General features: G+C 34.2%; 9 protein-coding genes, 1 long non-coding RNA gene and 1 pseudogene across 16 annotated transcripts in view; 8 read left to right on the forward strand and 3 right to left on the reverse strand.

The window, feature by feature from the left end:
- The first annotated feature begins 7,428 nt into the window (after positions 1 to 7,428).
- LOC107947554 (endoglucanase 9-like) lies at positions 7,429 to 9,520 on the forward strand. Of its 2 annotated transcripts, none has more exons than XM_016882172.2 (2): positions 7,429 to 7,804; positions 7,943 to 9,520. In XM_016882172.2, exons 1-2 carry the CDS (start codon positions 7,429 to 7,431, stop codon positions 9,388 to 9,390), a joined length of 1,824 nt encoding a protein of 607 aa, XP_016737661.1. In that variant the 3' UTR covers positions 9,391 to 9,520.
- Positions 9,521 to 11,737: 2,217 nt separating this feature from the next.
- On the forward strand, positions 11,738 to 16,355 carry LOC107946044 (importin subunit alpha). The gene is made up of 11 exons (XM_041106824.1): positions 11,738 to 12,324; positions 12,589 to 12,685; positions 12,769 to 12,860; positions 12,960 to 13,091; positions 13,182 to 13,367; positions 13,462 to 13,625; positions 13,756 to 13,834; positions 14,684 to 14,812; positions 14,961 to 15,088; positions 15,172 to 15,546; positions 15,849 to 16,355. The coding sequence occupies exons 1-10, from the start codon at positions 12,100 to 12,102 to the stop codon at positions 15,542 to 15,544; spliced, it is 1,605 nt and encodes a 534-aa protein (XP_040962758.1). The 5' UTR covers positions 11,738 to 12,099; the 3' UTR covers positions 15,545 to 15,546; positions 15,849 to 16,355.
- Positions 16,356 to 16,509: 154 nt separating this feature from the next.
- LOC107946045 (uncharacterized) lies at positions 16,510 to 18,662 on the forward strand. Its single transcript, XM_016880226.2, has 3 exons — positions 16,510 to 17,479; positions 17,551 to 17,931; positions 18,026 to 18,662. Exons 1-3 carry the CDS (start codon positions 17,074 to 17,076, stop codon positions 18,418 to 18,420), a joined length of 1,182 nt encoding a protein of 393 aa, XP_016735715.1. The 5' UTR covers positions 16,510 to 17,073; the 3' UTR covers positions 18,421 to 18,662.
- Positions 18,663 to 18,782: 120 nt separating this feature from the next.
- Positions 18,783 to 19,611, forward strand: LOC107946047 (GATA transcription factor 15). Its single transcript, XM_016880228.2, has 2 exons — positions 18,783 to 19,132; positions 19,233 to 19,611. Exons 1-2 carry the CDS (start codon positions 19,028 to 19,030, stop codon positions 19,488 to 19,490), a joined length of 363 nt encoding a protein of 120 aa, XP_016735717.1. The 5' UTR covers positions 18,783 to 19,027; the 3' UTR covers positions 19,491 to 19,611.
- On the forward strand, positions 19,247 to 21,164 carry LOC107946046 (uncharacterized). Its single transcript, XM_016880227.2, has 2 exons — positions 19,247 to 20,322; positions 20,423 to 21,164. The coding sequence occupies exons 1-2, from the start codon at positions 20,140 to 20,142 to the stop codon at positions 20,966 to 20,968; spliced, it is 729 nt and encodes a 242-aa protein (XP_016735716.1). The 5' UTR covers positions 19,247 to 20,139; the 3' UTR covers positions 20,969 to 21,164.
- Positions 21,165 to 28,906: 7,742 nt separating this feature from the next.
- Positions 28,907 to 29,413, forward strand: LOC107943189 (leucine-rich repeat extensin-like protein 3). Its single transcript, XM_016876935.1, has one exon. It carries the CDS (start codon positions 28,907 to 28,909, stop codon positions 29,411 to 29,413), a length of 507 nt encoding a protein of 168 aa, XP_016732424.1.
- Positions 29,414 to 33,825: 4,412 nt separating this feature from the next.
- On the forward strand, positions 33,826 to 34,675 carry LOC107946048 (uncharacterized). Its single transcript, XM_016880229.2, has one exon. It carries the CDS (start codon positions 34,026 to 34,028, stop codon positions 34,458 to 34,460), a length of 435 nt encoding a protein of 144 aa, XP_016735718.1. The 5' UTR covers positions 33,826 to 34,025; the 3' UTR covers positions 34,461 to 34,675.
- Positions 34,676 to 47,241: 12,566 nt separating this feature from the next.
- LOC107946049 (uncharacterized) lies at positions 47,242 to 49,226 on the reverse strand. 2 transcript variants are annotated; one of them, XR_005921678.1, is made up of 5 exons: positions 48,924 to 49,226; positions 48,634 to 48,728; positions 47,927 to 48,309; positions 47,690 to 47,799; positions 47,242 to 47,538 (listed from the first exon to the last, which is right to left on the reverse strand). It is a non-coding gene; the product is annotated as an uncharacterized lncRNA (long non-coding RNA). The 2 variants fall into 2 exon arrangements; XR_005921679.1 differs by having other exon boundaries at positions 48,882 to 49,200.
- Positions 49,227 to 52,411: 3,185 nt separating this feature from the next.
- Positions 52,412 to 54,802, reverse strand: LOC107946050 (uncharacterized). Of its 5 annotated transcripts, none has more exons than XM_041106828.1 (3): positions 54,528 to 54,643; positions 54,042 to 54,174; positions 52,412 to 53,871 (listed from the first exon to the last, which is right to left on the reverse strand). In XM_041106828.1, exon 3 carries the CDS (start codon positions 53,541 to 53,543, stop codon positions 52,860 to 52,862), a length of 684 nt encoding a protein of 227 aa, XP_040962762.1. In that variant the 5' UTR covers positions 53,544 to 53,871; positions 54,042 to 54,174; positions 54,528 to 54,643; the 3' UTR covers positions 52,412 to 52,859. The 5 variants fall into 5 exon arrangements, with proteins under 5 accessions (XP_040962762.1, XP_040962761.1, XP_016735719.1 ...); XM_041106827.1 differs by having other exon boundaries at positions 54,006 to 54,174; XM_016880230.2 differs by having other exon boundaries at positions 54,006 to 54,802.
- A 10,646-nt stretch (positions 54,803 to 65,448) lies between these two features.
- LOC107946053 (probable galacturonosyltransferase-like 7) lies at positions 65,449 to 67,540 on the forward strand (annotated as a pseudogene).
- Positions 67,541 to 68,522: 982 nt separating this feature from the next.
- Positions 68,523 to 70,465, reverse strand: part of LOC107946051 (cellulose synthase-like protein D5) — a 4,240-nt gene continuing 2,297 nt past the window's right edge. Inside the window, exon 3 of the mRNA XM_016880232.2 lies at positions 68,523 to 70,415. Coding sequence (XP_016735721.1) covers positions 68,634 to 70,415 — 1,782 coding nt within the window. The 3' untranslated portion in view covers positions 68,523 to 68,633. The remainder of the gene's footprint in view (positions 70,416 to 70,465) is intronic.

Below are 70,465 nucleotides of genomic sequence, written 5' to 3' on the forward strand. Positions count from 1 at the left end.
CTTTGATACTTGCATCTTTTTTTGTCCATATTGGTCATTGAATTTGACAATTATATCTAGTTTGGTTCTTGAACTTAGATCCCGTCAAAATTTGATGATGTAACTAGTGTTGTTGGAATAAGATAAGATTGGATGAACTAATAACTAATCAAAATCATGGTCAAAATAAAGGAGTTAAACCAATTTACTTGAAAATTGCTTGAAATTGGTAAAAATAAAAAAAAAATCAGGAAAAAAATCGATAGTTAAATAAGTTGAATTGATTCAATAACATTTTTTTTTAGGATTTTATGAAATTTTAATTATTGTTGGTCTAACAGTAAATGTGACATTGTTCAATCACCAGTCCGGTTATTAAAATATTAAATGTGACACTCTTATATTTCAAAATTATATTATCCCTTCTAGGATTTAATTTTTCTATTTTTCAGATTTCAAAATTAAAGTCTAACACTGTTAAAATTATTTTGTTAAGTTCATGTTCAGTACACCATCATTGTTTTAGGTACATTGCTACCAAGTGATTTTTTTTTTCAAAATGTCAAACTAACAAATTTGTCAAAAAAAATTAACACTATTGACAATTGGCTCTTAACTTTGAAATCTAAAAAAATAAAAGAAGTAAACTTTTAAAAATAAAAATATAATGATTAAATTTCAAATTTATAAAAAAAATCTTATTTTAAGTATTTTAAAAACATTAGTTTTTACCCAAATAATATAAAAAATAATTAATTATGAAAAAGGTATGAAAAACATATTAATTACGAAAATAGGCATTTGCTATAACAGCACCAAACTTTAAAAGAATAAATTACTTCATAAACCCTATTGTTTATTATTTTATTTTATTCTCTTTTAACACTAAAAAAAATTATTTATTTTTAAAAAAATATTTTTCTTCACTGTTCTGTTATTCAAAACTCACTTTTTTTAGCTATCTTATTTTTATTTTAATTTCTGTTTGCTTGTAATTTGTTCATATTTGATTATATATATATATTAAAAAGCCATCTCTATATTTACCTCATTTGATCTCTCTCCTCAATCCTACCTTAACCATGTTTTGTTTATCTTAATGTTCCTTTTATCAAAGTTTTCTTCCTCAATCTTGTTCACTGACGACTTTTAATATTTTTTAATTAATATTAGAGTATTCAGGTAGTTATGATAGTTAGTAGTTAAGGATGGTAGTTATGGTTGTTAATAATTGTATTATAAATAGTGGGGTTTACGTTACTGTAAAAGCATGAAGAAATAACAGTTCTTTCAGTAATAGTGTACTGTTCTTGTTTTGTTGAGCAGTTTCTTAATATGGTATCACAGCCATAAATTTTTTTTTTGACGATGGATACAGATGATGTTTCCGGTAACGATGGTGGTCATCCTTCTGATCACATGACAATACCTGTAGCTGCTTCGTCTCCTGATCCTGATTATGCTTCTTCGCGCAAAATTCGTCAATTTTCTAAACATGATACGGTGAAACTCAATGCTCATAATTTTCTTTTATGGAAACAGCAAATCTTGCTTATTCTTGAAGGTTATGGCTTGCATGAATTTGTTCTTGGAACGATTCAAGTTCCTTCACAAACTGTTCTTGATAATAATGGTGTTCCTGTTGCTAACCCTGAGTTTGTTTTTCACAAGCAACAAGACAAGTTGTTGACGTCTTGGCTCTTGTCTACTATTTCTGACAATATTCTGATTCGTCTCACTGGTGCGAGCACAAGTTTTGAGGTTTGGAGTGCTGTCCTCAAGAGGTTTGCTTCTAAATCTTCTTTGACAGTTTCGACATTACGACATTCTTTATACTCTCAGAAAAAGGGACAGTTAACCATTCAAGAATATCTTGCGAAGGTTCAAAGTCAGTGTGATTCTCTTCTTACTGCTGGTTATGCTATATCTGAGCAAGAACAGGTTACTGTCATTCTTACTGGTTTGCCAGTAGAATATGAATCCATACGTATAGTTGCATCAGAAATGAATTTTTCCATAGATCGTCTCACTGAAATGTTGACTGATTATGAGACTAGACAGCAAGATCTTGTTTCGAATATGTCTTTGCAGGCTAATGTCGCTCAACATACTGAATCTGGTGGTAATCGTGTTAAGCGCTTTGAGAACAATTCTCGGTCATCATCTAGAGGGGGTAGTTCTAGAGAGTTTCGAGGCCGAGGTCGAGGAAGGAGATTCACACATGCTAAGCCTCAGTGTCAATTTTGTGGCCGGATTGGACATACTGTCCACAAGTGCTACTATCGATTTGACGAGTCCTTTGAGGGCGTGTCTCAGCAGTCCATGCAAGCACATTGTCATCAACTCCAGGAATCTTCTGATTTGTCCAGTACAAATTGTCATTGTTGTAATCATAAAGGTGCTACAGTAACTCCAAGTGGCCTGCAAGCTAATATGGTTTCTACGATTGGGAAGTCGGTTTCTAACAACAATGTCTGGTTTCCTGATTCAGGGGCCACAAATCATATAACTAATGATCTGGATGGTCTATGTGAAGTAGCTACATATACAGGTAAACAAAAGTTGTTTATGGGAAATGGTCTGTCTGTACCAGTGGCTAATACTGGTTCCTCATCTTTTATTCGGTCCAACAGAGTGTTTCACTTGAAGAATGTTCTTCATGTCCCTCAAATATGCAAGAATCTAATGTCTGTTGCTCAATTTGCTACTGACAACTCTGTGTATTTTGAATTTCATCCTCTTCATTGTTTTGTGAAGGACATCAAGACAGGGGCCATATTACTGGTGGGGCGCATACATAATGGGTTGTATCAGTTCAACCTTTCAGATACTCAGCATCCTGGCGCATCAAAGAATGTTGGTACCACAGCTGCAGCATATACAGCACAGTCGGGAATTTCTTCTTCTGGTGATGAAATGTTTGAGCTATGGCATAGGCGCCTTGGACATCCTTGTCATAGGACAGTTACTAAAGTTCTTCAAAATTGTAATATTGATTCAAAGAAATGTAAACTGAGCTCCGTTTGCTCTGCTTGTCAACTTGGAAAGTTACATAAATTTTCTTTTTCTCCCTCAAACACTGTGTATTCAGCTCCCTTTCAACTTGTTGTTTCAGATCTCTGGGGACCTGCCCCTGTAGCTTCTAACGGCAGTCCCTATTACATCTCATTTGTTGATGCTTACTCTCGGTATACCTGGTTGTATTTGATCAGGAATAAGTCTGAAGCTTTGGCCAAGTTTCTTCAGTTTCAAAAACTTGTTGAGGTGTAATTTGGTGGCAAGATACGAGCTCTTCAAACTGACTGGGGAGGAGAGTATCGTCCGTTTCAGAAAATGCTGTGTCAACTTGGGATTCAACACAGGCTTTCTTGTCCGCATACTTCAGAACAGAATGGGTTAGTGGAGAGGAGCATCGTCATGTTGTTGACACTAGTTTAACGTTACTTGCTCAGGCGGATATGCCCATGGTTTTTTGGTTTCATGCATTTGTTAGTGCAATATACCTTATAAATAGACTTCCAACGCCTGTTCTCAAGGGAAGGTCACCTCATGAAGTTTTGCATCAAACTGTTCCCAGTTACCAGCATCTAAAGGTGTTTGGATGTCAATGCTATCCTTATCTCAGGCTGTTTTATGCTCACAAGCTGCAGTTTCGCTCCCAGCCATGTGTATTTCTTGGCTACAGTATGGCTCATAAAGGCTACAAGTGCCTTGACAAAAATCAGAATGTGTTTATATCTAGACATGTGGTTTTTGATGAAGGATGTTTTCCTTTTAAAACTGATTCTGATTTTGCAGGAGTTTCGTTGACTGTACATAACTCTAATATTTTTCAACATCAGAAATCGGTGGTTCCGGTTGTGAGACGCTCACCTTCAGTTGAGGTTTTATCTGCTCAGAGAGTTTCTCATAGTATGCCAAGATGTGATGATGTACGAGTCAGCCCACGTGTGAGTTGTTCTCCTATACAAGAGGGTTCAAATAGTTCCTCTTCAGATGTTCCATGTCAATTAACAGCATCAGCCAGCTCTCCATCTGACCATACACGATGTTTGCCCAGTGAGCCTACTCGAGTTCCTATAGAAAACTCTCATCCTATGCAGACGAGATCTAAGAGTGGCATTTTTAAACCCAGAGCTTTTTCAGCAGAGTTAACAGAAATAGAACCTGCTACAATAGAACAGGCCTTTACTAGCAAAGAATGGACTCTCGCGGCTCAACAAGAGTATGATGCTTTGTTGAAAAATAACACATGGGATTTAGTTACGTTACCTGCCGACAGAAAGGCTGTGGGTTGCAAGTGGATTTTCAAACTCAAAAGAAAATCAGATGGCACCATCGCTCGTTACAAAGGTCGTCTAGTTGTCAAAGGCTACCTTCAAGAGGCAGGTATTGATTTTCAAGATACTTTTAGTCCGGTTGTCAAGCCGACAACTATTCAGGTTGTGTTGACATTGGCTGTTGCATTTGGGTGGCAACTTCGACAAGTTGATATTAATAACGCCTTTCTCAATGGGGATTTGGCTGAAGAAATTTACATGACACAACCATCTGGTTTTGAGCAGACCCGTAGTGATGGTGGAGTGTTAGTATGCAGGTTAAAGAAAGCTCTTTACGGCCTTAAGCAGGCTCCAAGAGCATGGTTTTCTAAGCTATGTGAATTTTTGCTTAACTCACAGTTTGTCCATACTAAGTCGGATGCTTCCCTTTTTGTGAAGAAGGTGGAAGGAGTACTATTGTACGTGCTCGTGTATGTCGATGATATAATAATCACTGGGAATCATCAGCAAAGTATTGATAGCTTTGTGGCAACGTTAGATGCTCAGTTTGCTTTAAAAGATTTGGGGCCTCTTGGTTATTTTCTAGGTGTTGAGGTGACCACTACCACTGATGGTTTATATTTAAGTCAGTCAAAGTATATTTTTGACATACTAAAGAAAGCCAAGATGGATCAAGCAAACAGTTCTCCCACTCCAATGGTTTCTACTTCGAAATTGTCTCAGTCTAGTGGTTGTGCTATTGAGAATGAAGCTGAATATCGAAGTATCGTAGGAGCACTTCAATATGTGGTTATAACCAGGCCAGGCATTACCTTTGCCGTAAACAAAGTGTGTCAATTTATGCATCGACCTCTTGATCAACATTTTCAAGCGGTCAAGCGTATTCTTCGGTATCTTCAGGGTACTATTGACTATGGCCTTCGATTCACAAAGGCTCATGCACTGGATGTGGTTGGCTACTCAGATGCGAATTGGGGATCTGATATCGATGACCGGAGGTCTACTACAGGCTTTTGTGTTTTTCTTGGTGGTAATCCGGTTGCATGGGGCTCAAAGAAATAGCCAACTGTCTTCAGGTCCACAGCAGAGGCAGAATATCGGGGGCTAGCTCACACGGTTACAGAAGTGGTTTGGTTAGAGTCGCTTTTGTCAGAACTGCATGTTTCACCCTTGAAGAAACCCACGGTATGGTGTGATAGCTCAAGGGCAGTTGCTGTGTCTGCAAATCCAGTTCTGCATTCAAAATTTAAACATGTAGAATTGGACCTTTACTTTGTTCGAGAGAAGGTAGCAGATGGAAAACTTGTTGTAGGGCACATTCCAGCACATGAACAAATTGCTGATGTGTTTACTAAACCTTTGTCAGCTTCTCTGTTTACTAAGTTCAGGTCTTATCTTAAGGTAGTTCGAAACATTCTGCTTAGATGGTGTTCTTAGTAGTAGTTGAGGAAGTTGGTGGAATATTAGAGTATTCAGGTAGTTATGATAGTTAGTAGTTAAGGATGGTAGTTATGGTTGTTAATAATTGTATTATAAATAGTGGGGTTTACGTTACTATAAAAGCATGAAGAAATAACAGTTCTTTCAGTAATAGTGTACTGTCCTTGTTTTGTTGAGCAGTTTCTTAATAATTAATGATTGGTGCAGCATAGCAGATTTTTAATTCGAGCAAATAAAAAAGGAAATGGAGAATATCGACATTGATGGGATCTTGAAGGAGCTTCCAAATGATGGTCGTATAGCCAAAACCAAAATCGTTTGCACCCTAAATCCGGAATCGTGATTTTGTACACATGATTGAGAAGCTGCTGAGGGCCGACATGAATGTTGCTCGCTTCAATTTCTCCCATGGTAGCCATGAATATCACTAGAAGACCTTGAACAATCTCGAAAAATTTTATCATTTTATTTATTTTTGTGTTAAAGGGGAATAAAAGAAAATAATAAATAATGGGGTTATGAAGCAATTAACCCATTTAAAGTTTGGCGTCGCCACACTTAGGGGCACCTTAAAGCCTTTTTTCAGCTGCCAACCAGAACAGGAAATTTACATATTAAGTCCCTAAATATTTTAGGTCATCACATTTCAATCTGATATCGCCAATTTGTCAAGCGACACTGCCAAAACACTGTAACAAATATCTATTTTCGTAATTAATATGTTTTCCATACATTTTTCGTAATTAATTATTTTTTATATTATTTAGGTAAAAAAGTCAAAAGCGTTATTCCAAACTTCAAAGCAGACATAAAATCATTACTCTAAGGGATGAATTCGATAGGGTTTATTGAAATTCTTTTTAAAACAATTCAATCAATTAATTTTATATATGTACCCACTAAAGCAAGTCCAATGACTAATTTTTCGCATTCTGTAGGTTCAATAAGGGGACAGACATTGGTTATAAATTTTAAAATTGTTCTATACCCAGGATAAGAATCAAACCAATAACCAATTGATATAATCCAATTGTTCTCACATAGTTCTCGTAATTAATTATATATTTAATCTTATATATTTTATCGAATATATAATTACATTAAGTCTTAATTGATATAATCCAATAAACTTAATAATAATTGGTTAAGTAGGTTAAACAAAATTCTTCCAAATACGAGATATACGACTAGAAGTCCATTTAAATTTAAATTGAAAATTGATGTATCATAAATATTTAAAAGAATACATATAACATAAATATTAAGTTTTCACATGGACAAAATTTGCTATTATTTTATGTATTTTGAGTATCTTTATATTTTAATTTGTTGAATTAAATTTTTAAAATTCAAACAATACAAATAAAAAATAAAGATTAATTTCACGATTAATAAAAAAAATATTTTCACTTAAATTTAATTTTTTAATAAAAATAGAATATAACATTTAAAATTAAATTTGACGATAATGACATCATTTATATTATAAAAGTAATTTTAGTTAAAAATTAACTTAATCAAGTATTAAGGGAAAGCAAATCATTAATGGATAAAAATGGATTTGTCTTCCTTACCTACGTATTCGTGATTCAAATTCAATGCATTAAACTCTGAATTCTTTCCATTTTTTCTCAGTGAAGTAAATTAGAATGCCAGCTACTAATAAAAAGAATCATAAATTCATGCCTTTTTCCTTCTCTTGAGTTCCAATTCATTATAGAGAAAACCAATGTCAGAAATATCAAATCTATGGGGTGGTACGTTTGACATTACCCTGGAAATGGAAGATCAAAGCATCGAAAGTGGCCACCGCCACTACTATGACAGATCTGCCTATCAATCACCATTGGAAGACGAAGTGAAGCAAGGCTGGTTATTAAGACCGGCCATGGATATGGAAATGAAAAGGAAGAAGAAGAAACGTTGCTTCAACATTAATCCCACCGTGTTGATCAGAACCCTGGTAGTGGTTGCCGTGTTAGCCGGGTTTGTAGCCCTTGTCGCTTTTCTAGCAACTCGCCGTCACCACCACCGTCCACCTCCCGTTCAGGACAACTACACCATTGCTCTTCAACGTGCCCTTATGTTCTTTAATGCTCAAAGATGTATGTTGTTGTTTCTCCTTTCTTTGTCCTAGTACATTGAACCAGGGTAGAAGTAGACGTTATTTTTAATGGGGTTTGGTCAAATTTCTTAAGTTTTTACTCTTATTGTTGATCCATCAATGTTTGTTTCTTTTTTAGCTGGAAAACTCCCTGCAAATAACCATGTTTCATGGCGGGGTGATTCGTGCTTGGACGATGGCAATGGATACTTGAACGGGCTAGAAGGCGGCTACTACGACGGCGGGGATGCGGTCAAGTACAGTTTTCCTGCATCTTTTGCAATGACCATGTTGAGTTGGAGTGTATTGGAGTATAGTGCAAAATATGAAACTGCCGGAGAGCTTAACCATGTCAAGGACATAATCAGATGGGGCACGGATTACTTATTGAAGACATTCAATTCATCTGCAGATACAATAGACAAGATTGTTTTACAAGTTGGAAAAAATTCTTCAGAGAACTGTTGGATACGTCCCGAGAGCATTAATTACCCAAGGCCTGTAATACCATGTTCTACCTGTCCAGCTTTAGCTGCAGAAATGGCTGCTGCCTTAGCTGCTGCATCAATTGTTTTCAAAGATGATCATAAATACTCGAAGAAATTAGTCCACGGAGCGGATATACTCTTTAAGTTCGCTACGAAAGGGGAAGGCGAACGGTATGCCGGTGGTTCGGATCCCCCTTCGAATTTTTATAATTCGTCTGGTTTTTGGGATGAGTTTGTTTGGGGAGGAGCTTGGATGTATTGTGCAACAGGGAATTCTTCCTACATTGACCTTGTTACCAGCCCTGGTTTGGCGAAACATGCCGAGGCTTTTTGGGGAGGTCCCGATCATGGCGTACACGGTTGGGACAACAAGCATGCGGGTGCACAATTGCTTATGAGCCGGCTGAGGATGTTCTTAGATTTCGGCTATCCATACGAAGAAATGTTGAAGAACTTTCACGAGCAGATCTGTGAAATCATTTGTTCTTACCTTCCAGGGTCTCACAATTTCAAGAGGACGAATGGTGGCCTAATAGAACTAAACCATGGTAAGCCTAAACCTCTTCAATACGTCACGAATGCAGCTTTCTTGGCCACGTTATACGCCGATTACCTCGAAGCTACATTGACACCGGGATGGCAGTGCGGGGCTAAGTTTTATCCGAAAGATGCATTTCGGGACTTTGCGAAGACACAGATCGATTACATCCTGGGGAGGAATCTGCGGCACATGAGTTACGTTGTAGGATTTAGTGATCATTTCCCTCAGTATGTGCACCACAAAGGTGCATCGATTCCCGGCTACATCAAGCATCAAAGCTGTCAAGAGGGATTGCGATGGAAGGAGAGTAAAAAGCCGAATCCAAATACGATTGTTGGAGCCATGGTTGGTGGACCTGATAAGCACGATGGTTTTCAAGACAACAGGTCCAATTACAATTTCACCGAACCAACCATTGCTGGCAATGCAGGTTTGGTTGCAGCATTGGTGGCTTTGTCGGATGGAAGTAAAACCGGGATAGACAAGAACACCATGTTCTATGCCATCCCTCCATTTTCTATGCCTCGACCGCCACGGCCACTGGTCGGGAAACCATGACATATGTATGCTTTGGGCAGCAAGTGAATTTAGTGCATAGAAATTTGCTAGTAAACTTAAGAGGACTAGGGAGTTTAGTGTTTGAAAGTACAGTTTCAAAAGTTTAATGCTCCCTACAAAATTTCTTCAATTTCTTTTTGTTCTTCGAAGATTTTTCATTACATCGATATTATTATTGAATAATCCTTGTAGTATCCGTTCATATCTACTCTTTTTAAGAGTATATCTAGAACTACTCATAATCTCTCTTCAATCCATAAATAAGAGAATAATGCACTTTAGCGCACTCTAACCGACGTTCTTTTGCATTGACAATAATGCCTATACCAATTGAGTTAAGGCTCAATTGATGATAGATATCGATATTATATATATAGTTGTTAAAGTTTGGTATGAGTTTCAAATTTTGTTTAAATTTTAAATTTATCCATATTTGTAAATAGTTTACCTAAATTGTTTAGGTGTTCTATTATATTTTAGATGGTCAAAGTTTACTTGGAATCCCTATACTATCATGCAAAGTTTATTTTAGTTTCTCCTAAAAATTGCTTTAGGTTTTTTTTTTTTACATTGAAAATTTATTCATATCATAACACCGTTACAATTTACCGTTCATTTGCACAAATATATCATACCCAATTTATTTATACATAATCCGACCTGACTCATTAATAAACCCAACCATCTCAAAATAAATTCATATATAAAGCAAATTTTAATAGAGACTCTTTAGTAGACCTTAACCTATATTTATATAGGTCAAGTCTTTAAGCTTAAGCAAATAACCTCAATGAAATCTCTCGATAAGTAACTTGTATTAGGAAAAATAAGAATTCTGTTAGCAAATTCCTTCTTCCTTTAATTATTTATTCAAACTAAAATACATTTTGAGTAAATTATACCTAAAGTCACTAAATTACTAGTAAATTTACGTTTTGATCATTCAACTTCAAAAAGTTACAAAATAATTATTGAACGATTCAAAACTTTTCATTTTAAGTCAATGAGCCATTAAAATCACTTCTATATAGCCTTATTTGTTCGCATCGTCTGCACTAATTGAAAATTTTCATCCCATTCTCTTCTGTTATTTTGTTTTTTTTTCATGAAATAATTTTGAATGTCACAGATTTGCGAACTAAAATTCAAACAACTTTTTTTTTTATCTCCGACATTGACTAGTAGATTGACTTGGATCTAAGATATGTTCTTCTATTCATCGATGGGTACTGATCTATCATATTGATCGTTGAATCATTGCTTAAAGCTCGCTAGCAAAACTTTTTTAAAAAAAATTAACATCCCAATGACTTAAATAGAAACTTTTGAATAGTTGAGTGACTTAAATGAAAACTTTAGCATAATTTAGTGACTATTTTGTAATTTTGAAGTTGAATGACTAAAACGTAAACTTAATAATAATTTAGTGACCTTAAATGTAGTTTACCCATACTTTTTGTTGCCTCAATTGTTTTATGCACATAATTTGATAAGAAATACATAACTATAATATTATGTTGTTTTTGAACTGTATTTATTATCTTAGATGTGACTTAAGTTTAAGTAACGCTAGTCACGTTTGTTGTTTTGGCCTTCCCCAGTTATTATAATTCATAAAAAAAACTATTACATCGTTTTTGTTATTATTATAATAATAATTACTTTTTTTTCTTAACTTTCCATTCTTCTCCTTTTATTTTTTTTCCTTTTCTTTAACATATATATATATATTTGCTTTAATCATTTATCCAATCTAAGGGATAGTTTAGCAATACTTTTGAAAAGTGCCAGTGAAAAAATACTTTTGATAAGTGTTTTTGAAAAATTTAGTTTAAAATTTGAGTGTTTAGTATTACTGTCAAAAGATACTTTTGAGAAATCAAATATCTATTTTAGACATGTTATTATCAAGTAACAAATATGCATTTAAATAATATTTAAATTAGTTAATATTATTATATTTCAGAATATAAAAAATTATTATAATTTGTTGTTAATATTTTAATATATGAAATATAAATTTTAAATATTTTTAAGCAATAAATATTAATTATTTATAAAATTTAATTAGAATATATAAACTATATTTTAAATATTTAAATATAACTATTAAATATTTTTAATTAAAAATTTGAAAAAATATTTTTTATTTTTAATTAATAATTTTACTATATTTATAATTAAGTACAAAAAAAGAATATAACTTTTCTTCCAAAAATATTTTTGGAGTAGAAGTATTTTTTTTCAGCATTAATAAACGTGGTAAATTATATATTTTGAATGAACCAAAAAAAAAAAAAACCCCACTATTAAGCTATCCGGATTCCGGTGAGTTAGGTTTTCTCCCCAACGTTCAAATTTAAAATCAGTGGCACCATCGTAATTATCATCACATCAAACTCATATTCCACCAGAAAGAAAAGAATAAATAATTTCGAAAAGGAAAGTAAACCAGAAAAAGAAAGAAAAAGGAATTCCCTCTCTCTGTAAAGTATAAAACAATATATCTTTCCTTAGCTTCGGCCCAACGTCTCTCCCGATCCAATAATACGAATAACGTTCCAAAAACCCTCTTCCCCTTCCACTCTCTCTCTCTCTGTCATTTTCTCAAACAACTGATCGGTTCTTTCCGAAAATCGTACGCCGTATTTCACCAGCCAATTAATCAGTGATTCGGTCGGATTGACTGAAAAAAATAAACAAGCGAAGATGTCTCTTAGACCGAGCGCGAGGACCGAGGTTCGACGGAACCGATACAAGGTGGCGGTTGATGCGGAGGAAGGTCGGCGGAGGAGAGAAGACAACATGGTGGAGATCCGGAAGAACAAGAGAGAAGAGAACCTTCTAAAAAAGCGTCGCGAAGGACTTCTTGCTCAACAACCGCAACCGCAGCAACAGCAGATGTTATCTTCCGGCGTTGGTTCCGAGAATAAGGTATATTCTACTGATTAATCGATTTGACCCGTTGCGTCGTGACTGATAACTAGGGTTAATTAGGTTTTGTTCATGAATACTTTTTTTGCAGTGTTAATCGTGTTTTGAAATATGAATTGCTGATTAGTAGGTAGCTCAAGCTGTATTAATCAAATGGGGAGGAATGTTTGTTTAATTTATCGATTGTAGTAAGCCTCAAGAAGAAAATTGATAATGGATATTGCATTAAAAAATGTTTCTGGTATTTTTATTATCTAATTGCAGTTAGAAAGTCTTCCGGCTATGGTTGTGGGCGTTTGGTCTGATGACAAGAATGCACAGCTTGAGGCAACCACTCAATTCCGAAAGCTGCTATCAATAGGTTGATTAATTTGCTCTTATGTTTCCCCTTTCTGACATCGTTTTTTGTTAGAAATTTGAGTTTTACTCTTAGTTTATGTGCAGAACGTAGTCCTCCAATCAATGAAGTTGTACAAGCAGGTGTTGTTCCTCGCTTTGTTGAGTTCCTTAATAGGGATGACTTCCCTCAGCTTCAGGTGTGATATTTTGTTTCTGGAGTTACTAAGATTTTGCTCAATCTCTTTTTTTTTTTTGTTTTAATTTTGTTTTTATTGTTTTATCCTTTTGTTTTGTAGTTCGAGGCAGCTTGGGCTCTCACAAATATTGCTTCAGGAACATCAGACAATACCAGAGTTGTAATTGATCATGGAGCTGTCCCTATATTTGTTAAACTCCTAGATTCTCCAACGGATGACGTACGCGAACAGGTAAATACTGCAGTTTGCAAGTGATCTTCTATTCATTAACACATTTTATTTGCACTTCTCTTATGGTTCATTGTTCTTTTGGAATTACAGGCTGTTTGGGCATTGGGGAATGTTGCTGGAGACTCTCCTAAATGCCGTGACCTGGTCCTTGGCCATGGGGGCTTAGTGCCTCTTTTGGCACAATTTAATGAGCATGCAAAGCTCTCTATGTTGCGAAATGCTACCTGGACTTTGTCAAACTTCTGCAGGGGCAAGCCACAACCTTCGTTTGAGCAGGTTGGACTTTCTGATGATGACTTGTTCCAGTTATGACCCTTTTTCTGATGAGGAACTTTTCTAATACATGGTGCTTTTGAAATATGATAAGCAGACAAAGCCAGCTTTGCCAGCTCTTGAGCGCCTTATCAATTCAAATGATGAGGAAGTCTTGACAGATGCATGCTGGGCTCTGTCTTATCTCTCAGACGGTACTAATGACAAAATCCAAGCTGTTATTGAGGCAGGTGTATGCCCACGACTTATTGAGCTCTTGCTGTAAGTGATGGACTTCTTTGCCTTTCTGAAATTGACGTGTTTTTTTTTCTATGTTTATTTCTCCTAGTGGTTCCTTGTGAATTCTGGTTGTTTTGAGTATTTTCTCACTCATCCTCCCTCTTCTTGTTAGTCATCCATCCCCAACGGTCCTCATTCCTGCCCTTCGCACAGTTGGAAATATTGTTACAGGGGATGATATGCAGACTCAGGTACAGAATATTTCCTGACAATGTATATTACTTTCTCAACAGTTATTTCAATTGCATTCCCTTGAGATATGGTTTGTGATTATCCTTGTTCTTGTACACAACTTATTATAATGTATTTTGACTCATCCTAACGCTTCTTTGTGGTTAAACCTTCTGGGGGGCAGTGCTGATATTTTTTATTAGGATTATTTTGACAGATTGTCTCTACACATTAATGCAGATCTAATACTCTGTTCTGCTAGGTAGATGTACATGACTTTTGTTTGATAAATACAGCAAGTGATGCGTAACATCTAATGTGCCAGTGTGCTCATTGCAACTCTGATTTTGAGTGTTGGTCCTTAACGTGTGTTTATCCCATTTTATCATGTCAATGAATTTCTGAAGATTTTAGAGTTTTAAATGAAGATTTACTATTGAGTATTATTTCTGAAGACTTGAAACCTTTTACATGGTTTTCAATTGACTTTTAAGTTGGACATGCACATAGAAAATTTTCTGTGAATAACATTGAACTTCAAATATTTTCCTTCTAGAAGAATCTAGATATTAGAAAATTTGTAATGTAAAAATTGCTGACTAGGCAAAAATTGTACATCTTATCATATTATCCATGCATAATTTGTTTTTGGTGTATTTTTTCTCATGGTTAATTGGCATATTGTGAGATAAATCGTAGTTTATGTCTTAAATATACATTTGATCAGACAGAATAATCAGTGTAAGTGATATAAGTTATAACGTCACCTGCTTCTATTTCGAATACAATTATTATTATTTTTTCAATTCACTGCTTTAGGTTGCCTCTTTCTGCATTGCTCTGATTCTTTATGTTGTTACCCCGTTCAGTGCATTATTGGCCACCAAGCTCTTCCCTGCCTCTTGAACCTGTTGACAAATACCTACAAGAAGAGTATCAAGAAGGAAGCTTGCTGGACCATCTCAAACATCACCGCTGGAAATGTAGATCAGATACAGGTAAGCCAATCATAGAGTATGACAAATCTATAGTTTGATGGTCTGCTGCAAAGTTTAAAAAGTAAAAGTTTTTAGTTTTCAATTGTAGCATTTTCATCCTATTTGAATGGATATCCATTGGATCATGAGTTTTGAAAATCTTTTGCAGGCTGTAATTGAGGCTGGGATTATTGCCCCTCTAGTCCATCTCCTTCAAAATGCCGAGTTTGAGATCAAGAAAGAAGCTGCTTGGGCAATTTCAAATGCTACATCTGGTGGTACCCATGAACAAATAAAGTATATTCCCTTTGCCATAATCATTCTGGTGGTACCCATGAACAATTTGTTCTAAGTTACTAACTTCCTGTCTTGTTTGCCAGGTTTTTGGTGAGCCAAGGTTGCATTAAGCCATTATGTGATCTTCTGAACTGTCCTGACCCAAGAATTGTCACGGTTTGTTTAGAAGGTCTTGAAAACATTTTGAAGGTTGGTGAAGCAGAGAAAAATCTGGGTCACACTGGAGACGTCAATCTCTATGCCCAGTTAATTGATGATGCTGAGGGATTGGAAAAGATTGAAAGCCTCCAAAGTCATGACAACAATGAAATATACGAGAAGGCAGTGAAGATTCTTGAAACTTATTGGGTGGAGGATGAGGACGAGCCTTTACCCCCTGGTGATGCTGCACAATCTGGGCTCCAATTTGGAGGCAATCAACTTCCTGTCCCCTCTGGTGGATTCAATTTCAATTGAAGGTATGAATTTCATTTAAACCCCATAGCTCTCATTGCATCTCTTCTTCATGCTCTACTCGAAATGTTCAGATAGGTCTCTATATCTAGGGAGTGGATATGTGAATAATTTGGCTGTGCCATGCTTTATAAAGAAATGCTTTTGTGAAAAAGAGCTTTTGACTTAATTGCCTAGATTGCATTAGTTTGTGATTTGCATCTGGAATTGGTCACATGCCGCTTGTGGCTAGTGATTCAGTTTTGGTGCTGCTGGGTCTAATTGCTTAGAAAGTGTATATCTTGGCCGTCTACTTTCGAATTTGCAGGAAGCTTGGTTGGAGTGGAATGAAACTCAGTGGTCAGTACTTTCTTGGTGTTTCTCGGAATTCACATATCGTTCAAGTAATGCATAAGTATGTCCTCAAGAAGTCGTCAAATAAAGACAAGGTGGTAAAGACGCTTGAAGAGTCCAGAAGCCGTACAAATATTTATTTTTTCTACTTTATCTTTGCAGTAGTTCATTCTTTTTCAGCATCGTAATACTTGGATGCAAGGGTCGAGGCATGCAGCTCCATGTCCTACCTTCTGCTTTTTTCCCTTGTTTTATATCAGTTTACTTTCTTCATTAAAGGTCTTCTTTTAAAAAAAAAAAAACTTTTAGATATTTCATTTTAGTAATAGTTGTGGAGTTACTATTTTGGTCTTTCCGATCAGTTTTGAGGAAGAAAAAGAAAATTTGATCTTTTACGGTAATGCATCATTATCGAAAACCAGAAGGATGCTTTTGGAGTTAGAACTACAGTGTTTGTTAAATAGAATTAGTTTTATTCCTATATTTTATACCCACTTTCGTTAATTGCATCTTAACTTACTCTTTTGCATGAACAAGGTAAAAAATTTGACCTTTGAATCTTTATTTTTTCAAAAAATTTAATTTGAAGATTGGACCTAGTTTCAAAAATATTGCTTTCCCTTTGTGTTAGAGCAATCCAGGGTCGGTAAATAGGGATCGTAACAACTGGGTTTTTATTTGCTCCCCTTGATATCGGCTCAAGTTTTATATCTTTCATCTCAATTTTTTTGTGAATTTGTATGAATTTAACCAAAAGAAAATTCAACTCACTCTTTGTTCAGAAAATCTTATAAAAATTAAAAATATTTATTTAAAATAGTTAAAAACTTGTCCCATTACACCCTCCAATTCGATTTACTTTTTGCATGTTTAACTTTTGTATCTTTGGGGTCATTACATTTTTAGTATATATTAGCGGTAACTTTACTAAAACGTAATGACAAAACTACCCACGTCGTAGCCTTTTGGAAAAGTTTGTGATGAGGCTAATTACGTAAAATTATGGACGGTTGGAACTATCCCAAAAATGAGCCATCATCTTGCATGGAAGGAACCAGGAAATTGAACAAAGATTGTACATGTTTGGATGTTTTACACGCATCTTTTGATCACCTTCAACCTTTATTCCCAACAGTGCGACCATTGGCTAATAGAGTCATTTGGTTCAACAATCATCGGTGTGCGCTAAGCTGCCATCGATGAAAAGCCGAGTATCTTGTGTTGATGAAGACGACTGCGACTCATGTAGATTGGCGTATTGTTGGTGGAGAACAGCTGCGGAATTCGACAAATGCGTTAAGGTGAAGCTGGGATTTCCTAATGTTTCAATTCTAACGCCTAGGCTGAGACTACTTAGAGAGTTGGAGAGATTGGCTTTGGTTGCACCTGATGGACTAAATGAGCTTCAGCACAAGCTTCTCGAGTATCGCTCGGGTGATTTTTGGGTACCTACAGGAGGGATCAGAAAGGAAGATATGGATATTCCACCAGTTAACACAATTCTCTTGGTGGGATTTTCGGGTTCAGGCAAGAGCTCGCTTATAAATCTCATGTACAGTATTCTCGGTCGGTCCGGTCTAATACCCTTTGCTCAAACATCATCAGGTAACTTTCTGTTTGTATAATTTAAAAACTTTAGGTGCAGCAACAAGAGATTTTACAATTTTTACCTGCAGGAAGGTCCAATTACACAACCATGTACATGGAAGAACATAATGTCCTGAGATCAACCCGTAGCGGCTTCTGCATTTATGATTCGAGAGGGTTCGATTACCATAGTACAAGAGAAGCATCGGAGGAAATGTCGAGTTGGATGAGTGAGGGGATTCATCATAATCAACCATGCTTCAGATACAATGACCGTGCAACGACGGCAGACGATGCTGCCATGGAAAACGTTACGTTGAGATCGTCTTCGAACTTTTTGCAGAGAGAAGTGAATTGTGTGATGGTTGTAGCTAACATAGCACAGATTTACAAAGCTTTAAAAGCAGGAGACTTAAAGCCATTAGAGGCCACCAGACAGCTTTTCAGCTTCCCTGCTTTAAGAAAAAGCAGTAAGCTCTCTCTCTCAGTACTGTCTTTAACATACATACATACATGCATGCATGTCTTGACTAAGTCTCCATTCCAAATTATGTGTGGCTGCAGAGGAGAACCCTCTATTGATCTTAACACATGGTGATTTGTTATCGACTGAGGAGAGGATCGATGGCAGGATGAAGATATGCGAACATCTCGAAATATCGGAGACTAATGGAGTTTACGACATACTATGCCTCAATGAATATGGATTCCCAGTAGAAGAATCTGATCCAGTTTCAGCCTATGCCTTGACCGAAGCTGTATACAGGGCACTGCTCATCTCAGATAGAAGCCACTTTCCAAAGATGAAATTCAAGGACTGGGCAATGTTGATATTATTATGGCTAACGCGCTTCATTGGCTTTTGTTTTGCTTTCTTAGCTGATGTTTGTTCCAACCTTGGCAAGAAACAGAAACTGAGGAATGAATTTGATTCAAGACATTACAAGCTTAAACCATAATTTTCTTTTGAGTGAAAAAAACAGTGTTACAGTCACTAAAAATGTGTTTCTTTTAGGAGTTTAGCTTAGGAAAGTGATCTTGAGATTGATGATGACAGACTTTATGGTATAAATGTCTTTTAACCCATCTATTCTTTTAGGGCACGACCGTTATTATTGACGAAAGTGAACATTTGATTAATAAATTACAATTTATTGAAGAATGTATCGTTATGGTTAATGGTATGTGATTATTTTATACTCTGCCACCAGCCCCTCACCTCAAAAAATTATGCTTGAGCCCTCCATGAAAATTTTTCTAATATATAAAAATATTACGCATAATAAATATATATACACATAAAATTAGAAGTTTATATTTAAATGTCAACATTTCATTAGTAAAAAGTTTAAAGATAAACCCAAATACTTTAACAGGTGGTCCTTTTTAGTGTATACGAATTTATATAAAATCCTTGAAGCAATCATTAGTTGTAGACTTCGTATAATATTTGCAACTTTCTCTGTTTTTTTTATCCCTTGTTTTGCTCTGCTTCTCCCCTGCTGTAAACCCTCCAATTCCAATTCCAATTCCACCTTCACCTTCCTTTGATCAAACCTATTTAAGATGCATATTTTACATCAGAGACAGTTGAAGGAGGAAAACAAAAGATGTGTAGATTGTAAAACCACTAAAACCCCACTTTGGAGAGGTGGTCCTGCTGGTCCTAAGGTAAAAAAAAATTCATTTTACAACCATAATATGTATAGAATTTTGGTGTTTGCTGTGACTGACTTTTTGGGTTTTTGTTGCTTCATTTACAAACATGCAGTCTCTTTGCAATGCATGTGGGATTAGGCTCAGAAAGAAAAAGAGGGCAGCACTTCTTGGGTTGAACAGTGATAGTGGGAACATAACAGAAAAATATAAAACTAAAACTGGAATTGATGATGTTGGTCCAAGTGGGATCAAAATACAGGGAAGAGATATGAAGGTGCATCAAATAGTGGAAGACCAGAAATGGAAGATGAAGCTCAGAGAGGAAGAACAAGCAGCTTTTCTTTTAATGGCTTTATCTACTGGCTATTAACTGTGCTTAGGACCTGTTTAAGGCTTAGGAGAATATTTAAAAAAACCCAAAACCCCCATTGTTATTGCATCTGATGTAATCCATAATATGTATATATGGTATATATATTTGCTTATTGCTTCGTCTTTTGCCTTCTTTTCTAAAACTTGCTGGTTGTACTAGTGCCTACAATATAGATATAAATTTCTAAATTGCACTTGATTTTGGCTTTTTCTTTGATTCTCGATTTTTTTAAAAAATCCGATTTTATCAAATTGAAACCCATCAAAATCGGATTTTTTTTCTTTTTTGCAAACCCTAATTCTAGGGTAGCCTGGATAAGTGAAGATGACCAAAGATAAAAGAAAGTTTTGGCTTATGCTGTTTCAAGTTCTCGAAGTTTAAAGCAAATTCCAAGCAAACAGAGGAAGTTCCCCATGCTTCTAGGTGCCTCTGGCACCAACACCAAAAGCGATAACGCCACGAGGCACTATAAATGGATGCCACCTCAATTCATTCGTACACGTGTCTTCACAAAATTCTTGTCTTAATCCATCTCTTTTCTTCGTCCACCTTTGTCCATTTCATAATCTAAAATCTCAAGTGTGTTCCCTTTCTTACTCGACCAAACAAAGAAACCACACACCATAAACCAAGACAAAACAAAGCAATGATGCAATTTAGATTGGCAACAGCATCATCAAGATCGTATTTGGCAGTGCTTGCAGCCCAAAAACAGGGTCAGTTCCGAAGATTTGCCTCTGGAGCAGCCATTAAAGGAAGAACAGCTGACCCTACTATTCACTCTGGAGAACTTGAAGCTGGACCTGATGTTCACAGGGGTGAACCTCAGGTATCAAAGATTTTATCTTTTTTTTTTTGTTTTTGCTTTGTGCTTTGTATTGATTTGTTAAAAGTTACAACCTTTTTTTTAAAAAAAAATTACGTTGCAGGGTATAGAAAATCATCCAGATGACCATGGAGAGAAAGAACCCAAACCCGGTTCCGAAACGGATCCGGTAAAACAACCCAAGCTGCCGCATGAATCTTCTCCGAGGCTGAAGAGTTCGCCAGTGAATCATCCTTTGGAACCCAACGTTCAACAAAGGCGTACGGCTACTAGTGGTGCAGCACTGGACGACGTGAGCTGCGTGGGGATGGACGGTACGCCTTTGCCGGAGAGCAAAGGGAAGGAGGAAAGGGGAAAGAGAGAGGAAACGATGGATGACAAGGAGTATTTTAAGCATCACAAGGCTTCCCCGTTGTCGGAGATAGAGGTGGCGGATACTCGGAAGCCGATCACTAGAGCGACGGACGGGACGGCATCGGAAACGGAACAGAGTAAGGGAGAGAGGATAGGGTGGAGGGCGGAGCAGCTAGAGACGGCTGAAGAGACGCTGTTGAGGGCTACGAGGATTTGGAAGGAAAACGCGATGCGTGGCATTCCAGAGGCTCCGCATTCTAGGAGACTCAGAGAACTCCGTGGTGAATGGTTTTGATTTGCAAGTGAAGCCCAAGAAAGGGTAAATAAATGAAGCTAATGGCGTTGTTGCCCCCAAAAAACTCTGTAAAAGCTAACGCTGCAATCGTAATTTATGGTTTTCTTGTTTGAAAGGAGAATATTGGATGACGCCTCATTGAGTATCATAGCTCACGACACTTTTAGATGTATAACATCGTTCAGTGGTTAGATCACGACACTTTCAACCATTTCTTTGAGTACCATAGCTCACGGCTATGTATTCGATTGCCTTCTTATCGACTTACTTCATGGATGGTTAGGTACAAATACGTAGCCCATATAACCGTAGACTTGATTTTCCCAAGTTTTTTGTATGGTGTCATGAAATTAAGCTTTGCCTGTGGCAGTGGATCGATAACATCAGCAGTTATTTTCATATACTCTACCCAAAATCGTAGTGGCACATTCTTTGTATGTAACATGCTTTGGTAAGTCTGTCAAGTGTCGGTTCTTCTACTCAACAATTACATTTTTTGTGGGGTCGTCTGACAGTGTGGCTATCTTCGCATATTCTTTAGACGTTATCTGTATAAAGGCATCGTAAATTTCGATCAAGTTCCTTTTCGACCATGTCTTTAATTGCTTTAAACTTCATTAAAACTTTTGATTTTTTTTCATGAAATCCATCCATACATATCTACAAAAATCATCAATAAAAGTGATCATGTACTTAAATCCATTAATTGATGGCTGCTTTACTAGTCCAAACACGTTTGAGTGTACCTATTTTAATAGTAATTCGGCTCAACAGCTTGGCTTGCATTAGGGTAGTTAATGTGTCTTTCCATATTGACAATCGACACAAACTACAGCATCGACTTTAGTTTTACATAACTCATGTGATCAAGCCTTGTGTGCCTTACATTTTTCAAGTTGATTATGTGGACATTGTGTAGATTGACTTCAATTGCCTTCTTTCCACGATTGGTGTATTGATGAGTTTTTATTTCTGACGTCGTCAGGCCTGAAAACTACGTAACTTCTATCTGATATGAGTTGTGATATTGGAACAGATTTTTCTTCATTTCTAATACATGATACATATTTTGTAACTTCACCTTATGTGGACTGGAATGAGGGTACCAATATTGATAGCTTAGAATAGTTGGCAGTAACCCAATTCTTCTTCATTTGTTATCTCCAGTGTTATGATTAAAACAATCAGAGTTAATTATCCAATCATTTTGATAGTTGATCGAATTATTCTCTACCATCGTTAGAGCATTTCTAGCTGTGGCTCCTCAACCATAACCATTCAAGTATTATTAGCGCTTACAACATTTAAGTCTTGGAGACTTCCGCAAATGGGTATTCTATATGAAGACCATATGTAACAACCAAGGGGATTCGAAAGTACGAATCACCCCAAGTATGTGTGTAAACTAAAGAAAGTACTCTATGGATTAAAACATGCACCGAGAGCCTAGTATAGTAAGTTCGCAGATTTTTTGTGCAAAGTGGTTAATCAACAGCACCAGCAGACTCAAGCCTATTCGTGAAAGCTCGTGATGGAAGAATATCAATAGCATTTCTGTAAGTGGATGATGTTATTGTCATTGGAAATGATGGATTGAGATTTATCAGATACAAGCTAATCTCTCAACAATATTTTAGACCAAAGAACTCTGAGAATTGAAGCATTTCTTAGGGCTTAAGATAGGACAAATAAGGGAGGTTTGTTCCTAGGTCCGCAAAAACATGCAAGATTGTAAATAAAATATGGGATGCATGAACGAGTAGGCGTACGTGTACCGGGGTTATGAATCAATCCAAAAATAATTATAATATAAGTCGAGTTGTAATACTTATAGCCTTGTAATGGAACAACTGAACATTCTAAGGACCAAATCCAAAAGAGTTCAAGGGTTGAGTGATTCTTAAGAAACGACCATGAAGCCAAAAAGTTTAACTACTACTTGTTAAGTCTTATATTACAACAATTCATAACTCTAATTGATTATTAACAATTCAATAGACAACAACAACAGGTTGGTTTTCATGTTGCTAATTAGTCTTTGGACTAGGGATTAAAAATTTTAACTTTTTAATTGGTTCATTTTTTACCTCTTGGTCACCACTTTATCAAATTAAACGATTTAATCTGATTTATCTCTCAATCTTCCTAAACTAATTCAGGACAATCAAATTGGTGTTCAATAGGATCTCCTCACTAAACTACGTTTTCCTTTAGAGATGTTAATTTTAAGTTTTGAAATTTATTCGATTTGGTCTAGTTTTTATAATTTATGCCCTATACAAAAACTAATCAAGCAACATTTCTATCAACCAATTACCATAAGTTTAGTTACACATCATCATTTCCATACAAGCAATATCCCTACATACATTCATAACATACATTAAAATAAGTATAAGGAATGGGGTCGAAGAAAGCTTATTAATTTCTTGATGGTTGCTTGAGGAGAATGAAGATGATAATAATGTGGGTGTAAAATATCATGAAAGTTCAGATTTTTAACTAAAAAAATGAAAATGAAGTTAAGCTATATTAAATGTTATAGATTAAAATGAAAATAAATAAATAAAAAGTTTCAAGGACTAATTAGCAATTAAGATCAAGCTACCGTAAAAACTGACTACCAACTAACACAACTAAATACTAGAAAAGTTTGAAACTAAACCCTAGAAAAATAGAGAAGAAGATTACTAGAAAGTTAAAAAATTATAGAAAAGTAAACCTCTCTTTTGTTCTCAGTCAAAAGCGGCTTTTAACCTATGATTATAACCAAAATGTTAGACTAGAATACCCTGGGCGCTATATTTTAATTGGGGTTGGTGTTGGATAAAAACTACCTCTGTAGTAAATTTTCCCCATCAAGCAATGATATCGTGACACCAGGCTTCGATGTCACGATACCCACTTCTCAATTTTGCGATATCATTGGAGCTTGCCTCTATTTCATTACTTCAATACCTTCAGGGATATCACGAATTTCATGGTATCGATGTCGCGATACCCACTTTGGATGACATTCTTCTCAATTTTGAGCTCTTATCGTCTCCCTAAACCAACTCAATCACATTGTTAGGTTTCTCATGACACGGTTGACAAATTTGGGTTTCAAAAGGGTGTAAAACTAAACAAAAATGTTTATTAATGCTTAAAGGTAAAAATCGACAAAAACATATAAAAATATTTAAATTACTTGAGAGTAAGTTTCTTAAGTGTATTGAAGAGTCTAATTTAATTTATTAAACTATGACAAATCAATGCAGAATTATAAGTTAATCTGAACACTAGTGGAGACCAATGTTAAATTGTGTGCAACTGAAAGAAAAGACTAAAATTAAAAAAATTCGCTTTTCATTTAAAAAAAAAAAGAACGTCTTAGAGATAATGTTGTGAAGAAACCACGATACCATCTATTGTGAACTTTTAAAGAAATCTCTAATTCCATATACAAACAAAATTTCTGACTTTTTTTTAATTTTCATGTTTCTTTTATTGTTTAGGTTCAAATTTGTAATTGTTCTTCTCAATATAATCGTCTTCATGATTTAAACTTACGTTCTTCTTTACGAGTACAATTTACTTTACTACTTATGTTCTTCTTTATGTGTATAATTTAATTTACCACTACACCCAATATTTATTGATATATTTATGTTTTTTTTTTCTTTCATCTTTTTTAATAAATGTATATTTAGTGCTTGGGTATACTAGATTTTGTATCAAACAAATATAATATTAATTTGAAACAAGAGATAATCATATTCTTCATATTAGGACCTACACTTTTAAGTAGTAGTCTTTTTTTTTAAAATTACAACTTTAAGTAAATTTAATATTACTTGCAATATATATTGGATGAGATTACTTGTAAAACTTATATCTATTTATCAGATTTGGTATTTGATTGACTTAATTTTTATGTACGAATAATCTTAGGGTATAAAAATTCATAATCTCCTAATTATTATAAAGTTTAACATATCATTTGGTGTTCGAGTTTGATTCTTTTTTTTTAATGTGATATTTATTATATTTTAAATACAGTTTGATAAGTGTGATTTAATTTGAAGTTAAATGTGACACCTCAATATCCAATATGGTTGTTAGATCTGAATGTGTGATGTTATAATATGCTGCGAAGCAACTCAAGCTAATTTAGTACTAATCACATAGTTCAATGAACAATTATTATATTAATCCATTTATTTATCCAAAATTTGTATACATATCCATACATAATGTATATGATCTTAATTTATCAAGGGATGGTTTGAAATAGTGATATTATCATTTTCTAATAGTTTAATGTCACATCAGTAATTTCATTCTTAATTTTAAGATTTTTATTTGGGTTTGATTTTTTCAGGATGAAAATCTTGATACAGCATTAAACTATTGGAAAAGGGACACAAATGATGTGGACTATTGTTCTGTACCATTATGGAAGAAGATTCGGATAAAATATGCACTTCCTCGGGAATGAAAAAAAATCGATCTACTTTCATTTGGTATTTTGGCTTAACCTTTTTGACTCCTCGATACTCAATCACATCCTCCCTTTTGACGATTGAATGCGCCCCTAGAGTCTCATATTTAGTAATTCCTAAACTCTTTCTTCTGTATCGAGGATCGTCAAAAAAAGCAAGAATACTTTTTCTACGGAAAATACCATTTATGGGTATTTCGATCGAGATACCGGAATGGGAATGCAGCATTCGCTCTTTCTCTTGGTATTGAATCAATTGAAATGGAATAATAAATCTATTTCTTCGTCTCTTTGCCAATAAATCAGCATTCTCGTGGAGAATAGCAGAATATATGAAATCACAATGCCCAGTACCTATTATTCAATTCAATTCTGAATAATCGCAAATCCTATCTTCTTTTTTATTCGAAAAATCCGAACTAAATAAGTTGTGTCTCACTTAATCATTATTCACTGAGAATCTAGAAATATATCTTCGTTCGGCAGAATGTTTCATGCAATTCTTTTCCCATTAACAATTTGTCTATTAAACTTAATTTAATTAAATCAATTAATAATCAATGGTTAATAAGCATTAGTAGAAACATATAATGGAATCCAACGGCTAGGATTGTTTCAATCCGCTAAATTTATTTTAATTATGGGATATTTGCATATTAAGACATGGAAAACAGGACCTACGGCAAAGCTCAAATCAAATCTCTTATTTATTCACTTATTTTAATTTAGCCCCTATACTCAATATCTTACTCACTTAATCACTAACTAATTTCATTTCTTAATTAACATGTATTTGATTCATAATTATTCGATCTAAACTTTTAGCTAACTCGATTTAATGAATTTTTCCCTACAACTAAATTTTACGACGCCATTGAAATACAGCTTGTTATATTTAGGGTTGATTTGATGAAAGTTAATAACTAATATTATGAATTAATTATGAATTTTCATCAAATCAATTCAAAAACCTAAAAAAAATAATATTATTATTTTCAAATATCAGGCCAATTTACCAATAAAAGTTTAATTTTTTATAAATTTACCGAAATGGGCCCGGTATTTTATTATTTACCGGAATGGGCCATTTTTCGGCAAATCGCGTCCACGTCAGCGCGATGTCAGGGGACGTGCCAGGAAATCGCGGCCACGTCAGGGCGCTTTGCTGATGTGGCAACAAATCGCGTCCATGAGGGGGCGATTTGTTGCCACGTCAGCAAAGCGCGCTGACGTGGCTGCGATTTTATAAAAAATTATAAAAAAATAAGCTTTTATTGGTAAATTGGCCAGTACAAATAACAAAAACAATAGCAAAAATAACAACGAAAACAACAGAAAAATAATAGCACCAAAACACTAGGAACAACAAGATAATTTTTATTAAAAAATAATTAATTTATTTGGGTCAGGCCCTAGCCAAAAACTTTTACCCGAGGCTCGATCCGTTTAGAAAACGGGCCTCATTTTTTATTCAAACACATTTTTTGAATTTATATTTTTATTCAAATCCTACTATTTTTTGGGAGAACCTTCGACCCAAGCTAGACAACCCGAGCCATGATCAGGTCAATAATCGGAAGTTCGTTCAATTTGTACTTTCTTGTTGATCTTTTTACCTATTGTTTGAATGCTTTTCTTTTTCTTTTTTCTTTTCCTTAAAAAGAATTCCTTTTTGCTATTAACCATCACCAATAGAAAATTTTTATCATCCGTTTTTAATCATTAATGTCATTATAATTAAAATTTATTTCATTATTTTTATTAATTGCTAATTTTGTAATTCTTATTTTTAAATCACTATGAATAATTGTGAAAGAACTTTTTGACCCTTTAAAATTTTGACTCTAATTTTTTTTTTTAATTTCTCTCAATTTATTTATTTTTTAACTTTATCGTCAATATGCTTTAGTCTTCCTTTTCACCTTCTTTTGAAATATCTTATTTAATTATTTGCAATGCTTCCTCTCAACACCAAAATTGAGAGGAAATTGAGAGGAAATTTGAGAGAGGATTAGTTTGTGAAAAGAAAAAGGGGTGGGGGTATTTATAGTTTTTTTTGGACCGTTGGGGGGGTAATCGTGGCCACGTCAGCGCGATTTCCTAGCACGTCCCCTGACGTCGCGCTGACGTGGACTCGACTTACCAGAAAAGGCCCATTCCAATAAGTAATAAAATACCGAGTCCATTTCAATAATTTTAAAAAAATGAACTTTTTTTTGGTAAATTGCCCCAAATATCATTTGTCAAATAACACAATATTATAATTAAAAAAAGGTGTCAGTACTAAATTAATTATTAAACCTTATTATAATAAGGATATTAATTGAGAAACCACTCAATCCCTAATAACATAGTTAATCATAATGGAGGGAAATGCTGATATTCACCGACACCTTATATATTTAAAACAGAACCCCCACAATCGTGTTTCTCTTTTAACTAATTATGTCTTGTCGGTGGCTGAATTGTATCAAGTTATGCCATGGTAATAAAGATAAAGATTAAGTTATGGTAGAGTGGTCCATCATTTAATTTTGTTCTTTCCTATAATTTGTTTGTTGCAAAGTTATAACATTTTGTTTTCTTTCAAAAACTATACCTTTTAGGTTTAGAAAATGTAAAGGAGAGTAAACCCTAAATAGCTGTAAATATTGCATTCTAGTCAATTAAGCTAAGCTCTAACAAAATGCTTTAAGTGGGTTTGGATGAGTGATTGGATACGATGCAGTACGTTCAGTTTATTTTTTTTATCTCACGCTACAGTATCGATATAATATCTAATCTCACCGTCACCGTTATTTTTACACTGACCGTAGTTAAACGCACCGCCCATCTAAACCCACCATTCATCTTAAAATTCTATCTTTATTACATTCATGCTTCTTAATCACTATCACAATTTCTTTTATTCCTAATTTTGTTTTTGTTTTTGTTTTGGTAAATTACAATAACAGGGCAAAACCCAACAATTAACACGACTAGCACGATTCGAACCCAGACCACAGTTGAAGTAATGAATATAACCTTAACCATCAGGTCATCACATGGATTAATATATAGAATTACGAGTAAGATTCGAACTATAAAATTTACAAATCGGATTTGAATCTAAAGAAGTAGGTAAGGATTTTAGTCCTTCTAAAATAAAAAAAAATTACAATTCAATTTTTCTCATAAATTATGAAATTATATGTTAATATATAGTAAAATTGTAGAAGGATACAACATTTTGTTTTTTTATCCAATTTTTTATTATTTTTTATTTTTGTAAAAGTTAATTCTTGTTTGTATAATGGCGCCATAGAAGATAAAATACGAAACAATGCTGCGGTCACCAATGCACATGTATTTCTTTTTCCTCTATCTTCTTCTCCATATCACTTCCCTTCCTTCTTCATATACCTTAACATTTAACCCTACCTTCTAAGCTTTTATTAGGTGAAAGAGCTCCAAATATGGCGTCGATTTATCCCATGCAACTGCTACTGGTAATTGCTGGTTTCATTTTGCGTCTCGCATTCCCTTTGGCTGCATCACCTACCATAACAACATCATCCCAAGGTGAAATCAAATGCGATACTTGCACACCTGTTGTTCTTCCACCGCCACCACCATCCCCTCCTGTGGTAATTGAGTGTCCACCACCTCCTGCTCCACCTTCTTATCCGCCGCCACTGCCACCAGCATCCCCGATGTGTCCTGCATGTCCTCCATGCAGCTTATGCCCTCCACCGTGCCCCGGATGCCCTCCACCACCTTGCAATGTATGTCGGGTTCCATCAACTTCAGGACCTCCTCCTCCACAGTTTGTAGGTGGCGGTGTTTATTCTCCGCCCAACGGCGCGGTTCCTTACTTCCCTCCACCTTCATATCATTGGGCTGGTTGCTCCAGACATTTGGAACTGAAGCTTTTCGTTCCCATCGTTCTTCTATTGCTGTCGGCCACTTTCAGCTTCTTCTAAGGGTTACCAAATTTCTACAATGGCAAATAATAATGAACTTCAATCACTAGCTAGGTCATGAAAAATAAGGTTGATTTCATCATATTAAGGAATGTTGCTTGTAGTAGTTTTTGCTTTTATCTTTAATCTCTTCCTTGTAATCTGTCGAAAAATATGAATATATAATTTTCCATGTGAATCATTTCTGCTTGTCAATACTCCATATTGCAATATGTCGATTAATTTTTTGTGGACAATCGAATATTTATATACATTATTATTGTTCATGGAATTGACATTCTTAGTAGACTCTATGCATACAAGACACGTGTACTTTTCTGGACTACTTGTTGGACTTCGTGGCCCTCACATGCGAACTTCTTAAGTATATATGTGAGCTAAGACCGCGAGCTTCTCTTGCGAGTACCCCGTGGCATGTGTGAGCTAAGACAACGAGCTCCCGTTGTTGACTTCTTACTGTAAAACTTGTGCATATCTATCCGGTAGGACTTAACCGGGTCACGGGTAGACGATCCAAACCTTATCTAATTCTTGAATTGATGATTATAAGTACATAACACAAGTTCTTCAACTTCAGTATAACCCATGTGTCCTTTTTTACAACTCATACATCACTTATTGAAGTAAATTAGTGCCAACACACATCATAACAGGTATTATATCAATGATTTTAACTCAGACAATTTTTAAAAATAATTACTGCCAACACACAGCACAACACCTATTATATCAATGATTCAAACTCAAATAATTTCTAAAAGAAAATAACCAATAAACTATAACTTGAAGTTATATACTCCAAAATTTATTACCAATGCCGAAGTTTCTAGCTGAAATTGCATAGGAATGACCAAGGTGGAATGGACTCCCAGATTCAGGAGACCTGGGGATTAGTTAATTAATTAATTTTATCAAGAAACATGGTTTATTAATGCAAGGCACTGATTCATATGACTAAACCCTAAAGTCTTAAGCTTAAATGATGCTGTTATTATTGCACATGCATACGTGAATTTTGATGGGATTTACAAAATTAATGTGGCATATAGAGATGGGAGCATTTGAGATTTTGGCTTCGGTGAGGCATGTGATGGCTTAAAAAGTTTTTTTTTTCAAGGTTTGATTTAGATGGACGGTGGTAGTGAGATTAAAATCAGCAGTGATACATGTGTTTAGATTCAATCACAATGATAGAAGTGAGGTGAAAGTATAAAACGACTATTGATGATATTAGATTAAAATAAGTATACTTATGATAAAAATTCAAAAAAATTGAAATTATATTTATTTAAACAATATATTATAAATTAAAATGATTATGAATTATAAAAAAATATATTTATATTAAAACGTTAAAAGTTATATTTATATTGATTAAAAAATATATTGATATTAGCCGTTTAAGTCTTAACTCGACTGACATGGTTATTGTTGTCAATGTAGGTAGATGTGGGTTCGAGCGCGTTGAAGTGTATTATCCTCCTATTTATGAGTTGGGGAGAGACTATGGATAGTTCTAAGGGTGGGTTTGGATGGGTGATTGAGTGCGGTGCAGTGCGTTTAGCTTACTTTTTGTCTCACGCTACAGTATCGCTACAGTATCTAATCTCACCGCCACCGCTATTTTTACACTAACTGCAGGTAAATACACCGCCCATCCAAACTCACCCTAAGTATTGTGTCAAAAAGAGCATAATGATTAGAGATTGTTTCAATATATATATTAATATTAAATGATGAGGGCAGAAGGGGATTACCCTTTCCATTGATTGCCCAATTTAGCTTACTTGGAGGGGGATTTCAATTAAATACTCGAGCATTGTCTGTAAATTAATTGACATTTGTTTGATTGTTTTCACTAAATAAGTGAGCAAACAGTATAGGACCAACGTCTCCATAAAATACCACGGACTACCGGCTCACAACAACAATTCTAGGTATTCATATTTGGACAGTAAATGGATTGAACATTGCTCCAACCTTACATCAATTGTGATTACGTCCCACAATCTCCGGTATCACCTTAACTTTTCTTTTTTCCTTTTTTGGTAATTTTCAAATTTGTTTATATTCGGGGCTTATAATTATCTCTTTTAATAATATTGTCTCTTAAGTTAGAATTTGGTTTCTTTCTTTAAGAGTACGGTTTATCATACCGCTACACTCAACACTTGGTGGTGATTTATTTGTGTTGAGGAAATTTTGATCATTCGAGGAGAAATCCACGAAATGTTGTTTGCTGAGGGCTGACGGATTTCCTCAACGAGTATCGGATTCGAGGTGTCTGTATGAAATTTTATCATCGAATTTTGACTCTCAATTTTGCTAAGAATCGGAGCATGTTCACAAAATGACTCAATACCCTCTTTACTCACAAATACCATATAAGGACATGGGTTTAAATCTCAACAAGAGCAAATGTAGAGATTTCTTTGATGAATGGAAGTGCTCTCGCTTTGTAAGCTCACTACCTCTTCGGACTCTTTACAAAATCAAAAGACAAAATCTTAAAATAAATTTAAACACAAATACCCGAAACCAATACTATACCTGTTGAAAATTTTTCATTTTTTAACAAACCACACTTCACGTAGGCTTTTTAATCTATCAAAATCCCCTCAATAAATATTTATATGAGATGTTGGAGGTGGCTTAGCTATAAATTAAGCACGTTCCTCGGCCTAACAAGTCAGCATGAAGAAGAGAATTCTGCTGGCCAAGCTATTCTAATAGCTTAGGCATTGCTACTTCAAAACCATCCGGCTATTGTCTTATGATCCAATCATCACTGTCCAAATAAACGACGGCTTTCGACACACCCCAATCCTGTAAAGATACTCTTTAATTGAATAAATCAATGGTTCCATTGAATCGAGTAAATAACTTTTTAAATTTAATTTAAAAATTTTCGAATCGAATCAATTAAAATAAAATTTTAATTAATTAAAGTAGTATGATACACTTGATTTAATAATTTATTTGTTTAACATCTCAAATTTATCATTTTAGATTTTTTTTTAAATTACAATTTTATATTTTATATATTTTTAAGATTTCTTAATAATTTTTATTTTTTTCTTCTTTTATATATTTTTGGAAAAAGATATTTATAAATATTTAAAAATTTTGAAGATTATTTTGAATTTTTTGAGAAGGATCAATATGGATTTCCTAAACTTTTAAGGACACAATGGGTATTTATATTAATTTATTATTTGACTTATTCGAAATTTTTGAATTGTAAAATTGAACTCGACCCAATCTCGAAAAATCAAATTACTTATTTATTTTGATTAAAAAATTAAATAACTCGAATAAACCGAAAAATTTTTAATTTTTTCAAATTGAATTCGTATCATCCTTTTCACTCCCAAGTTCCAAATGTTTGTCTACATTTGAAGAAACTTGAGTTAACAGATGGCTTATTGCTTTTCAAATATATTTTTTAACTGCACTTCTCAGCTGCAACAGTTTACTGTTAATTAACCTTTTAAGTGTTTAATATTTTCCGAAAATATCAAAACCTAGTAGGAAATGATCTCCATGACAGGTCCAAGGTATATACATGTGCAACTTAGAAAACGATTTGACTTGCTTGAATAATTGCTTCAAGTCTGCCCTTTTTCGCGTAATTTATTCAGATATCAAAGCCACCGCCCAATCATCCATGTGTTCTCATTAAATATTTAATTCATCTTTGCTTAATCATTTCTTGTTTCTAGAAGAAATACAATCCGTAAGCACCATTAGTTAAAATGCATGGCCTTGTCAAAATTGAGTTTTAAGAGATATATGCAATCAATCATACCCACATTTGGCGATGCTCCTAATAACATCGTACCCACGCGAGAGCTCTATAATCAAACAATGAACCCTCCATTCACAAACTTACCATGATTCAGCTACTTGATCTACTTATAAGACATGATCCACATCAAGTCCATTCATCAGCTTACTCTAAAACATTTCCAAGCTCTTTTGAAACTATACCAAGAAACAACCTTCACCAACTTCCATCACCAATATCTTATATAAAAACTTGTTAATCCAAATGCTAGGTGTAGCTAGGTAGTTCATTCTTTCTCACCTTGGAATTGGAAAACCTACCTACAATCTGAAAACGGAATTCCCTTCATCCCCATTACATGATTTGATTTTTATAAGCTGATAAAAAGCTGAAGTTGTTGAAACATATATCAATCTTTATCTCAAAAGAACGTGAGTGAGTTTAATATATAATACTTCCCAAATTACCAATAAGAGTTGAATCCCCACGAACTCTGATCAACGATCAGACGGCTATAACGTGGTACGTGGAATGGCAACACACATTTAATATAGACAGGGGGACACCCTGTAAGAAAATGTTGGCACTGCTACATATATTTAATTCATTTGCATCTCTCTCATTTATCACCCCCACCCCCACCCTCTCCCCCTGTCTCTACTCTATATATCTATAAATTTCTCCTCTTTAATTATTTACTGCACTAATTTATATTTAATATATATGTGTGTATAATATATGTATTCGTATCGTCTTCAATCTCCAACCCACTTCCTTTTTCTTTTCTTCTCTTTCCATTGAAAAGAAAAATCTTAAGAAACAGTGATGGAAGGTATTTCAGCGACCATGTACAAGAACTTGAAAGGGTACTGGCAAAGGAGAGGCTACATCAAGCTAAATGGTACGAAAGGAGGAGGACGGCGGAGCAAGGTGGAGCTTGGGTCGTCGCGACGGAGGCGATTCTGGAAGATAAGGGTGAAAGCGAAGCTGAGATTACCTTCGCCCAAGAAGTTCTTTGTTTGGCTACGTGATGCGTACGTGAAAATGATGCTGGGGTTGGCTAACTCCCGGATGGTTAGTACCGGCTACGGTGGAGCTATGGGGGACCATCATGGGATTGCAGCCTTGGGGAAGCGTCCGGTTAAGGAGTACGATGAGAAAATGATCGTCGAGATCTATAAATCGTTGGTGATGGCGCAAGGTCAGCTGGTGCCTCGTGAGGCGGGGAAGCTTAGCTCTGCCATTATTTGTCAACGGTGAAAGGGGGGAAATAACTATCTTCTTTTTCAGTCATCGGATTGTACCACAAAACTCAGTGGCGAAAACAAGTTCATGGAACCATAGAGGAGGGATCGATCCTCAAAGACAAGCCCCCCAAAAAACTACTTCTTTTTCTGTTCAAAATGGTTTAATGCTCATCTTATGTTGTTAATTTGTTTTAACAAGTTTAATTAAGATCTATTCTATTTCTTTCACCACATTAAAAATTAAGGTAGTGACTAACAAATTGGAATATATTTTTTATTTCATAACCTTAACTTTTGATGAAGATTCATTGATTGTTGTAGCTATATTACGCAATCAAATACCAAAGAAAATGATTGAGAGCAAAGTTTCTGTTTGTATAACAATTAAGGACTCAACTTCCAACTAAAACACAGCTAAAATATTGATGTTTGGTGGGGCTTTGGAACTTCATGAAATGAGGAAAGTAATAACTGCAAAAAGCTTTGACAATGGGAAAGCAAAGCACTTTCAATATCAAGATCCTTCATGTGGGTCAATGAAAGAGGTTGTAGTTGACAAGTATTTTTCAAAAGTATATTTTTTAAATGTATTTAAAAAATAGTTTGTTTGTTTAACAATTGCAATTGAAGGTTGAAATGTTATTTTTAGATATGATATTTAAATAATTTAATATAGTGGTATACAAAATAAAAATTAATTTATTTTTTATACTTTTTAAGTAGTTAATATAAATAACATATTTTTACAATTTCCACTTCCAAAGGCACTTAAACTCCAACTTTTGGTTTTAGGTGAAAAAGATTGCATTTTTTATTCAAAAAATCAAGTATTGTTAGTTACTTTTCCACCTTTAGAGTTAATTCAAAATGAGAAGTCTTAAGCTTTGTTTGTCATACATATGTGTCCATAAGTCGGGCTGAGTTGGGTTATAATAAATTTACAAACTTAAACTTGAATTGGGTCTAACTTTAGTTTTTGTGTCAATATAATAAATATTAAAATATTTTATTATTAATATTTTTATAATTAAATTTAAATTTAAATTATTTTTATTTATTTAAATTGAATTGGAATAAACAAATAAATCATCCTAACTTTTGTTGATATAGTAGTACAATAAAGGAAGAGTAAGGAGGAGGGAGCGATGGTGGTTGTGGAGGTTGATTCATCCAGTAGGTTGACAAGGTATAGACTTTGTATGCTTGAAAGTTGATCCCTTCTCCATCATTCTTGGGGGTATTTATAGGCGGGATTCTTAGGGGTATTTATAGGTTGGGTTCCGTATAATATGGTGTTAACGTGTTGAACTTGTCATCTAATCATCATTGTGGAACGCATGAGGTGGATATCTTCGGTGGGACGAGGATGCCTGTGACAGGACAGATCCTACCATTCATTCTGGTTCGATGGTACGAAGTAGTTGAATCCACGTAGGGTTTAGTGACCGAGAAGATCACTTTCTTAACAAGAAGCTAAGAACTTAGAGGAGTGGGTGGTTACTTCCTTGAATCGGCTACCCTCTATTTGCCTGAGTGGTTAGGATGAGAGATGAGGTTTCTAACGTCCTTCTGAAATTTTTGGCTGGTGGAGTTCATCTATTTGGTGATCTTTCGGCTTGCCACAACCTTCCTTTGTGGGGGAGGTATAATAATATTCCTCCCTTTTAAGTCGAAAAGGGGTTATAAAGTGGCCCTTCTTGAGATGAATTGTTCTTGATTGTCTTTTTGCTAAATAACTCTTTAGTGGATGGTGGTTCTTGTCAAATAGTGAAGTGTTATAACAAGACTTTTGGGGATCTGCCATAAATGTGCTTAAGGGTTGCGTTTTGGGGAATCATAATAATGATGAACAATGACCCTTCCAAACATGTGGTAAGTTATCATTGGATGTTAGATTCTTGTTGAAACGATGCATTTTAAGAAGTGATCCTATCTATTCTCTGGTTTTCTCTCTTGGAACCATTTTTCTTCTTCAACATTTGAAATTTCTACAACTGTGCTCCTTTGTTCTCTGGGTTTTTCTTGATTGTTACAGTGATCTTTAGTTTCCAAGAGGCGTTTGTGCTTTGGATTCTCCGTGGTACCTTTTTTTTTATGAAGTGGTGGTCATTCTGAAATTGCTCCACTGAGAGAGTCGATGAATAAGCAAAGGATCATTATTAAGGAATCTGAGGGTAGAAGATGAACCGGTTACTAGTATTAGCTATATGTGTAGTGCGACAAAACGAGAAATGAGGAATTTGTTGAAGTGTCAAAGCTTGCTTGAGAAGTATTATAAGTATGAGTTTAACTTCCCGGAAGGGTCCCATCATCTTAGTGAAGTTTTTGGTCTTGACTTTACTAGTGGGATGCTTGGGTTTTATCTTTCGTTGTTCCTTCTTGAGGTAGAGTTTATTTTCTCCATTTTAGATTTTATTTGAGATGCCATCTATGACTTTAGTGTTGCACTTGGGCAACTAACAAGTGTTTCCTGGTGGCTATTGGTCAAGTACTTTATTATCTATCGTAAAAGAAGTTCCAAACCTTTCGTTCGTGTCTTTCGATATATGTACTATCTACAGGAGATGAATGAGGAAAAGTGCCCTAGTTTGTTTGAGTTTTGGCCTTGCGATGCACACATTAAAACATAGAGTTTATTCTTTTGTGGAGAAGTTACAATGCAAATTGATTATAAAGAATACATTTTGGTGCAGCTGAAGTTTGGTGAAAGATATGGCTTCCCCAAAGAATGGAAACGTCTTTTTACCCATAAGTGCAACTTTTAATCTTGATTGGTAGACATTCCTAGTGGTTCAAGCCAATTTAAAATGATGAATTGATAAGAGATATTGGTGGTTGCACTCAAGATTACCTTACGGAGTGTCTTCAAATATTGTCTTGGAGACTAGGGTGTCTACGAAATATGTCTCAAGATTTTTTAAAGGGTTTTCATAATAATAATAAGTGGTCACTAGTGGCGCATGCTTTCTCATTTTTCGCGAGGTCTTAAGTAGCCAAGTGTCTACAGGGGGTGACACTAGAACCTTTATGCTACATCACTTGCTATTGCAATCTCCACTACTGTAATTGGGTGGTTCTGTTAGGCACTACTCAGAGGTCCCGTAACTCCATGATGATCAACACCTAAGTATTATAAAGTCACTTACTTCTGACGAGGATGATCCTAGTACATGCTTAAAACTTGGTATGCCTTCCGTTATCTATGTTGATCCAACATTAATTGTTCTATTGTTAGCTTTACATAGGTGGTGTTCCTTTTGCAATCTCCAAAAGGCTTAGAGGGGCCATGAAAAATTCTAGGAGGAAATAGTAGAGGATAGAGCCATACGAAAAGGGGTCTTTATCGTTGCCATGCTTAGTTTCCAAGATGAAAGAGGCTTTGACATTAGGCAAGCTAAACTATCGAAGACAAAGGAAGCAAGGTGAGTTTCTGTACCTTGTCTTTGGGTGATAAATGATGCCATGTTGCTTGAATGAATCACATTGAGTATGTGCTAAGTTTCTTAAGTGCATGGTGTGTATGTTCTTGATGAAAGAGTATGTTGAGTGAGCTCTTAATAGGGTGTATGTTGACTGTTTTATGTTCATTAATTTCTGATTAGTTAACTAGCGTATTGTATGTATAATAATGAGTTATATGATATGCTTGAGTAATATATACGGGGTATGGAGGGAAATTTACCTTGACGTGATAGTTGAAGATATGAATAATTGGTGTATTGAAGGAATAAGCAATTTGGAATGGGAATTCTAGGAAGGTTAGGTGGCATCATGGATTGGTTACCTATTGGCCTGCTAAAATGACACCACGACGACAGTTATTGACTGGTCCTTCGAGGCAACACCGTGACCATTGTATATAAGCTTTACGAAATGACACCTTAGAAGAGGTTTAAAAACTTTTAGAGTCAGTAAACATGGGGTAGTCCGCCGAGACAGTAAACACGAGGTAGTTCGTTAGGACAGTAAACACGAGAGAGTCCACCAAGAAATTAAACATAGGGTTAAGGTGTAAGACCATAGCTCGGCTATGCAACCAATAGAGTTTGCTAAAACATTAAACATGGGGTTACAATGTGTAAGACTAGGGCTCGGGTATGGTAACTTATGAAGTCTGCGGGTCGGTAAACCAAGAGTCCCTCCAAGGTATAAACAAGAAGTTGCGGTGTGACTTGCGCGACAAGACACAAGACATAATGGAATTGACGCGTCTGGGAACGTAGGCTAATTGGATAATAAGGGGATTTTCCAAAGGCAACGATAAGAGGAGCCTATAAAGCATTTTAACTCAGTTATGAGTAAAAGGAGGGAGAGATTTCTTAGACAAGTTGGTAAGCATGATGTTTGCCAATAAGAGTTCGCCAAAGAAGTCGCGGATCCCTCATTGGTGAATAAGATGCAGAATAGGTTACAATGGGAAACAAAATCTTAATTTGGTAATCGATAAAGAGGTAGCTGGAAGAATGAGTAGATCGATAATAGACTTTATACACGGAAATGCCAGCTCAAAGTTGAATAATTATTAAGGTCTACAAAAAAAGTAAAAAGTAAAAGTCCATCAAGGCCATGAAGTACAGGAAAGATCTTGTAAGTCTACCAAGGGTGGAAACTGTCAAGGGATACCTGAGTAAGAGGAAGTGCGTTAGGAACTATCTGTTTATTTGAGTATCCTAAAGTAAAAGACTAAAAGAATAAGTACGATGGGATTACATTGGGGACACGAGTCCACCAAGGAAAGGAAGGTGTTATTCAGCTAAGGACTATAGTTAAGTCCGTAAAATAGAGTATTAGGAAGATACCTTATTCAGGAAAAAACGATTAAGCTAAGGACTCACTGTTAGGGCGACTAATTAAATAACCACCAATAATTTTCTTCAGTCTGAAATGGCAATTATAGGACAATTTTGAAGCATATCAAGAAGGGTACACTGAAAGTTAAAATAATGAGTAACAGGGGTAAGACCCACATGAGAATAGATCTAGATAGAATATGGTTATGTTTAGACCAAGGACTTTGTCCACCAACATTCAGCTTAGAGAGAATGAAACATTGGCTATGTCAATTAAGTCATCAGATTTTGCCCACGAAATTCGAAGAGTTAAACTCTGTGCCTGGAATCCCTTTTGCTTAAAATTTAAGCAGTCTTTTATAAAATCATATGAACAGACCTCATTAAGTTCTTCTAAACTTATAAAATTTACTGCTTGGATGCAAGGTAGATAAAGACCGAGAAATCAATAGAAAGGGGACCCAACTAGACTCCACCAAAATGAAAGTTGGGTGCAACAACTGTATCATGTATATAGAGGGGCACTCCTGGAGGTTACGCCTAAAGGTCTAAATTGATTATGTCTACAATTTGACCATTAGTTTAAAACTTGTAAATAACCATCGTATTTATATATGGATCTAAAGCTGTAAGAATTTGTTGTTAGGATGAGATGAGCTTTAGTAGTAGATAGTTGTTAGAAAAGTTGGGTTGTCTAAGTATGTAGTATAATTAGATGGAAATTTTGTTAATTTATTCAGATTGTTGTGACATTCGGTACCTGGGCCTAGCAGTCGATCCGAGTATAGGGTGTTACATGATTAATTTTAATTAATCATCATTAATGGTATCATGTTTTTAAATTAAATCTAATTAATCAAACTTATTAAGTTAACTGCATGTAATCATCCTATTCCATTATCATAATTTAAAATTGGTTAAATAACTATTTTGATCATTCGAATAATTACTTTTTAGGCCCCCAAGCTTTTTCTTAATTAAAAATATATAGCGATTAAACTTTTACAATTTAGTCCCTAAGCCATAATTAACCACTTTTTCGGCTAAATTATTCAATCAAACTTCAATATATTTTTGTATTAACTCCATAAATATTCTCATTTTATATTTACGGACTTGGTTTATGAAAATAGGGTTCCAAAACCATATTTTTTGACACCACTAAATTCTGAGTCGTTACAGAAATAGTTGGTACAGACGAGACAATTGAATTGGGACACAACCGTATATTTAAAGCCTTCATAAATTACTCCAAGAATGGTAGAAGTTTAGACACATAATGCAAAGGCAATCTTATAGTTTGAGAAGAGGAAGAAGAGGGGTTTGAAAGGACAACAAGCCAGAGGAGGATCCTAATCTAGCGAGAATAGAAATGGTGTCAATTGGGGAAGAAGAAATGACCATGTTGGTAGGGTTAATTAGGTCAATGGGGATGTCGTTATAAGATTGTAAAGTCATGTTGTCCATTCTCATCGCACCAATTATTGATACAGTGGTACAACAAGGGAAAAGTAAGGAGAAGGTAATGATGGTGGTTGTGGAGGTCAATTCACCCAATCCGGGTAGAAAGCTGGAGGTTGCAAAGAGTGATAGTGAAAAGAGTATGGAGACCAAGCGCCAAGATTAGGTTGACAAAGTGTAGGCTTTGTATGCTTGAGAGTTGATTCCCTTTCCATCGTTCTTGGGGGTATTTATAGGTGAGATCTCGTGTAATATGGTGATAACATGAACTTGCCATCTAATCATCATTGTAGAATGTTTGTGGAAGATGTCTTCGATTGGACGAGGATGTCTGTGATAGGACAAATCGTGTCATTATTCTGATTCAATGGTATGGAGCAGTTGAACCTACGTGGGGTTTGGTGACAAAGAAGATCACGTTCTTAACAGGAAGTTGGGAGCTTGGAGAAGCAAGTGGTTGACTTCCTTGAATTGACTACCTTTCGTTTGTCTGATTGGTTAGGACGAGAGGTGAGGTTTCTAGCATCCTTCTGGAATTATTGTTCGACAGGGTTCATCCCTCCGATGATCTTTCAGCTTGGCACGTGTCTTCCTTAGTGAGGGAGGTATATCAACTTTGAAAATTATTTGTTTCCTTTTTTAGAGTTTTTTTTCTCTCTTTAAGCTTTGATGAAAGAGAAATGATAAGGACTACAACTTTTGCAACAACATTTATAAGCCTACAACAAACTATCCTTTCCATGCTTTAAAATACAAGATCCTGATAACATGCATTTATAAAATATTTAGGTTAAATATGTCGTAAGATATTGTATTTTTTGATAATTTAGAATTTAGTCATTATACTTTTATTTTTAGGAATTTAATCTCTTTACTTATCATATTTCAAAATTCATATCCAAATATTGTTAATTTTTTGTTAAATTTGTTGGTGTGTTACTTCAAAATAAATAATAATAATTACTTAATAACCATATAACTAAAAAAATATTGCAATTTATTATAAATTGAAATTAAAATAATCTAATTATAAATTATAATAATTATATAAATATATTATTAATTGTAATTATAATTTTATTTATATTATATAAATTTATTTTAATTACAATTAAAAGACACTATAAATCATTCTCAAATTGACATGAATAACTCTGTATGAATCCATCATGACAGATAAGAAAGACAGATAACACCAATACTTGTCCAATATAAAATAGTACTACCAATTTTTTTTAAAATAAAAATGTCAAAAGCATATTTAATTAGAAGAATGTGACAAGAATTGATCTTGTTGTCTCACTTTCAACCAACCTAAATATTATTAAATAATTACTAAATTTATATTTTAGTCATTTAATTTTAAAAAATTTATAAAATAATTATTAAAAAATTTAAAATTTTTCATTTAAATCATTATGTAGTTAAGTTCTTTTTCTATAAAAATAAATTTACCTAATAAAATTGAAGTGACAATTTGATAATCGGTATAATAGATCAGTACTCATGAATGAGTAAAAGAACATATCTTAGATCTAAGTAGATTTGACGGTTGAAATTGGAGATCGGATAAGAAAGTTGTTTAGTTTTAGTTCATAGATTCATGACGTTTAAAACTATTTCATGAAAAAAAACTGAACTATAAAAGAGAAAGGAATGAGAGGTTTTGATTGATACAAGCGGTATAAACAGAGAAAGCTATACAACAACGAATTTAACAACTCAACGAGTGTCTTGAATCCATCAATCTTTTACCTTGAACAAAATTATTTATTAGCATAACCTGACATTAAAGAAAAGAAAAAACAAAACAAAAATCATTCTCAATCTATTTCACATGCAATGAAACTTTTGTCTGGTTTTCAATTGCATAAAAGATAAAACAAGGGTCTCAATTAGTGGGTTTGTTCAATTAACAAGAAATGTAGCTTAGCAGTTACCTATATATCTAGATTCTAGTATATACATTTATAAAGATTACCCCTTTATCAAGTCATCATAAATTATGATACATATAATGAAAAATATATGTAAATAGATATATATTTATATAAAATTTAAATGGATTTTTAGTCGAAGTGATTAAATTATATACTAGATGGTGAGAGAATCGAGCAAAGAAACAGCATCATGTGTAGCAAATAAGTAAGGATTAATCTCAAATTATGCAAAAATATATGGACTGACTATAAAGTTGAGCTAAATCGTGATTGGTCAAATAGTGTACGTAAATATAGTTATATAATGTGGTGGCGCTGCTATTCCAAGAGACCATCCGCCCCACTTAAAGTGCGCAAGAAATGGTGGTACCCTCACCCCCACGCGTTTTAATTAATGTGCCTATCTATATAATTAATTCACTCTCTCTTTTTTTTGTAGTCTATTCTTAAGATGGCATCTACACTTCGAGGTTGCTTAGATTCCTTTTCACTTTTTTATTATTATATAAAGTTTAAAAATACTTATAGTCCTTCTTCAACCTTTAAATAGAAAGATAATGCGTTTCAGTGCACTCAAACCCACATCCTCTTACATTGACAATAATATCAATACCAACCGAGCTAATACTTAATCAATCCTTTTCACATCATTTTCATTTCATTTCCCAATTTTAGCTGTAATTTTTTTAAAAAAATAAAGTAAATTAGTCATTAATGTAATAGTTGATTTTTGCGTGTTGGATTCAAATGTGGATAATCCATGTTCCTACCCTTAACAAATAGGTTGATTAAACTATTTAGAAAGTTTATATTGTACTCACTCAACTTTAAAAAGTTATAAAATAATCATTGAATTATTCAAAAAAATTTATTTAAATTATTGGGCTATTAAGTTTTTCCCAAAGTCTGACTAGTGAGCTTCAAGTGACGATTCGACGATCGGTATGATTAATCAGTATCTATTGACAAGTAGAAGAACATATTTTAGATCAACGATAACTTGGTATATCTACTGTACGCCCATTAGCTAAAATACATCTATGGTTAACTAATTGACGGGCCTGAGGAATAGTTGAAGTCATACCCAATCAAAAAAGGGTGTTATCCAACCACATTCCAAGTAATTATAGTAAAACTTGACCTGTTGACCCCTTTGGGCTTTTCTGGCAATACGAACGTATTTAAGTAATTGTCGTTTTCTAAGGCCATAATGAAAACGCAATTTTTGTTTTTCTTCTAAAGGAATACGGTATTGAGAGTCAATATTGAAAATTAGAAAAGAAAACTGTTTAGACTTTGGTTCATAGAATTGTGACATTCAAAACTGTTTCATGAAAAAATAAACTTGACTTATAAAAAAGAATGGAAAGAAGAGCGTTTGATTGGTACAGATAATGCAAATAAAGAGGGCCATATAGCGGCAATTTTAACAGCCTAGTGACTTAAATGAGAACTTTTCAATAGTTTAGTTATCATTTTGCAACTTTTTGAAGTTGAGTGCCAAAATGTAAACTTACTAATAGTTTAGTGTCATTGTTTTAGTTTACCCTAATATATAATTATTCTATTTTTTAGTATAATTACGTGTCTTTTAAATATAGTCTTTCCAACTATGATGATTTCAATATTCAAACTTAATTCAAAAGTGATACAGTTGACTTTTAAACAACAAATAATTATTTTAGAACTATTATGGGCCATATTCAACATCCAAAGCTGAAATCAATGATAGATTGTATTGAACTGAAAGCCCAGGTTTTAGGCCGACCCTAAGTCCACAAGGACTATTTTGTTGGATCCTTTGTTTCGGCATCTGCCCAACCCATGTGCCTCGACAGATTTTCAATTGACCTCCCGAGATAGAAGAAGCTATGTGGCTGAAATTTTTTTTGATGAAAATATAAGTAAAAGGAATAATATGTAAAAATGATAAATAAAAAAAACTAAGTAAAAGGTAGAAAAAGACGAGGTATGGTTTTTCTCATAAAGACAACATTTTTCTTGCAAAATGAGTATAAAATGCGGCTTAAGTATGGTAGTAGGACTGTAGTAGGAGGATTCGTATTAAAAGTTAGATGGTATGTTTTTTTTTTTTAAATAGATAATATGTTCTTATATGTTAGATCAAAAAGTAAACCAGTCTTTTTTATTAAAAAATTCATCTATTTCTACTATTAAAAACTTACGTGACTGACAAAATAATCAAACAGTTACACATGGCGTGCCATGTGTACCCCATGTAGACACACATGAACCAATTTTTAACCATAGAAATAGATGAAATTTTTAACAAAAAGATCGATTTGTTCTTTGATCAAATGCATATGAATTAATTTATAATTTTTTAGTAAAGGAGATAAAATGTAACCCAATCCCCTAATATAAAGGCCTCTACGACAATTTTACCAATTTATTTACATACTTTTGGATAACCGAATTCGGTTAATCGGTCGGTTAACCGAATTTTTTCGGTCGGGGGTCGGTTAATTTTTTTATGATTTTTCGGTTAACGGTTAATTCGGTTCGAAACCAGTCGGTTAACCGAAAATTTTCGGTTAACCGAAAAAATTAATAAATAAAATTATCCAACCCAGCCCAAACTCAATTACCCAACCCAATTACCCAACCCAATAAAACTAAAACTAAAGTTTACCCAATTACCCAATCCAATAAAACTAAAACTAAAAGACAACCCAATTTACTAAAGTCTAAAACCCAATTTACTTTAATAATTTATAAATTTTTTAAATTTTAAAAATAAAAAATAAAAAAAAATTCGGGTAATTCGGGTATTTTTTGGTAATTCGGTTAATTCGGGTAATTCGGGTAATTGTTAACCAAAAAAAATACATAATTTTCAGTTAATTCGGTTAACCGACCTTATTAACCGAAAAAATTTCGGTTCGGTTAATTTTAAAAAAAAAAATCGGTTCGGTTAACGGTTAAAATTTTTGGAAGGTCGGTTAATTCGATTATAGTAATTTCAGGTCGGTTAACCGGTCGGTTAACCGAATGAACACCCCTAGAGCTGCCCCTTCAACCCTATTAGAATAAACCCAGTTTTATTGTATGTAATTTAATATATGTATTATAGTAAAATTTTTATCCAAAAATAAAAAATTTAGTTACGTGGATAAATTTAATAGGCGACAATTGTCATCATATAATAATGACACGTGTAATGCATCAATTTGTTGTCTAATTGATTCAGCCAAAACCATATAAAGCAGTCAAATATCATCTTCAATAAATTTTGTAATTATAGCAATTTGACCTATGATTTATTTTTCTGTTTTTTCTAGAGAATTAACTTATATAAAATGTAAAATATATTGAAAGAAAATATTTTTCAATTTTTTAACATTAAAGGTGTAATTTTTTGGTAAAATAAAGTTAATGAAGGAAATAAATTATTTTATTAAATAAATATAATAAATATTAGATAGACTATGGTATAAATTTCAAAATTTATAAATAAAAAACCTTTTTCATAATTAAAAATTTTCAAAAAATTTTGAAATAAATAAATTTTTATAATGTTTCACATTTTTCTTTTGGAATTGATTCTGAATATTTTTGAAATAATAAATGTATTCCATAATTTGCTATCACTATATTTTTGGCATGTTAAAAATTCTTTCACTATTAATGCAATTTAAATAGAAATATAAATATCTTGTAGTATACATGTAGGGAAAGATATTTTGGAAAGCTATCTACATCATAATTATATATATATATATATGACTTTAAAAGAAAAAGGCAGTTCCATATAAAAGAAAAAAGTGAGATTCAATTACTTGAATAAGGATGGGACATCGATATGGCTATGGATTTGGAACCTGAGTCGATGCTTTCCTCGAACGACAGACTCTTGGGTGGTTTGGTAGGTGCTTTTAGTGTCTCGGGTTGCAATTTAAAGTCCGTGACCATAGCACAAAGTATATTTTATGGAGGTCTATTAGTTAGATGAGAATCATTTGACTCGCGAAAACTGATCCGATTTAAAGAACTGATGAAGAAGTCTATCCATTTAAAGCCTGGGTGGCTCAATAAAACAGATGTGAAAAGTTAGGGTCTGTTTGATTGCCAGTAAAATATTTTCCGTAAAATAATTTCTAGAAAATATTTTACTTTTCTGTAAAATGATTTACTAGAAAATATTTTCTGGTGTTTGATTAAATCTGTGTAAAATATTTTTTGCTGTTTGACAGATTTTCTGAAAATATTTTCTGGAAAAGTTATTTTTACATATATTAATATATATTAATAAATTTTTATGTTTTAAATTTTTTACATATATTGCAATGATTTATTTATAATAATAGTCAATTATTAAGCTACAATATTAATTGTTATAAATTGAAAAAAACTAATATCAAATAAATTATTTGTAATTGTGTTAAAAAACAAGTATTGAATAATTATAAATTGCTTCGAAACCACAATAAGTACTAGAAATAATATTATCCAAATACATAATTAGTAGTACACCACATGTAACAACATTGTCCAAGTGCATAATATTACACCACATAAAAGAATCAATATCTTCAACCCTGAGAAAATTTTTGAAGCCAAATTTTATGTGGTTACTGCTCTATTTCTTGCCAACTGGAATAGCCACCCTTTTAGAAAGATATTGATACAACATGCGGTGTCTTGATTCTTTCTCTATTTATGAAGTTTATTTATGAAGTTTATTTGTACAAGAGATATCTGAAAATGCGTAGAACTAGAAGAAAAAAACAAAAATTAGAAACAACGTTGTTACTTCCTGTCATAATGAATCTTTTATCAGTTGAACTGGTTCTTTGATGAAACATTTTCCTTGGTTTTCTGAATCTTCAAAACCTTCTTCACTATCTTCTGTTCTTCAACCAAAAAGGCCCGAATAATCCTATAAAAAACCATTGACATTTCCGTAAATTATTCATCAAGTGTTAAGGTCTAAATAATTCACATTTGAAGCATCTGTCATTGTCCTAAAAAGAAGAAAAATTACTAAGGCATGAACTATTAATATTATTTTCGAATAGATCAAAGCACACCTCTCCCTGACTGCACTGCCAGATAACACACCACCATAGGCACGGTTCACAGTCCTCCTGTTCCTAGGTAACCTAGACCTCTTGTATTCCACAGGTCTCAAGTGAGGAATCTGCACATTGGGCAATACCATATACATCAAAAAGATAGAATATTATGATCAAATGAGAAAATAAACATGTTAAATATCAGTTAGCAAAGTGAAACATGATAGTAAGCAATGGAATTTTGGCATATACCTTGAGAAATTAATCATTTTTCGTGAAGTATAATAAATGCCTCTATAACAGCTCCTGCAATAGGAATGCAAGTTCAGAACACAAACTTACCCTACTGTTATTTGAACAAATGTAAATGCCTAATTATTATTTCTATGATTATCACTACTATTATTACTGCCATATGTACAATGCAAAGAAAACAAATGAGGTAACAAGTAAAACAGGTCACAGGTTGGAACTTTACACATAATTTAAAGACTTTGAACATTAGCTAGATTTCACTTTTACTAGATAAAAAACTTATCTTACGACTTAGCTGCTCATCGAGGGTGAAACATTCTCTAGTCCAGTCACAAGAAGCCCCAAGTCTCTTAATCTGATTAGTAATGGTCCCACCATACCTGAAATTGAAAAGAAAAAAGACCAGCAATGAACAAAAAATAGATAAAACATACAAAACAAAATAGTACCTATATGAAACCTTAATGGTCAAATATGAACAATAAACACCAGAAATTAAGCAACGGGTTAAAGCAATAAAACTCCGTAAGTATCAGTATTTGGAAGGAGAAGAAGTAGAATTTATTGAAGTTGTGAACCCCCCTCAAGCCATTTCTTCATTAACAACAAAAACACAATAGACGATATGTACAAAGTAACAGATTCAAAATCAGCAAAGAACAGCAGAAAAACCAAGTATGCAAATAATTTAAGGGAAGACATACTTCTCTTTCCACTCCCAAACTCGTTTTTCAAATTCATCTCTGCCCAGTTCTACCCTTTTTATTCCTTCAGAAGCCAACATTCTTTCCACAACCAACTGGGAAAAGAAAAGTAAAATAGGTTCAATTATATATTCCCATTCAACAGGATACAACATATATACTCATTCTCTACACAGAACATTATGTATAAAGATGGCAGAATATAAATCAACAACAAAGATGAAAACGAAGAAAAGCAAGAACCAGACCCGATCTAGAAATCAAATCAGTGAAAATTAACAGAAAAATACCTGTTGATGACAGAGAGAGAACCACTGCTTCTGGGTTTTCTTTTCTTGACTGTGCCTGCCAATTTTTTAGGGTTTCTTCAAAATAGAAGAAAGGCCAACGGTCGACAGAGATGACGGACAGAGATGGTGAGGGGAGGTGATGAACGGAGATGAAGATATGGAAAAAAATTTGCTTAGAAGAGAAAGGAGAAAGGAAAATGTCTTACGGTAGAGAAATGGGTAAGACAATTTCCAAAAAAAAGCTTTAGACTTTACCGTGTTTGTAAAATGCTTTCCTATGGGAATTCATTTTCCACAAAACAAACACCGAAAATTTTGGAAAATGTTTTCCGAAAAATATTTTACAGCAATCAAACAGACCTTTAAGCTACCTTAATAAATAAGGAAATTAATATTAAAAGATTAAAGAGAATAATGTATAATATGATTTGATTTGATTGTATAATCTTGTAAATCCCTTAATTGTGGGGATAAGCTTCACCTCAACTGTTGATGTAAATTAGCTAGACCATTAGATTTGGGGGAGTTCGACTATAAATAGAGACTTTCCCTCTCAGTTGTAAATCATCTATTGTTTTGAATTTTTTGAGAGTGAATACTAAATTGAGAGCATTTACTCAAACACATCTCGTGTATTATTTTTCTATGCCTATTATGTTCTTTTGAGCACTTTTTTGGCTTGTGTTGCTTCCTCTATATAAATTGGTGCCCTAAAGGATTCCGCAGAATCCTCACTTTGTGAGAGTTAAACTGACTTAGGCACATTTGAAATAAAGGAATCATCTAAGGCCGCACGGATTGCAAGACTAAAGTTTTAGCCCCGTGACACTAGGGCGTTAGAGACCCAGTCCAACATTAGAGATGTCGAAGAAATCTAATTGTTAGAAGGGGATATCATAAGATCCATGGTGAATGGAATCCCTGCGATTAACTTTTTTGAAAAAGTCGATCAACTTTTGATGAAAGACATGGTGACCATGGTGGTAATCAAGCTTTTAGGTCGTTTCATTAGATATAATACCTTGCAAAATAAAATTAGTAGTTTATGAAGGCCTTCCTCACTGTTTGATCTAATGGACATATAAAACGAATATTTTCTAGCAAAATTCCAGAACAAATAAGATTTTGAGAAATTTTTGTCTTAAGGACCATGGATTATTTACGAGCAATACTTCACAGTGCAACATTAGAGTCTGAATTTTAACCCGATGAATACTCGGGTGTTGTTAAAGCATGGATTAAATTTCCAGGTCTCTTAGATTTCTTGTACAAATGGAGGATTCTTGAAGAAACTGATGGGACAATTGGTAAGGTTACAAAATTGGGTTTCAACACAGACAGTGGAACAAAAGGAAAATTTGTTCGGCTGCCAGTTTATGTGGACCTTGACAATTCATTGATCTCTTAGATGTTGATCAATGGAACTATCCAACGAGTAGAATTTGAATCAATTTCGATGGTGCGCTTTAGTTGTGGACGATATGGCCATGTGAGAAAGATGTGTCCAAAAAAAGCTACTGAAACAAGCCAATCGGAGGTGGAGGTTCTGACGGTGGCGAACGAGAATTCAGTTGGGGATTTGGTGGCGTAAGGGCCCTGGATGGTTATCAATAGGAAATCTCGGTGGAGTTCAAGGCCGAATTGTAGTCAACAGGCTTTTGTTTTAGGATCTGAGGGAATGAGTCTAGATTTAGGACTTTATCTTTCAGCATTAATAGTGGTAATAAGTGGGGGTTGAAGGGTCGAAGATTTCTACCGAAAATCTAAAACGTATGGCTTCTCCTAAAAGGGCATTACAAAGGGTTTTATTCCAGAAAGTAAAGGAGAAGGCCCATCAAAAAATAAAAATAATAAGGAAATGAACTTGGCTGTTGGTGCACAATGTGGGTCAGTGTTGACTGTGGCCCATTTGGCCTTTTATAACCCAAATCTGGGTATAGAAGAACGACAAGCTAAAGAGATAGGCAATCAGCCCATTAGTCCCTCCATTTTTATTTTCACTGAAAGTGGGGAAGCTCACCCTAATATTTCCTATGTTAACTTTAATGTAACAGTTGTCAATGAAAATATTAAGGAGTTTTGTGTTGACAATAAGCTTAATACTATAGAGATGATTTCTAACTCAACAACTTTTTTAAATCCTATTTTTTTAGGACCAAGTGGGATGGATGTTCCTTTGAAAGAAGGAGTGCTTGACCCAAGTAAGCATTTGACCATTTCTTTTAAGGAAAAATTCACTGTAATGGAAGGAAAAGTTTTAAAGGTAAATAACCTGATAAAGTTAGTGAAGGGCATTCATGCTGATAGAGGACGTGGGAATGGTGGAAAAAAATTATTCAAATAGGAATGGAAAGTTTTTGAATATGACTCTTCGAGGTCATGGAGAAAGATCCAAGGCTTCAGGGAATTCATGTTTTCCTCTTTCGGACACAATGAACTCTATGGCTGAACTTATTAGTTCCCAAATTGATATTGTTGGTGACACGAGAGCTCAATCAAGGAATGAAAAAGGCTTGGAAAGTTTGTCTTCTGCTAAATAGTAAAGGTTATTCTCTTTTCCTTTAACTCTTGTATTTTTTATGAATTTATAAATTTTTCCGTGGAATTGTCAAGGTTGCACAAGTATAAAATTTCCCCATATCTTTTTGGAGTATAATTTGGAATATAAACCGAATACCATGAGCTTTTTGAAAACGAGAGTTACTTGAACAAATGCATATAATATCATTGACAAGTTAGGCTTTCAATTTTCTCATCGTGTAGAAGCTATTGGATTTTTTAGTGGTATTTGAGTTGGTTGGAAGGATTTGGTTCAAGTTGAGGTGGTTCATAATCATCCCCAATTTATTCTAATTTGTGTCATTGATCATTCTCATTGCTAACCTATTTATATCACTTTTGTGTATGGAAGTCTTGATCGATATAAACGGAAATTTCTCTAGGAATGGCTTAAGGCTATTATGCTTGTGGGGGGTCCCTTGGCTCACTATTAGGGATTTTAATGTCATTCTTTCGACTAATGAGAAGAGAGGTGGACAGATTAGAGGAATGAGGTTTCCGCTTTGTGATAATTTCTTAAAGTCTACCAATGTTCATGATTTGGGTTTTCAGGGCCCACAATTCACTTGGTGTAGATGGGAGATTTTTGAGAGGCTTGATAGAGCCATTGGGAATGATGCATGGTTGAATGTTTTCCCTATTTTTTGGTTACTCATCTTCTAAGGATTAAGTCTAACCACAGATTGCTCTTTCTTTCCTTAAAACTTAAGGTTAGAACTTCAAAGGAACGACCTTTTTGATTTCTAGCTAGGTGACTTGAACATCCAACCTTTTTGGGTTTTGGTAAAGGTCAGTGGGGATCTAATGGTAATTTGGCAGGATGCCTTTCAAGTTTTTCTTTAGGGTTTAAAGAGTAGAATAAAACTGTTTATGGGCATATTGGAACATACAAAAGGCATCTGCTGAATAAGCTTTCTAATATACAAAACAGGACAAAGCTTTTTTTATTCTAGTAGTCTTCTTCAATCTGAAATGGAAGTTCGGGAGGAATTAGAAAGTGTTCTTCATCATGAGGAACTCTTATGGAAGCAGAAAACCCGATATGAATGGCTAAATTTGGGTGATCGAAATACCAAGTTTTTTCACTGCTGTACCTTACAAAGAAGGAAACATAATCGTAATATTACTCTGAAGAATGGTAGTGGTGAATAGATATATGATGCTGAAGCCCTTCAACTTGAAGCAATTAATTTATTTTAGAAGTTATATGGCGAACAACCTGGACCCATGGGTATTTTACCCCTTAGCTCATTCCTTAGTCTTGAGCAATGTGATGTTTAGATTCTTGGAAAGGAAGTGTCAGATGATGAAATTAAAGCAGTATTGTTTGATATGGCCCCTTTAAAAGCTCCAGGAAGTGATGGCTTTTAGGCCCTTTTATTCTAGAACCAATCCAAGTGGATCATGGAAACAATCCAATTGATAATCATGGTTGTTTCCATGAACTTGATTGTTTCCATGATTAACACTTGTCGACAAGTGATAAACAACAATCAAGTTCAATTCTTCGTAAAAATGTTGCTTATCACCACTAATCTTTTCATCCATAGCTTCCCCATTCTTGTTTTGAAGGCATTTATCCTTCAAATGTCCATAAGTACCACAGTGATAGCAAATAATTGGTAGAGACTCATATTTTACACGATGAATTCTTTTAGCTATCCTGATTTTCAAAACAAGAGGTTTAAGCAAGTTGACGTGCACAACAAATCCTGCAAATTGGCCTCGTGATCCCTTGTCAATTTGGAGATCAATCTTTATGAATGTGTCAATCATTTCTCCAATTTCATGGAGAATGCTCTTTTTGTATAACGTTCCTGACAATCCCGGTATACAAATCCATGCAACAACTTTGTGGAGGTATGATTGTAGCGTTGTGAAACTAGGAAACCGTGGTTGAACTATCAAATAGTGTCCAAAGATCACCCATTGACCCTTGGATAGAATATTCGTATAATCCTCCATTGACTCAAACTTTGCCAAGAAATAGTCATTCTTGACATCCATCAATTGAAATCTGTGTCGGTTTCCATAAGGAACACATTTTTTTCCATAAGGCATTATATCCAATCATCCTCCCAAGCAATTTTACAACTACCATTCTGGCCATACTTTTTTCAAAGTGAATAAACACGTTCAGAAAAATCAATGGATGAAACATTATCCACTATCTCTTTTTTGACATCTTCCTCTGTTAGTTCAATATCATCCTCAACCCAGGATTCCTTTTTAGATTCAGTCTCTAGTGATGAATTCAATACCATGTTTCTAAAGGAAACCTTTTTAGGGACATCAAAATCCATCTGAACAGCCTCCCCTCCTCATCTGGCGGCTCATCCTCCTTTCGTCGGACCTTCTTAATAACCTTACCAATGCTCTCGTTCATGACCTGTAACATTTTGAAATCTTATTAATAAAAGTTATTAAATCAAAACTGTAATAGCCCAATATTGCCCGACCCGATAAATAAGTAAAACCAATACAAAAACAAAATTAAAAACCCAATTAGCCTAAGCCCAATACCCTAGCCCAACTAGCCTAAACCAGAAATCAGCGAACCCTGGCAGCATTCAGCCTCCACCGCCGCAGCAGAGCCAAGCCTCCTCCTCGCGCATGGTGCGTCTGCACGCGTGTAGTGCCTCCGTGCCAAATCCACGTGAGCCTCCGTACTTGCTCCAGGCTGGTATTGTACCTACACAATAGAAGCAACAAACCAGCGACGCAAAGAAAAACAAAAAATAGCAACCAAATAACGAAATAGCAGAAGGGGGATTTTTGTATTTCTATTCTATTTTTTTCGGCTATATAAGCCAAGATTCAAACCATGTATGAGGTTACACACGGATACAAAAAAGGGCAGAGAATCGAATGTAAAAAAAAGAGGGAGGCAGATTGTATCAAAAAAAAATCAATACAAAAAAGGTTGTTTTTTTCATTCGGTTTTCCGATTGCTTTTCTTTTTTGTTTGTTTTGTTATTTCATACATATACAAGAATATATATAGAACAAGGAAAAGAAAAAAGGAAAAGGGTTGATAAACCTTACCTGGATCGGTGCGTTGCCGAATCCCACCTCCGTTCAGGCCAAGATTGAATAGGCAGGGGGTTTTCGACACTGAAGCGACGCAGAGGGGGTGAAGGCTAATGTCTGTTTGTTAACATATGTTTTTAGGGTTTAAAGGGGGTTTTATTTGGTGCATAAAATGGTGCCGTATTGGTCGTTTGATAGCCCTCGACCCGCGCGGTGACCGGACCCGAGGGGAGGATCCGCGCGTTTTGGGTCTGAGGGGCTATTTGCGCATTGAATCCCTCTGCATTTTGTTTTCACTTCAATTTGGTTTTTCTTAAGTTCTTAATTGCTGCCTTATGTCTGATTCGGATTCCAATTGGATCCACGAGCGAACGATGTCGTTTTATCAATTGGATCTAAATGTTCTAATTTTGCATTTAATTGCTACATTGGTCCTTGTATTTTAAGTAGATTTTAAATTCGCCCTTTCAGATTTTTGTTTAATCTTAATGTAATGATTTTAACTATTATTATTGTTTCATTTTCTCTTTAATTACATTATTATTATTATTATTATTTTCTTCTCTTCTTTAAATTATGTTTTATTTCTAATTTAGTTTTTATTAATTTAATTTTAAATCTAATTAGTGCATATTTTTGACATGGTTTTTTAGGATCTAGTATTATTTATTGTTTAATCTTAACATTGCTTTAAATTTATCCTTAGTTTTATTTTGATATCATATACTATTATTTTAAATTATTATTGACATGTTTTAAATTTATCATACATTTTTATATATCTATTATATATTTTTATCTTCAAACTTGACATATTACTATTTGATTTGTTATTTATCAATATGTATATTTTTATAAAGATTTTGGTATAATTTGTATATATTTTAATGTTTTGTTTAGGTTATAGCTTAAAATTCATTTTTGTATATCTATATGCTAAATGTTTGTATAAATCTTTATACAATTTTCTTAAGGTTGTTATTCTCTTATTTCAAGTTTATTTTGAGTCCATGCGTGCAATTTATTTTAAAACTTTTATATGTAGGACATTTTTTCATTCTTTATTATCTTGGTGTATTTTTAATTGATGATAGATTTGTTTAGCTTTTGAACATCAATGTTGATATTTGTATAACACTTATTTATTTGTTTTAGTTTAAGTTTAGATTGTATTTCATATTCTATATTGTATGTATTGTTATCCAATCACGTTCCTTTTTACGAGAATTGTATTTTATTAATGCACTATAGTTGTTTTATTGCTTAATTCCTAAAAGCTCGATGTTCATAAGTTCTCGAAAGAATCGCGCCTTAACTTACTAGGCTTTGATTCTTCCCGATGAATTTAGATATTCGAGTGTTCAATTTATTAAAATCATTCAATTTTAAAACTAAGCATTTGAGATTTCAAAGTGTTGAATCCTAACTTAATGGATGTGACATTTTGCTATCTCGATTTTTAAAATAAAGGAAAAGTTTGATATTTGGAATCTTCGAAGGAATTGAGCCCTAACGTATTGGGTTCCAATTTTCCTCATTGAATCTAAATAATCGAAGATTTTCTTCAATCAAAACACATAAATAAAAGCTCATTCTCGGGAATTCGATACGCCGTGTCCTAATGTATTGGACATGACATGTTGATTCCTCAATATGAGAATTTTTAAAATAATAATAAAGGCAATATTCGATATTTAGGAATTTTGTGAAATCGAGCCCTAACTTACTGGGTCTTGATTTTCTCATTTAATCCAAATAATCGGATATCCTTCTCAAAACGCATAGGTCAAGAGATAAATTTAATTTTGAGGATTTAAAATGTTGCACTCAAACTTACTGAGTGTGACGATTTATTTCTTTGAAATAAGGGAATCTCATCGACCAATTTATTTTATTCAAATTTTCTTTTCCAAGGATCGCGTTTTAAAATCTTTTCAAAACTTCGACATTAAGACATTAAACAATTTATTCGATACCAATTTTGGGCGTTACGAGGGTGCTAACCCTTTCTCGTGCGTAACCGACTCCCGAACCTGTTTTCTCAAAATTCGCAGACCTAAAATTATTTTCAAGGTGATCCGATCACACCACAATAAAAGATTGGTGGCGACTCCCATTCTTATTTTTAAAAGTCGATCCCCGTTTTTCAAATAAAAAAGAATGGTTTCGACAAAAAACTGTCAAACTTTTACATTTAAAATTTCCAAAAAAAAAACGGCATGGTAACTATTTTTAATAATTGTTACTTACAATTCTTTTTAATGGCATTTAATTATTTTTATTTGGTTTACTTCATATATATTTTAGAGTCCATGTTTGGGGTTATCCCTCCCTACAATGTTTGTTCCCAAGGTTCGAACCTGAGTCTTCCTCTTAAGAGTGCAATATGTCTTATCATTACACCAACCACTTGTTGATAATTTATGGCATTTAATTCAATATCATGCTTTTCAATATTCTAATTTCTGATATATTGCCGAATTAAAATTTGAAATTAGTGCAATTTCGAAGGTCAATCATTAATTTAATGTTTCCTAAAATACATCTTTAACATTAGTATACGCATTATTTTTTGGCCATGAAATTTATAAAATATTTCTTCAATTAGGGAATTATTTGGTTTCACATTTAACCATATACAATTATGGTAATTTATGGAAACCTATATAAATCAATATTTGTCAACATCTTCCCATCATTATCTCATTTGATGAATTTTCCCATTAGTATTTCACAACCAATTATTCATAGCATATTAAATTCATATAACTTTTTATGTTTTATATCAATGGAGTAAACAACCTAATTTTTATTTAGATTAAAGGGTTGGAACTTTTCAACCACCAATTACAATTACACTAATATATCTGATTTATTATAACTAAAATACTTTCTACCATAAAACTAAAAAAATAGCATATTTTAATTATAACACAATTGACCCGTACATCGCACGAGACATCAAACTAATTATGTATATAAAACTTTGATTGTGTTTCAAATGTGAATATAAAACTTTGATTTTGATCTACTTGTACACATTTAAAAAATAAATAAGTACTTGGATTTATTTTCATATTTGATAGGCATAATCATTTCTATAAACATAAAATGACATTTGTAATAGCCCGATTTTAGGCTTAGTCGGAACAGTGGTTTCGGGACCACAAATCCGACGAAAAAAAAAATGTAATGGCTTGAATTTTCAGAGGTGTCGGAACGGTGATTCGAGATCACTAAATTCGACAAATGGGTAGAAAATATTATTAATTTAGTAAGTATAAGTTAAATATGAAGTTAGGAAAATTTTTGAAATAGTGAATAGTACACTAGAAATAAATATTAAAATAATTAGAATCGAAATGAGGTATCAAGACCTCGGGGATTTTAAACTGAGCCATAAATATTTTTATAAATATTCATGGAGTGTTAAAAAGTTAGTATTAAAGTTTCGTTAAGAAATTTTAAAGTTCCGATAATTAATTGAACAAAAAGGACTAAATTGTAACAAATGCAAAATTTTGGGAAATGATTAAATAGCTTAAATGATAAAAGGAAGAGGGCTTTAAAGGCAAATAGACCCAAGGTCTATTTGGGCTGGACGGCAGAGGCATGAAATCAGCAAGAAAGTAAGGAGAATTAAGGGCAAAATTGGAAAATTGCAAAATTTGCTTAATAAAGTTAGGACCCAAGTGGAATTATCTAGATTTCTCTTCATTTTTCTGAATTCTCATCAGCTAAAACACCATGGAAGGGCTTCTTCAAGCTGGTTCTTCATATTTTTATTACAAGTAAGTTCAATTCTTGACTATTTCTTGAAATTTTTGTATTTTTATGACTTTTACAACTAGGCCCACTTGTTAAATCCATTAGTTTTTGATTTTATGAAAGAAGTTGAAAGTTGATATGAATATGTGCTGGAAGTATATGATGATTTAGCATGAAATTAGAGCTTTAAATTGTTCATATGCTGATTTTATTGAAAGAATTGAATAGAAAGTGAATGTTTGGGACCTAATAGTAAAAGAGTTTGAAGATAGAGTTATATGTGGAAATTCTGAATTTCAATAGTTGTGTAACAACTTATAATGTCTAGTAAAGTACTAATTGAGAAAATTAGATTAATTGAGGGGTTAATTGAGAAAAGACCGAATTGTATAAACTGTGAAATTTGGGGCAAAATGGAAATCAACATTTTGCACTAAAGCAGTTTTAGACAGCAGCAGTAGTGTAACTTTGAAAAATCACCAAAAATTGTAGAGATTGAATTAGAGGATGAATAAAATATGAAACTAAAGCTTATTGAGTCTAGTTTCTTATAAAAGAAATGATGGGAGCAATGGAATTGTAAATCATGAGATATAATAGATTTTGTGAGACAAGGTCAGAATGAATTCGGGTTCCCCTGTTCTGACTTTGGAAAATCATTAAAAATTGTACAAAAATGATTATGAGTTATAGTTTATATGGTTAGAATCCTTAATGAGTCTATTTTTAGAAGAAACAAGCTAAAACATCATCCGAATTCTGTACAATGAGATAATTAATTTTTAGTGAAGAGTGGTCGGAACTGTCAGACAGCGAAACAGGGGAAATTTTAAAGAATAAACTGTACTATTTGACTGAACCAAAAATTATGAAAATTTTATGGTATGAAGATATGTGAGTCTAGTTTCAGGGAAAATTAACGGATCTTAATTTGGAGCTCTGTAGCTCCGGATAAAAATAATTTAGTGACTCTGACTCGGATAAACAGCTTTGAATATACATGTTAGTGAATATTGAAATTATGGTTAATGTTGTTTAAGTGTGTTATACACATTAAGGATGTGGAATGGAGAGGAGGAGGAGGAAAATTGGGAAATATATGAATGATTCGTGTATAAATGGTCATATGTCAAAGTGATAAGTAATAGCTTCGGCTATACTTATCTGATCAAGTGACAAAGTGATAAGTGGTAGCTTTAGCTACACTTATCTGATCAAGTGACAAGTGGAAAGTGATAAGTAATAGCTTCGGCTATACTTATCTGATCAAGTGACAAGTGGAAAGTGATAAGTAATAGTTTCGGCTATACTTATCTGATCAAGTGACAAAGTGATAAGTGGTAGCTTTAGCTACACTTATCTGATCAAGTGACAAGTGGAAAGTGATAAGTAATAGCTTCGGCTATACTTATCTGATCAAGTGACAAAGTGATAAGTGATAGCTTCGGCTACACTTATCTGATCAAGTGACAAGTGAAAAGTGATAAGTGATAGCTTTAGCTACACTTATCTGATCAAGAGACAAAGTGATAAGTGGCTACACTTATCTGATCAAGAAACAAAGTGATAAGTGGCTACACTTATCTGATCAAGAAACAAAGTGATAGGTGGCTACACTTATCTGATCAAGAAACAAAGTGATAAGTGGCTACACTTATCTGATCAAGAAACAAAGTGATAGGTGGCTACACTTATCTGATCAGGGACAAGTGATAAGTGATCATACGTAAGACCATAGTTATACTATGGCAAAGTGAAAGTGAAGTACTCAATTTTCCGTGACCGTTCCCTAATTTGATTAAGGATGGTAAGTGACAAATGGGCCCAAAAGAATTAAAGTAAATGGATAAGTGGTAGTGTATTTATATCAGGACGATGTTGTTATTCAAACTAAAGTGATATTTTCATTGCTAAATTGAGAATTTCATAAATGTGTTATTGAATGGTATAATCAATAAACATTGAGTTAAATGGTAAATACGTATTAGTTTTGAATTTGATGTCATTGAATTGCACGTGAATTAAATGGAAATTGCTAGTGATATGATTTAAATTATGAGCATGAGAAATTGCGAATTGAATGAAATGGAAATGAAGCATTAAATTGCATGAGTATGTATCGGGTCTCGCAGGCCCTAATTATTATGATTATAATATTTTGAGGATATATTGGGAAAAGTTATAGAAACATGTTAATTATTTTGAAAGTTTTAATTTTGATGAAATTTTATAACTCGGTTAAATACGTTTACAAGTGTATGTGTTTTGGTAATGCCTCGTACCCTATTCTGGTGTTGGATACGGGTAAGGGGTGTTACAACATTACATCTATAATAATCGTAGCAGTTATTGAAAATTGACTGAAAACAAACTTTTATATATCCAATTGCACAAAATTAAAGTGCATGTTTCTAATTGTACATCAGATCAAAATTCATGTATACTTTAAAATTTTAACTTTATACTACATATGGTTACTGGTCTAATAGCATGAGGAATAAGCTTATGTAATACATATGTGTTAAAATAATTAGACATAAAATGAAGAATAATTAGTACAAATTGGAACTTAAAATTAGAAGGATGGTAAAAAAGTCTTATAAAAAAATAAGCAAAAAAAAAAACCCTTCCTTCTCTTTGTTAAAAAAAATCGTGTAAATGGCTAAAAATTATCAATGTAATTAATTTATAACTAGCTCACGATCAAAACATGTGAAAAAAACAATACTCTTACCAAATGTAGTATTGTTGTTATAAAATGAATAATGTTGTATATTATTATTACTTATTCGTGTTTATTGACTTTTTTTTAAATTTGTTTATTGAATTGAATCGAAAACCAATAATTTAAATTATTCGAGTGTGAAAGAGCTTAGACCTCACTAATTTTGCATTAAGCCCACGTTTGGTGCACGCCATTGATCTTCATCTTACTGGTAAACTCTCGCCAGTGTTTTTATGATGCGAAAGGTAAGTCAAAAGCTCGGTGGGATTAAAAGGTCGGATATGGGATTCATGGTTGGGCAGGACCCTTTCTTCTAAGGACGACAATTTCGTCGTTGAACAAATAATTAGCAGCCAGTATTAATTAAAAGGTAAAATGTGGGGGCGGTGCTGTAGCAAATAATTATGATCATGAATGTGGAAAGATTATGTCACATGCATATGCCTGGTTTCATGGTATTTTTTCCTAAACTTGATGCATTGAATTTGGTGGCATCTTAATTTAGTATGTTTCTACTATATGCGACAAACAAGTACTTGAGTATGTTTTAGGTTCAATTTGTACTACAACTGTTCATGTACGTAGTAGCAATAGCATGGTGTCTTTCATCATTTCGAATATTTGGTGAATATGATTTTTTTTTCTAATTTGTTATATTTAGTATTGTTAATATAATATTTGGTGAAAGAAATTTCAAGTGGTTTATAAGTAAGTGTTGAAAGTCGCCGGTGAAGAACTCGGAAAATCTAGTGATATATAGATAGATTTTTGGGTGGTGTAAAAGTGTCTAGAGTATTGTTGGAGAAAGGAGAAACTTATATAAAGGAAGGGCTTGGTGTCATGGCCCATGCTCAAAGGCGCACATAATAACTTAAGATGATCATTTGAGTAAATTAAGCTTATTTAACCTATTAAGATAGTCCAATCCTTAGAACATTCTAGAAAGCTCATCTACTTGAAGCCTAATGGTTTAGTAAACACTCCCATAAATTTATTTTACCAAGTAAATTTGATTTCTAAGGGAAATATATAATATAGAGTTTAGATTTCCTTAGAACTTTATCTTCTAGGTAAGTTCGAATTTAAATCGTTAATATAATTTAATATGTACTATAAATGTAAGAGACTCAACTATAAATACAAGCCTTTCAAGTCTCATTTGTATCATTAAACATTGAGTAACCAATATGCTAAGCATTTACTCTAGAGCTTTCTTGAGTTTTCTTGCTTTTAGCTTGTTTTGCTTAGTAAATTCCTAGCTTCAGTGATTATGATTCTCAACATCAAATGTTTAGGTTGACTTAGGCAATTTGAAGCAAATTCTTCGCTTAAGGTCGCATGGTTTTCTTGGTTAAAATTTAAGCTCGTGATAGTTGGTGTTAGAACAAGATTCAGTCAAGGTGCTAATTGAGATGGCAACCCATGTAGATGGTGAATGTGTCTAATTAGAAACTCATAAAAGGGTTAAGAAATCTAGCAGCTCGAGAGATATGTTATTAGCAATGGAAGGTAGGGCTATCAAACTCAAGGAATCAATGGGTGAAATATGCAGGAAAGCCTTGAGATTGTTGAGGCTCGCATTGAAGAACTCAACTCTGCCAGAGATGAGCTTAAGGGTGAGATGCATGGTGCTTTTAATGCCATTATAGATATGTTGACCCTAAAAAATGTTGCTCTTGAAACAGTAGTGATGGCATTGATGAAAAAGATAAAAGAATTTATAGGGAGTTTGTTTTGTGCAAAGTAGCTGTGTGTAATTATATGCTAGCTATGACACCCAATCATAAGATTGAGGTCCCTAAGTTGAAAGAATTCAAGGGACCAGGTCTACAAATGATATAGACGACTTTATTTGGGGAATGGAACAATAATTCCACGTTGTCGACATTGAGGATGATGCCTATTTTTACTGATGCTGCTCTTTTGTGGCGGGGTCCTACAGATAAGAAACTTGGTGGCACCACTATTGGAGCTTAGGTAGAGTTGAAAACTAAATTCAAGCAACAATTTACCTAAAGTATGCTGAAGACGAGGCTCATGCCAAGTTGCAATGGCTTACGCAACAATGCAATGTTCATGAGTACGTGTAGGAGTTCAACGAATTAATGCTTTAGATTTTTTACTTGGGTCAAAAAGAGACGTTTTGCTTTTTCATGGATGGACTTAAACCATGGGCTAAGGAAGAGTTGCAATGGAGGGTTGTCTAGGATCTTACCAAAGCCATAGGTATAGCTAAGTCCTTGATAGAGTTCAATGAAAAAGACAAATACAAGTCTTCCGAACCTAAGGATAAAGGCTATGGTGGGGGAAACTGTGAAGGACAGTCTAAAACTAGTAATGGAAACCGTTGACAAGAAAGTGGAAGTCCATCAAATAACAAGGAAAAAGAAAAAGAGTTAACGAAATGCTTCTTGTGTGATGGTTCGCACAAAAGAGAAGATTATCTAAAGTAAGCCAAGCTGAATGCCATCAAAATGTGAGCATGCAAATATCTAACGAATAATCTTTAATCGAATTGTTGATTTAGTAAAATATTTTTTAAATAACTATTACTTTAAATGAAACGATGAAAATCAATTATCCTTTTATGCAAAAAAGAAAAAAAGAAAAAGAAGTAGAAGTATAAAGATTTTTGTGTTATTATGGAAAAAAGAGGGAGACAAAAGAAAATGTTTTACAAACAAGACAAAGATGTTTCTGAAACAAGAAAAGACATTTATATGATGACTTAATTTATTATAAATATGTGGTGATTAATCAATATCACACATCAAATACCATAAATTAAAAGAATAAAAAATCTGTTTTCTCCCTGCCGACAATTATTAAGGCTAAGATTATTGGTCACGTGAAGTCTGTGCAACCCCCTCCCAAGGAACGGATTAACCCATCGGGTTATAACCCTCCCACATTGGATTTTGTATTCTTAAATGGGTTAAATTGCAACATCATCTGCTTCTATTATTCTAACCCTCATTTTAGATATTAAATGAAAATTTAAATTAGACTTGAACGTACATAGATTAAATTGTATAAACATGTACATTGCATGGACAACTTTAACCTGGATTACTTTTTCGAACGCATTATATCCAGGTTGTCTATTAACTAGATATGTATATATTTACAATTAAATCTAAATTTGAGTTAACATTTAATGCCCATGCAAACAAATGAGTTGATAGAAGGACTTAATCAAATTGTGTTGAAATTTAGGATCAAATTAAATTTATGTTATAATTTGAAGATGTTTGTAGTAATTAAACATTGTTTAATTATTATACAGAGGTAAAATGATAAATTTAGCATTAATATTTACATATTTTATTATTCGACTATTATTATTTTGGGGGAATAATTATATTAGGATCATCCTAAAAATTATAGTTTTTAAGCACCAATAAAATTTTAAAGATAACAAAATATTATTATACACTCGTCTATATTTAATATTTTCTCTAACTTAATTTAACTTTAATTAAATTACTTAAAATAATTAATTTTTTAAAATTATAAACAAACACATTTTCTTCATTTACAAATTTTAATCATTTTGTTTTTTTCTAGAAGTTAATATTTTTTTTATTTTTGTGCAACCAATTTTTAAAATATTGTAATTTTTGTGCAACTTTTTCTATCTCATTCACACATAATTTTGATAATTATTTTACTTTGAACTTTGAAGTTTAGGGTTTGGATTTAGGATTTAGATTTTGGATTTGGGGTTATAGGTTATAAATTCGAGGTTAAAGGTTCAAGAGTTCAAAATTACATAATATAGATTGTTGATGTGGCGTATAAAACAAAAAGTGACATACATATCAATATGATATAGGTTGCCATGCTAAGATTATAAAAAGTAATGTTTTAGTCATCATTTTTGTAAAAAAATAATTTAATTTATTTTAAAAGATAAATAAATAAATTTAAGTAAGAAATAAAAGTTAAGTTTATAAAAAAGTGTAAACACCGACAACTAAATTTAACATTATATATTATATTAAAAATAGGGATAAAACCTAAAATTATACATGAACTATAGTTTAATGTGCAATTATATACATGAATTTTTGATATAATCTGATTCTTATAAATTATTAACACAATTATTGATATAACATCATTTTATGTTTACATATTACATACATAAATAATTATATTTATCAAATATACAAATAAATTAATGTATTTATTTCTTTAAATATATATAATTAAATCAAAACTAAAATTGTAAATATATATTTATACCATAATTGAAGTTTGATGTGTATAATTACATTAAATTAAAATTTATATATACAATTATATACTAAATAAAAATTAATGTATAATTTTAAGATTTATCCTTCAAAATATATATAAAAGAATCCAAGAAAAAGGGATAAGTGACGTGTAGAAGAATCCAAGTGTCGTACGTGCAGGCTTTCTGGCTTAAGGCTTTAGGATAGAATCGTCATTGTAGAAGAAGACAAGGACAGCTGTCTGCACTTTGCTTTCCTTGTTCAAAGCATTGCCAGTTTACAATTTCCAAATTCAATCACACCCTCTTCTCTTCTGTTTTTAATATAATTTTTTTTGTTAATTCTAAAAATTATATTCACGTTCGGCCGTGGATTTCTATGGTAGAAAAACAGTAAAGCTAAGAGAAAAAATAAAAGTTCTTAGTATCATCACCTCCGTCTCACTGTCCCTTGTCTCCCTGGGTGCTGCCGTCAGCTTCTTTGGATAAAGAAAGAGGAGGAGAAGTGAAAGGGAGTTAGAGGGAGTGTGCCGGCGGCGCACGATGGTACTCGGTTCCCTAATCTGAACTTAGCTTTTTCTTACTTCATTTCATGAGCTATGGTGGACCTAAAGAGAATCCTCTTGTTCTTTCGTTCTTCATTGTTCATTCTCTTAGCAGATTGGCTTGATTTTAAATCTAAAAAGAAGAAGAGGAGAGGGATTTGCAGTAGTAAAATACTTTGGATAAGGCGATTTTCGGGATTCTTTTTCGCAGCAATGTTGATGATTATTCTTTCCCCTTCACTCCACTCATTCCCTCCAGCTGAAGCCATTAAATCCTCTCACCTAGACAACTACCTGCGATTACCATCGTATCAGGCGTCGCACTCCTCCAAGTATCGGTTTTCTTTTCGAAAGGCCTCTGGATTTCGTAATGCCGACGAATGTGGCTTCACCGACCATAGAATCACCGGAGTCTGCAATCCTTCTTTAGTCCACGTGGCCATCACTCTCGATGTTGTCTACCTCCGTGGGTCAATGGCCGCCGTTCACTCCATTCTCCAGCATTCGTTGTGTCCGGAGAACATCCTTTTCCATTTCATCGTATCGGACGCCGATCTAGAAACTCTCGTTCAGTCCACGATCCCTCAGTTGAAGTTCAAGGTTTATTATTTCGATCCCGAGATTGTACGGAACCTGATATCGTCTTCTGTTAGGCAAGCGCTTGAGCAGCCGTTAAATTACGCTAGGAATTACTTAGCTGATCTGCTAGAACCGTGCGTACGGAGAGTGATCTATTTGGACTCTGATCTAGTCGTTGTTGACGACATCACTAAGCTATGGATCACCAACCTGGGTTCACGGACAATCGGAGCACCCGAATATTGCCACGCCAACTTCACAAACTATTTCACCGGCGGTTTCTGGTCGGACCAGCGGTTTTCGAGGACATTCAAAGGGAGGAAGCCGTGCTATTTCAACACAGGGGTGATGGTGATAGACCTAGTTAAATGGAGACGGGTCGGATACACAAAACGGATAGAAAGATGGATGCAGATCCAGAAACGTTACCGGATCTATGAGCTTGGTTCGTTACCGCCGTTCCTGTTGGTTTTCGCGGGACGTGTGGCGCCCATCGAGCATAGATGGAACCAGCACGGGTTGGGGGGGACAATGTGAAGGGAAGTTGTCGAGAATTGCACCCTGGTCCCGTCAGCCTCTTGCATTGGTCTGGTAGCGGTAAGCCATGGCTAAGGCTGGACTCAAATCGGCCATGTCCACTGGACGCATTGTGGGCGCCTTACGACTTGTACGGACACCCACATTGAAATCACAGCAAGGATATATTGGCCGGTAAATTCCTACCACGACTATTCATTTTTGTCACTTACATATTTTAATTCTATCTTTTTTAGATTGCCCATTCCATTAGCTACTCAAAATTTTTACTTTTCACAGTTAAAAAAAGAGAATCGGGTTGTAGGTTTGGAGTGCAATGAGCAAAGACGTGGAATCCAATTAGCCGGTGAAAGGGGAGGATGCGTTGGTGCCATTGGCAGCGGTGTTAATAACTTCAGCACAGTTATGAAGATAAGCACATATATTTGCCCTTCTGTAACTTTTTATTTATTTATTTACATTGCCAAATAATGTGATACGTGCATACATATGCAATGGTGGCATCAAGGGAATTCATTGTAGCGTATAGAAATGTTCAAAGTAGGAAATGGGACCGGATTCTTTTGTGCCCTGGCGCCACACGTGGCCAGTTGTTTGAATTTTATTTTGTAAAAATAAAAGTTAGTCAGCACCATATGATTTGTTCCATTGTGGTTGGGTGGGTTCATTGTTAATGTTGTGACTAATTGGCTATGTGGCATCAATCTACATGCGACTGCTTTGCTAGTCTTTTCGTATCTATGAATAAATAGGGATATACTATACTCTATTTTTAACTAATTAATTGATTTAAACATGGTAACAGCTATTGGGGCCTACATAGTTTTTGGTGGTCTAAATCAGAAATGATGTTGACAGGTTTTCCAACTTAATTATTTTTAATTATGTCCTAATCATTTGGATGATTCTAGGAGGGGCGAGCATGGCATTGGTAGCCTTTTTGTTCCACAAGCCGACCCCTGCACATGTAACAAACCTTGGACATTTATTCTTTTTATTTTTTTAATCAACCCCCCTTTTTTTTACCTAATTCTAATCTAAAAATAATTTTTATTTTGGGTTTCCCCTCATTTTGTTTTCTAAAGTCCCACATTTATGAAGAAAGAAAACTTTTACTGCTTGAAGATTTTGCTTTCATAGCGGGTGTTGAGTTACTTACAAAACTGTCCCTTTTGTGCCACCTGCACATTAGCACTCCTTATTGAATGCTGACAGTGATTTCCATAGCTGTCTGATAGTAGTATCTCTAAGCATTTGGGGTCATGCTTGTAGATAAAAAAAAATCTCGAGTGTTGCTACTCATACATACAAACAAACACATGTATTTCGGCTGTTGGAAACCTTCTGTTGTTTTCTCCCAACATGGAGAGATTTGAAAGCATGTTTGGTTTTCTGGTTCTAAGACTAGCGCATGTCAGAAAAGTCCACAAAAGAAGAAAATGGTGGGCTTAAAAATGACTGTTGAAGGTCTTGACAACCCTCTTTTACAGCTAGAATCAGCTATTGAGGTTAATGTGTGGGGGTGAAGAAGGGACCATCAACAAAATTCTTTGGTCCCCCCCCCCCAAACTTTTATGGTAAATAGTTTCCATTTCAAATGAATAATAAGTAACAAATGTCAAAACAAAATTACATTCAATGAGAACATATAGAGATACACAGAATGAAGTTGAGAAACTTCATGTCATTTGCACAATTGAGCTGCCCCTATTACAGAAAAAAATACATCAAGGGAATTTGAACTTCATGTAGTCCTCCTTACTTCCAGATGGAGGATTGATGTATACCCAAAGCAATGAAACTATGATGGAGAGCAAGCCTGACCATACAAACACAATGGTTGGAACTTTTCCTCTTCTTCCCATCAATCCTTTTGCAAATGGATAGAGATGGCAAAGGACCCAAAAGCTAAAGAACACCCCTCCGAGAAGCTTGCTCCACTCTGGGAATGGGCTGTACATGGTTCTCGCAACAGCCACTGCGATCGCGATTGAGTTTACCATCATGATTGTGATTGGAGGTATCATTAGGAAGCTCCATTTTACGACATATAGCTCTGCAAACTCATCTTCTTCGTCATCGGGGGTGGCGGATTTGGAAGTTAAGGTGAATGAGATGTCGACTCCTGCTATGACTTTTAGAAGTCCTTGTAGCACAGCTGCAGGATGAGCACTGGTTCCACCAATCAACCAAAACTGTTCGTTTCGCCACCAATCGTGAAGTGTGATACCTGACCATTTGATTTCGAGTATGGCAAGTAGGCATAAGGTGATTGTGATGGCCAACAAGAATATCAAGAAGGTCACACTGAGAGCTTGCACTATGAACTGCCCTGAGAATAGAGAAACAGCTGGTAGAATGCAGTAGACTAGGAGAAACATAGAAGTGAAAGGGTACATTCCCACATTGAAATATGCTACTCTTTGCAAGAACTTCATTCGTCGAGTAGCAAACAGTGCATTGTTTCTCGAAAAGAATATCTCGACAGAACCGGTTGCCCAACGAAGTACTTGGTGCAGCCGATCTGTTAGATTGATAGGGGCAGTCCCACGGAACGCGTCCCTCTTGGTTACACAGTACACTGATCTCCATCCACGGTTGTGCATTCTATAACCGGTTACCACATCTTCTGTGACAGAGCCATATATCCATCCTACTCGTTTTCCCCACTCAGTTTTATCCTCATAGAAGCAAGATATAACACTAATGGCCTCTGCAACTGTTGCAGCATCCAATGGCTCACGCGGCACTGCAAGAGAACCTGCTGGCCTGCCTTGGTTTCGCATTCCTTGCATATCTTGGAGCAACCTTCCTTGGTATTCAGCGACCGGGATCGACGCTACCAGAGAAGTGGAGTTCCCAAATCTTTTAGGAAGAAGCAAAGACTCAATATCTGTATCATCATCATCATCATTGTGTTCCCCATTAATAGGCAATACTATCTCATCTTCTGCTTTCTTTGTCACCTTGGGTTTCCTCAAAAGTAACTTGATTTTCCTTCTACCAAACCATCCATGATGTTCAGTAGCTCTAGGAGGACTAAACCCATAGAGTGCAGTTCTCCTGAAAATGCAACCTGTACCTACATACATTGGACCCTGTAAACCATCAAGAGCCCTCATGCTCACATCAAAGAACACGGTATTATGATTCGCATATCGGTCATTGGGATCGATCCCTTCAAACCTTTGTGGGAATTGAACATAACAAATCCTATCACCTCCTCTGTCAAGCATGAAACACATTCCTTCCCTAAGAGCCAATGAATTGTAAATGTAATGATCACAGTCAAGATTGAGGATGAATGGCCCATTTGACATGATAGCACTGGTTCGAACCAAAGCATTCATCGCTCCAGCCTTCTTGTTGTGATCATAACCTGGACGTTTCTCACGAGACACATAAACCAACAATGGCAACCTTGTATCTACTTCTCTTGTGTCAATCAAGTTCTCCCCATCTGCTTCTGCGCCATAAACTGGCTCTGCATTCGGTGGAGCAAGCATTGCCTGCAAAGTATAAGTAAAACTTAAGCATTTGGAAACAAACACAAAAGCAG

Source organism: Gossypium hirsutum, chromosome D12 (assembly GCF_007990345.1).
Source record: "Gossypium hirsutum isolate 1008001.06 chromosome D12, Gossypium_hirsutum_v2.1, whole genome shotgun sequence".
Taxonomy (NCBI): Eukaryota; Viridiplantae; Streptophyta; class Magnoliopsida; order Malvales; family Malvaceae; genus Gossypium; species Gossypium hirsutum.

Bases quoted from the DNA above. Each gene is read 5' to 3' on its own strand.
- LOC107947554 (XM_016882172.2), top strand. From the start codon at position 7,429: ATGTCAGAAATATCAAATCTATGGGGTGGTACGTTTGACATTACCCTG. The intron at 7,805-7,942 runs GTATGTTGTTGT...TTTCTTTTTTAG, and splicing joins GTTCTTTAATGCTCAAAGAT to CTGGAAAACTCCCTGCAAAT.
- LOC107946044 (XM_041106824.1), top strand. From the start codon at position 12,100: ATGTCTCTTAGACCGAGCGCGAGGACCGAGGTTCGACGGAACCGATAC. The intron at 13,092-13,181 runs GTAAATACTGCA...TTGGAATTACAG, and splicing joins CGGATGACGTACGCGAACAG to GCTGTTTGGGCATTGGGGAA. The intron at 13,626-13,755 runs GTAAGTGATGGA...TCTTCTTGTTAG, and splicing joins CGACTTATTGAGCTCTTGCT to TCATCCATCCCCAACGGTCC.
- LOC107946045 (XM_016880226.2), top strand. From the start codon at position 17,074: ATGAAAAGCCGAGTATCTTGTGTTGATGAAGACGACTGCGACTCATGT. The intron at 17,480-17,550 runs GTAACTTTCTGT...TTTTACCTGCAG, and splicing joins CTTTGCTCAAACATCATCAG to GAAGGTCCAATTACACAACC. The intron at 17,932-18,025 runs GTAAGCTCTCTC...GTGTGGCTGCAG, and splicing joins CCCTGCTTTAAGAAAAAGCA to AGGAGAACCCTCTATTGATC.
- LOC107946047 (XM_016880228.2), top strand. From the start codon at position 19,028: ATGCATATTTTACATCAGAGACAGTTGAAGGAGGAAAACAAAAGATGT. The intron at 19,133-19,232 runs GTAAAAAAAAAT...ACAAACATGCAG, and splicing joins GTGGTCCTGCTGGTCCTAAG to TCTCTTTGCAATGCATGTGG.
- LOC107946046 (XM_016880227.2), top strand. From the start codon at position 20,140: ATGATGCAATTTAGATTGGCAACAGCATCATCAAGATCGTATTTGGCA. The intron at 20,323-20,422 runs GTATCAAAGATT...ATTACGTTGCAG, and splicing joins TTCACAGGGGTGAACCTCAG to GGTATAGAAAATCATCCAGA.
- LOC107943189 (XM_016876935.1), top strand. From the start codon at position 28,907: ATGGCGTCGATTTATCCCATGCAACTGCTACTGGTAATTGCTGGTTTC.
- LOC107946048 (XM_016880229.2), top strand. From the start codon at position 34,026: ATGGAAGGTATTTCAGCGACCATGTACAAGAACTTGAAAGGGTACTGG.
- LOC107946050 (XM_016880230.2), bottom strand. From the start codon at position 53,543: ATGCCTTATGGAAAAAAATGTGTTCCTTATGGAAACCGACACAGATTT.